The following is a 72,089-nucleotide window of genomic DNA, read 5'->3' on the forward strand; positions in this document are numbered from 1 at the left end:
TTACTTATAAGGTTTTGAATAATCAGGTCCCATCTTATCTTAGGGACCTCATAGTACCATATCACCCCAATAGAGCGCTTCGCTCTCAGACTGCAGGCTTACTTGTAGTTCCTAGGGTTTGTAAGAGTAGAATGGGAGGCAGAGCCTTCAGCTTTCAGGCTCCTCTCCTGTGGAACCAGCTCCCAATTCAGATCAGGGAGACAGACACCCTCTCTACTTTTAAGATTAGGCTTAAAACTTTCCTTTTTGCTAAAGCTTATAGTTAGGGCTGGATCAGGTGACCCTGAACCATCCCTTAGTTATGCTGCTATAGACTTAGACTGCTGGGGGGTTCCCATGATGCACTGAGTGTTTCTTTCTCTTTTTGCTCTGTATGCACCACTCTGCATTTAATCATTAGTGATTGATCTCTGCTCCCCTCCACAGCATGTCTTTTTTCTGGTTCTCTCCCTCAGGCCCAACCAGTCCCAGCAGAAGACTGCCCCTCTCTGAGGCTGGTTCTGCTGGAGGTTTCTTCCTGTTAAAAGGGAGTTTTTCCTTCCCACTGTCACCAAGTGCTTGCTCACAGGGGGTCGTTTTGACCGTTGGGGTTTTTCCGTAATTATTGTATGGCCTTGCCTTACAATATAAAGTGCCTTGGGGCAACTGTTTGTTGTGATTTGGTGCTATATAAATAAAATTGATTGATTGATTGATTAAATAGGGGACACCTGATTCACACCTGCTTGTTCCACAAAATTGATAAACTCACTGACTGAATGCCACACTACTATTTTTGTGAACACCCCCTTTTCTACTTTTTTTTTACTAATAGCCCAATTTCATAGCCTTAAGAGTGTGCATATCATGAATGCTTGGTCTTGTTGCATTTTAGAGAATCTCCTGAATCTACTGGTACCTTGTTTCCCATGTAACAATAAGAAATATAGTCAAAACCTGGATTAATCTTTTTAGTCACATAGCACTACTATTATTCTGAACACTCTTGTACTTTTTGATTTATTTTCTTGAAAATCAGCTCAGACAGACTTGTGTCCAGGCAGTCATAGGTTCAGTTCCCCAATCGAACAGAAAAATTACAAAGGTGCCCTTGAGCAAAGTCCTTAATCCCTGATAAGCCTCATCATGGCAGCACACTGTCATCAGTGAGTATGAATGTGAGGCATTGTTGTAAAGCACTATGAGAGCTGCATCGGGTTGAAAAGTGCAAGATAAATACAATCCATTCATACAACATAGTCCATTTGCAAGTACAACAAAGCATTTGCATCTTTTTACAGCAAGCCATTGATAAATATTCACTATGCAGTGTGCAGGTTAAGCACAAGATTTCCGTTTGTGTCTGAATTCTACATCATAAGTCGGTTGAAGGATTCCGAGTCCAGCACGTGACTGATCGAGAGGGGGGACTTTGATGGCAGGGTCCAACAATTCCATGTCAAAATATGACAACATGAGAGTGAGGAACTGCTTGATCTCATAAACAGCAAAAAATCTGCCAGGGCATTTGGTGACCCCGGATCCAAATGGCATGTAGTAGTACCGCAATCGTCGGCCACGATAATAGAATGTGGTGTTCTCTTTGCCATTTCCATCCAGGAATCTGTCAAATTTATACTCCTGTAGAGTGAAAAGGAGAAAGACAGACAGAGCAATATCAGATTAAATATCTTTCTGAACGGACAAGATGAAAACAGTCTTAGGATGGAAGTAAATGTGGTTATTTGTAGTCATTCTTCTTACATAGGGATCCTCATAGATTTCTGGATCATAGTGCAGCAGAGGTGGATATAGGGCAATGACATCATCTTTCCTCAGGTGGTAAGTTTCTTGGTTGTCAAGGTGAAGAATAAAGTCCTCTTTGGCAACACGCACATTCATGGATGCGCTGGAAAGACGCATGGCTTCCTTTATGATGCTATCTGTAAAACAATAGGACAGCAATATATTTTTTTAGATCATGTATTTGTTGCATTTAAAACTTTTCTTATGGTTTAGTCTTTGTTCACATCTTCTTCTGCTTGTTATTTTGTTGGCCATTGGGTCATTTGAGGTTCTGTTTGGGGTTTTTGTAGATGTTAGTTCACGATTTCTGTGTCATATTCTTTTGCCACCATTTGACATCCATTTTACCGTAATTTCCAGACTATAGAGCGCACCTGAATATTAGCCGCACCCACCAATTTTAAAAAGAAAAAAAACATTCTACATAAATAAGCTGCACTTGTCTATAAGCCGCGACGTTGTAACATGAGATATTTACACAGAAAGATGTTAGACAGAAAGATTTTTTAAAGTTTTAATTAAAAACGTACCTTAAATGCTTTTTTTCCCTGAAGTGTTATACATAAATATTGATGCGCACGTCATCTAGCGTGCACATGGTGTCTCTGCTCCACACAGAGAACTGAGTAATTTTAACTCTTTCTTGAGATTTCATCGCGTGCAGCCAGGATCGGCTGGAGTCTGTGGTAAATGAGACATTAATGAAGCGCTGTGACTTTTTTTGATTTGTTGCATCAAGACAGAGAACCCATGGGGAAGGATGGGGGGAGAAGGCTCTGCTCCGCTAACTGATCTGACAGTGCAACTCTGGCGGAAAGTGCCGGAGAGGGACTTTTCTTCACTAAAATGGATGGGTAACACCAGCTTTCAGGAAATCAATTGACAGCATCAATTGACGTATTTCCACTTATGAAAAAGCCTGTAAAAATCCAGAAATTAGCCACATCATTGTAAAAGCCGCAGTGCTCAAAGCGTGTGAAAAAAATAGCAGGTTATAGTCAGAAAATTACAGTAATTTTGTGGATGTGTTTGAGTTTTATATTGAAAGTATTTTGTTTTTCATCCATCTATTGTCCCTCCCATCTAATTCCTTTTGCTTGCACACCCGTTTCTTGTTTCTCATCATGCACCTGTCTTGAGGTTTCCATCACCAACTCTATTATCTCCATCTCTGCTTTCTGTCTTTGTCAGTTCGTGTAAGTTTCTTTTGTCATTTTCCTGTTGTGTGGGCCGCTGAAGAGGAGGTACTGCTGGCCCACCACCACCAGAGGGCGCCCTGCCTGGAGTGCGGGCTCCAGGCACCAGAGGGCGCCGCCGCCTCACGGGAGCAGCCACGGTGACAGCTGTCACCCATCACCTGAGACAGCTGACGGCAATCATCAGTGGGGTATATCAGCAGGACGGCATCTCCACCTCATTGCCGAGATATCGTTTCTACCTGAGAGGTAACGTATCAAAGCTGACGGAGTGTATCCTTTTGGATTTGTGCTTAGTTTGTGGATTACTGTTCCAACGAGAGGTGGAGGTAACTTCCCTGCTGTTCGGAGTCCTGGGTGCAAACGCGCCCCCATCTAACTGTTCTTTGTTCCTCGCCAGCAGTACCAGGTCCGACACGCGGAGGCAGTGGCCACCTGGGAGTTCGGGACTTGGCGGCTCCAGTATTCCCGGGGTCCTGTGGCGAAGGAAGCCGTGTGGTTCCGGTCTTACCTTGGAGAGGCGTCTCCTATCTTCGAGCCTGCCCACACGACACTTTTGTGAATTGACTGTTGTCCATTTCCGTGATTGGTTGTATTCGTTGTGCACATTCACAACAGTAAAGCGTTGTTATTTGACTTACTCCATTGTCCGTTCATTTGCGCCCCCTGTTGTGGGTCCGTGTTCCTACACTTTCACAACAGGATATCTCGGCCAGCGTCATGGATCCCGAGGGGCGTCAACCGGCTGTTGAACAGCCAATGGAAGAACAGGGCGCACAGGCGTCCGCAGGAGGGGTAATCGGTGAGTTGCAGCGGATCCTCATCGCTTTCACGACTCGGTTGGATTTGATGACCGAGCAGAACGTCCTCCTGAACCGCAGGGTGGAGGCTCTCGCCGCGCAGGTGGAAGCGCGCCCTCCGGGCGCTGCTGCGGCTCTCCCTCCCGTCGACCCTGTGCGTAACAGCGACGTTCCACTGGTTGTCCAACGACCCCTCCCACCTTCCCCTGAAGCATACATAAGCCCCCCAGAGCCGTACGGAGGCTGTGTGGAGACGTGCGCGGATTTTCTTATGCAGTGTTCGCTCGTCTTCGCACAGCGTCCCGTCATGTACGCGACCGATGCTAGCAAAGTAGCTTATGTGATAAACCTGCTTCGTGGTGAGGCACGCGCTTGGGCTACAGCGCTCTGGGAGCAAAGTTCACGGCTCCTTCTGACATATGATGGGTTTGTGAGGGAGCTCAGAACAGTGTTCGATCACCCTAATAGAGGAGAGACCGCTTCAGCCGTGCTGCTGTCAATGAGACAGGGGCGCCGGAGCGCAGCTGCCTATGCAGTCGACTTCCGCATCGTGGCTGCGAGGTCCGGCTGGAATAGCGCTGCCCTCCGCGCCGCCTTCGTAAACGGACTGTCGTTGGTCCTCAAGGAGCACCTGGTGGCTAAGGACGAACCGCGGGATTTAGATGGGCTCATCGATCTTGTCATACGATTAGACAATCGGTTAGATGAGCGCCGTCGGGAACGAGACGAAGGGCATGGTCAGGCACGCGTCGTCCCTCTCCCTTCCGGTTCCGACCGTGTTCCGCCCTCCCCACGCTCCACGGCCCCTGCGCTCCGTGCGGTTACAGCCCCCCCTGCTGACGAAGCTATGGACACGAGTAGGGCAACATTTAGGGCACCGGTTACACAAAGGAGGCTGGCCCGCGGGGCGTGTTTTGTTTGTGGCTCGATTGAGCATCAATTACTGCCCCGAGCGGTTAAACACCAACGCCCGCCCCTAGAAACTGGGCTTGGGGTGGGCCGAGACATTCACGTGGGACACACCCACATCGCCACACGACTCCCAGTTACAATCCTTTATGAGGATTTAACCCTGAAGGCCCCAGCACTGGTGGACATGGGCTCAGAAGGGAATTTGCTAGACAGCCAATGGGCCAGGGAGATAGGGTTCCCTCTGGTGGCGCTTGCCTCGCCTGTGCAGGTGCGGGCACTAGATGGCTCCCTACTCCCTCCAATCACACATAAGACACCACCTGTAACTCTGGTGGTGTCGGGGAATCACCGGGAGGAGATTGAGTTTTTCGTGACTCCGGCCACCTCCCGTGTGATTTTAGGTTTCCCCTGGATGTTGAAACACAATCCCCGGGATCGATTGGCCGTCCGGGGTAGTGGTTCAGTGGAGCGAAACCTGCCATCGGGTATGTTTAGGTTCCTCGGTTCCTCCCGGTTCCCAGGCCAGGGAGGAGGTCAGAGCCCCGCCCAATCTAGGGACGGTGCCTGTGCAGTACCATGACCTTGCAGAGGTGTTTAGCAAGGATCTGGCGCTCACCCTTCCCCCGCACCGCCCGTATGATTGTGCCATTGATTTGGTTCCAGGCGTTGAGTTTCCGTCCAGTAGGCTGTACAACCTCTCACGACCTGAACGCGAATCAATGGAGACCTACATCCGGGACTCTTTGACTGCCGGGTTGATCCGGAATTCCACCTCCCCGATGGGTGCGGGTTTCTTTTTTGTGGGGAAAAAGGATGGCGGATTACGTCCATGCATCGATTTCAGGGGGCTGAACGAAATCACGGTTCGTAACCGATACCCCTTACCCTTGTTGGATTCGGTGTTCACGCCCCTGCATGGAGCCAAGATATTCACCAAGCTTGATCTTAGGAATGCGTATCACCTGGTTCGGATCCGGAAGGGAGACGAGTGGAAGACGGCATTTAACACCCCGTTAGGTCATTTTGAGTACCTGGTCATGCCGTTCGGTCTTACAAACGCTCCCGCGACGTTCCAAGCATTAGTTAATGATGTCTTGCGGGACTTCCTGCACCGATTCGTCTTCGTATATCTAGACGACATACTCATCTTTTCTCCGGACCCTGAGACCCATGTCCGACATGTACGTCAGGTCCTGCAGCGGTTATTGGAGAACCGGCTGTTTGTTAAGGGCGAGAAGTGTGAGTTTCACCGCACCTCTTTGTCCTTCCTGGGGTTCATCATCTCCCCCAACTCCGTCGCTCCTGATCCGGCCAAGGTTGCGGCGGTGAGAGACTGGCCCAAACCCACAAGCCGTAGGAAGCTGCAACAGTTCCTCGGCTTTGCGAATTTCTACAGGAGGTTCATTAAGGGCTACAGTCAGGTAGTTAGCCCCCTGACAGCCCTGACCTCACCAAAAGTCCCCTTCACCTGGTCGGATCGTTGCGATGCCGCGTTCAAGGAGTTGAAACGGCGCTTCTCGTCTGCACCCGTTCTGGTGCAGCCCGATCCTAGTCGCCAGTTAGTGGTTGAAGTGGACGCCTCGGACTCAGGGATAGGAGCTGTGCTGTCCCAGAGTGGGAAGACCGATAAGGTCCTTCATCCGTGTGCCTATTTTTCCCGCAGGTTGACCCCGGCTGAACGGAACTATGACGTCGGCAACCAAGAACTCCTTGCGGTGAAAGAGGCTCTTGAAGAGTGGAGACACCTGTTGGAGGGAACGTCCGTGCCGTTCACGGTTTTCACCGACCACCGGAACCTGGAGTATATCAGGACCGCCAAGCGGCTGAATCCCATGCAAGCCCGCTGGTCACTGTTCTTCGGCCGTTTTGACTTCCGCATCACCTACCGGCCCGGGACTAAGAACCAGAAATCGGATGCCTTGTCCCGGGTACACGAAGACGAGGTCAAAACGGAGTTGTCGGATCCACCGGATCCCATCATCCCGGAGTCCACTATCGTGGCCACCCTCACCGTCCGGGAGGCCCTGGCACGAAGCCCGGACCCCGGGACTGGACCAAAGAACAGACTTTACGTCCCACCAGAAGCAAGGGCTGCAGTCCTGGACTTCTGTCATGGCTCTAAGCTCTCCTGTCATCCAGGGGTGCGAAGAACCGTGGCAGTTGTCCGGCAGCGCTTCTGGTGGGCGTCCCTGGAGGCCGACGTCCGGGACTATATCCAGGCCTGTACCACCTGCGCCAGGGGCAAGGCCGACCATCGCAAGGCTCCGGGACTGCTACAGCCGCTGCCCGTGCCTCATCGCCCCTGGTCCCACATCGGCCTGGATTTTGTCACGGGCCTCCCGCCGTCCCAGGGAAACACCGTCATCCTCACGATAGTGGACCGATTCTCCAAGGCGGCCCACTTCGTGGCCCTCCCGAAGCTCCCAACGGCCCAGGAGACAGCGGACCACCACGTCGTTCGCCTGCATGGGATACCATCAGACATCGTCTCCGATCGCGGTCCCCAGTTCTCCTCGCACGTCTGGAGGAGCTTTTGCCGGGAACTGGGGGCCACGGTCAGTCTCTCATCCGGGTACCACCCCCAGACCAACGGGCAAGCAGAGCAGGCCAATCAAGAAATGGAGCAAACACTACGTTGTGTGACAGCCGCGCACCCGGCGGCCTGGAGTACTCATCTGGCCTGGATCGAGTACGCCCACAACAGTCAAGTGTCATCAGCCACCGGCCTCTCCCCCTTTGAGGTGTGTTTGGGGTATCAGCCCCCATTATTCCCGGTGGTTGAGGGAGAGGTCGGTGTGCCCTCGGTCCAGGCCCACCTGCGGAAGTGCCGTCGGGTGTGGCGTGCCGCCCGTTCTGCTTTGTTGAAGGCCCGGATGAGGGCAAAGACCCATGCAGACCGGCGGCGGACCCCGGCCCCTACGTATCGCCCCGGGCAGGAAGTGTGGTTGTCCACCAAGGACATTCCACTGCAAGTGGCCTCCCCAAAACTGCAAGACAGGTACATAGGTCCGTTTAAAATTCTCAAGGTCATCAATCCCGCCGCAGTGAGGCTTCGGCTTCCAGCCTCACTGCGGATCCATCCAGTATTTCATGTGTCAAAGATCAAGCCCCATCACACCTCGCCCCTCTGTACACCCGGTCCGGCACCACCTCCTGCCCGGATCATCGATGGCGAGCCGGCTTGGACAGTGCGCCGGTTGTTGGACGTCCGACGGATGGGCCAGGGCTTTCAATATCTGGTGGACTGGGAGGGGTACGGTCCCGAAGAACGCTCCTGGGTGAAGAAGAGCTTCATCCTGGACCCGGCCCTCCTGGCTGACTTCTACCGTCGCCACCCGGACAAGCCCGGTCGGGTGCCAGGAGGCGCCCGTTGAGGGGGGGGGTCCTGTTGTGTGGGCCGCTGAAGAGGAGGTACTGCTGGCCCACCACCACCAGAGGGCGCCCTGCCTGGAGTGCGGGCTGCAGGCACCAGAGGGCGCCGCCGCCTCACGGGAGCAGCCACGGTGACAGCTGTCACCCATCACCTGAGACAGCTTACGGCAATCATCAGTGGGGTATATCAGCAGGACGGCATCTCCACCTCATTGCTGAGATATCGTTTCTACCTGAGAGGTAACGTATCAAAGCTGACGGAGTGTATCCTTTTGGATTTGTGCTTAGTTTGTGGATTACTGTTCCAACGAGAGGTGGAGGTAACTTCCCTGCTGTTCGGAGTCCTGGGTGCAAACGCGCCCCCATCTAACTGTTCTTTGTTCCTCGCCAGCAGTACCAGGTCCGACACACGGAGGCAGTGGCCACCTGGGAGTTCGGGACTTGGCGGCTCCAGTATTCCCGGGGTCCTGTGGCGGAGGAAGCCGTGTGGTTCCGGTCTTACCTTGGAGAGGCGTCTCCTATCTTCGAGCCTGCCCACACGACACTTTTGTGAATTGACTGTTGTCCATTTCCGTGATTGGTTGTATTCGTTGTGCACATTCACAACAGTAAAGCGTTGTTATTTGACTTACTCCATTGTCCGTTCATTTGCGCCCCCTGTTGTGGGTCTGTGTTCCTACACTTTCACAACATTTCCTGTCTCTAGTTTGAGCCTTGTACATCTCCCTGCAATTGTCTTTTGTTTGTCTCTTCATTTGCCACCCAGCTCATCACCTGCTCTCTCCTTGTGATCTCAAAGCTCCTGGCTTTATATCCCTTCTATTTTACACAGGATTCCCTGCCTCAGTCCGAGGTCAGCCCTTTATAACCACTGTCTGCTGTCAGTCCTCAGCTGCCGTCTACCTCCAGTCGGCTCGTTATCACCATCATCTCGTCTGCCTCAGCTATGACAGCGGTTCTCCCGGTTGGCTCTGTACAGCTCGGCTCTCAGTATGTGCTTCTCAAGGAAGCTAAGCAAGAAGTGTCTGAGAAATAACTGGTGCATCCTGCCCTCTACTGCTTTGAAGAAGTTGCTCTCTCACTTCTTGCTGGGTTCAGTGAAAAAGCATTTTGTTTACAACTGAGCATTCTGAGTCTGCATCTGAACATGTGCTCGAATTCCTGTATGCTATAACAATATTTGGACAAGATAATCGTTTTTGCAGGTGTACAATTGCAGACCTTTGGAATGTTGGACTATGTGTAGGACTGTGAATTGTGTACATGTAACTGTCAAAGCTTGTGTTCACTTTAGAAAAAATATGGAACGCTGAGCTTGATTTATCTAAGTCAACTTTGTTCTGAAAAAAATGAGAATTATACAGAGAGTAAGCTTCCGGATAGAGTATGCACAATCATGTTACAGCCTTATTCCAAAATGGAGTAAATTTGTTCTTCCCTCAAAATTCTACTCACAACACCCCATAATAACAATGTAAAAAAGTGTTTTGTTTTTTAAGTTTTGTAAATTTATTAAAAATGAAAACCTAAGAAATCACATGTATATCAGTATTCACACCCTTTGCTCAATACTTTGTTGATGCACCTTTGGCAGCAATTACAGCATCAAGTCTTCTTGAATATGATGCCACAAGCTTGGCACACCTACTTTTGGGAAGTCTTTGCAGCATCTCTCAAGCTGCATCAGGTTGGATGGGGAGCGTTGGTGCACAGCCAGTTTCAGATCTCTCCAGAGAAGTTCAATCGAATACAGGTCTGGGCTCTGGCTGGGCCACTCAAGAACATTCACAGAGTTGTCCTGAAGCCACTCCTTTGATAGCTTGGCTGTGTGCTTAGGGTCATTGCCCTGCTAAAAGATGAACCATCCAGTCTGAGGTCAAGAGCGCTCTGTAGCAGGTTTTCATCCAGGATGTCTCTGTAAATCCTGACTAGTCTCCCAGTTCCTGCTGCTGAAAACATCCCACAGCATGTTGCTGCCACCACCATGCTTCACTGTAGTGATGGTATTGGCCAGGTGATGAGCAGTGCTTGGTTCCCACCAAACATTAGTTCAATGTTAGTAAAGAGTGGCTTCTCTCTGGCCACTCTACCATGCAGATGTGATTGGTGGGTTGCTGCAGAGATGGTTGTCCTTCTGGAAGGCTCTCCTCTCTCCACAGAGGAACACTGTAGCTCTGACAGAGTGAACATCAGGTTCTTGGTCACCTCCCTGACTACGGCCCTTTTTCCTCGATCACTCAGTTTACATGGGCATCCAGCTCTGGAAAGAGTCCTGGCAGATCTGAACTTCCTCCATTTACATATGATGGAGGCCACTGTGCTCATTGGGACCTTCAAAGCAGCAAAAATGTTTCTGTACCCTTGCCCAGATTTGTGTCTTGAGACAATCCTGACTCAGAGGTCTACAAACAATTCCTTTGACTTCATGCTTGGTTTGTGCTCTGACATGCACTGTCAAATGTGGGACCTTATAAGTAGACAGGTGTGTGCTTTACCAAATCATCTCCAATCAACTGAATTTACCCCAGGTGGACTCCAATTAGGCTGTACAAACATCTCAAGGATGATCAATGGAAACTGGATGCACCTGAGCTCAATGGCAAAGGTGGTGAATACTTATATATATGTGATTTTCATTTTTTTTATTTGTAATTAATTTGTAAAAATCTCAAAACCTTTTTTCACGTTGTCATTATGGGGTATTGTGTGTCGACTTTTGAGGAAAAATAAATGAAATTCATCAGTTTTGGAATAAGGCTATAACATAACAAAATGTGGAAAAAGTGAAGCACTCTGAATACTTTCTGCCTTATGCTTTTCATTGACTGTGAATATTTATTTATTTTACGTATTTACATGGTTGCAATAAATTTCAAATCTATCAGTCAATCAATTTTTTCCATTGTGCCTCTGTATGTCAACATTCTACCTGACTTAACACACGTTGTTTTGATAAAATGGAAAGTGTTTAGTCAGGTAAAACAGAGTTAAAATGTTTTTAGGCGCTGATAAATATATGTCCGCAACTGTGTGTGCGTGTGTGTGTTTGTGCGTGTGTTGTGAGACAAAAACTTAATATCCCAGTAACAATATTACTTAGAGTTGTCACAGTTGTCAAATTTAATTGGACAGAACATAATGATAACATCAACAAAATGATCTCCAGTTATTTTGTAATTATTACAATCATTTATTTTATAAATACAAAATGCAAAAGTTGTATATTCAGCATAAAGCTGTAGTTTTATGCGGTGGTTGTGCACAGCTGCATTCATACCTAAAACATGCATGCTGTCCAGCTGCTCCCTGGTTACTGTGATTGTGCCGTTGCTGGGATTAAACCTCACAGTCGAGTGACCCAAAACCTTCTGCACTTCTTCATGAGCGGCTTTCATAGCATCTGGACTCCTGCAGACACATTCACCCCCCTGTTAATGTGTTGGTTCTGTTCTCCAACTATAACTTCTTCAAATTTTGCTCATTTTTTGCAGCAAACAGAGCTTCCTGTAGATCAGTGTAGAAAGAGCTACAGTGGAAGTTATAGTTTCTTATTCAGACTTATTTGTTGTGATTGAGGAACAAATCAGGTTTTTCCTTTATACAACCATCTTTGCATTACACAGCTGTTACACATCCTGTTAAATGATGACACATCTGGTGCAAACTGTCAGATCAAGTCAAGTCTGGGAGTGTGTGTTCTTGCCACTTGTTACCACATCCACCACAACATGACACCGTCCTGGGTCCTAGATAGCAAACATCCAGCCAGATAACAATCCATCACTCACTAAAGTAACAGTCTATCTGGTGCAGCATATGGTCAACATGTCTCAGCTGATGCTCCCTCACATTGTCAGTGATACTCGACGTTAGTCTCCCTTGGTAACTGTTCATTTGACACAGTCAAATCGTTACTCCCACAGCACCTCCTACAGTATCTCCCATCATACGCCTTCTCCATGTCCACAAAACACATGTAGACTGAATGAACATACTCCCAGTCCCCTTCCAGAATCCGTGTGAGGGTAAATATCTGGTTAGTTGTTCCACAGCCAGGATGGAACACACATTGTTCCTCTTCAATCTAAGGTTCGACTATCGGACGGACCCTCCTTTCCAGCACCCCGGAATAGACTTTAGCATGGGAGGCTGAGTAGTGTGATGCCTGAGTAGTTGGCACACACTCTCTGGTTTCCTTTTTTATATATGGGGTCTACCACCCCAGTTTGCCACTCCTTGGGCACTGTCCAAGACCTCCACTTTAATGTTCGTGAAACATCTCATCCACACCTAGCATTTTTGGTTGGATCTCATTAAACCCTGGGGCTTTGCCACTGCAGAGTTATGTAAAACAGACTCCAGTGTTTGATACCTCAGTGACTTCCACCAGATAAACCGATGATAATCCTCCATCAGTTTCCAGCTCTCCCTCTACTACAGGAGGTGCTCCAGTCTGAGGCACTAGTTTCTCAAAGTGGTCCTTCCAGTGACCGATGACCTCTTCAGATGAGATCAATAGATTCCCATCCTTACTGTATACAGCTTGGGCAGTTCCCAATTTTCCTCTCCTGAGGTGCTGCACAGTCCTCTAAAAGCTCCTAAAGGGGACGTGATGGTCTAATGGTTAAGTGTTGGGCTTGAGACCAGAGGATCCTCAGTTCAAAGCCCAGCCTGATGAGAAAAATCACTAAGGGCCCTTGGGCAAGGTCCTTAATCCTCTAGTTGCTCCCAGTGTGTCGTGAGTCCCTTGTATGGCAGCACCCTCACATCAGGGTCAATGTGAGGCATTATTGTAAACCGCTTTGAGCGTCTGATGCAGATAGAAAAGTGTTATATAAATGCAGTCCATTTACCATTTCACCATGCTGCTGACCAAAAGTCCTTTTCCTTTTGCTCCGCAATCCTCCCACACCTGCTGCTTTGCCTCCCCCACAACAGAAGCTGCCACTTTTCGGGCCTGTCGGTACCTTGCAACTGCCTCCGGAGTCCTCCAAGATAAAATATCCCAGAAAGACTCCTTTAGTCAGATGGCTTCCCTGACCACCGGTGTCCAACACAGTGTTTGATGATTGCCACCCCTTGATGCACCTAAGACCTTCTGTCCACAGTTCCCTGCTGCAGCTTCAGCAATATAAGCTTTGAACATTGCCCATTCTATTTCAATGCCCTGCATCACATACCTCCACAGGGATGCCAGATAGGCTCCACCAGAGGTGTGAGTTGAAGATCTTTCAGACAGTGGGCTCCTCCAGATGTTCCTAGTTCACCTGCACTGTCTTTTTGGGCTTACCAGGCCTGTCCAAAGTTCTACCCCATCCTCTGATCCACCTCACTGCCAGACGGTGATCAGTTGACAGCTCTGCCCCTCTCTTCACCCCAGTGTCCACAACAAGTAGCCTCAGATCAGATTATATGATCACAAAATCGATCATTAACCTTTGGTCTAGGGCAGGGGTGCCCAAGTTTGGTCTTCGAGATCTATCTTCCTGACACTCTTAGCTGTCTCCCTGCTCCAACACACCTGAATCCAATGAAAGGCTCATTAAAAGCCTGCTAACAAGTCTTTAATTGGATTCAGGTGTGTTGGAACAGGGAGACAACTAAAATTGTCAGGAAGATAGATCGCGAGGACAGAACTTGGGCACCCCTGGCCTAGGGTACTCTGGTAACATGTACAATTATGAACATCCTTATGTTCAAACATGGTGTTTGTTATGGACAGTCCACGACTAGCACAGAAGTCCAATAACAAACAACCGCTGGGATTTAGGTCAGGGAGGCTGTTCCTCCCAATCACACCTCTCCTGGTGTCTCTGTCATTGCCCACGTGTGTGTTGAATTCCCCCAGCAGAACAATGGATTCGCTCAGTGGAGCCCCATGCAGGACTCCAGCCAGGGAATCCAAGAAGGCAGAATACTCCAAACTGCTGTTCGGTTCATACGCACAAACAAGAGTCAGAATTTTCTCCCTCCCAATCCGAAGGTGCAGGGAGGCAAAAACTCCAGTGCAGCAGCGCTCAGCCAGGGGCTCATGAGTGTCCCCACACCTGTCAATGCCTCACACTCTGGGTAACTCCAGAGAAGAATAAGGTCCAAACCCTATCAAAGAGAGTGGTTCTGGAGCTGAGAGTGTGCGTGGAGGTGAGGCCCACCAGATCTAATTGGTAGCACTCAACCTCCTCCACAAGCTCTGGCTCCTTACCGTGCAGTGAGGTAACATTCCATGCCCTTAAAACTAGCTTCTTCATTCCACGCCCCTAAAACTAGCTTCTTCATTCCACGCCCCTAAAGCTAGCTTCTTCCGCCCGGATCTGGTCCATCAAAGCTCTCGACTTTCACTGCCGCCCGTGGGACAGTGCACCCGACCCCAGTGGTTCCCCCTACAGATGGTGAGCCGACAGGGTGGAAATGGAAAATCGACATTGCCTTTTTGGGCTGTGTCTGACCGGGCTCTGTGGTAAGCTCAGCCACCAGGTGCTCACTGACGGCCCTTTGTCCAGGCCTGGCTCCAGACGGGGGCCCAGGGTTTCCTCCAGGCTGGGTCACGTTTCCTCTTCCACGTTTTTTCAGGGAGTCCTTGTGAACCTTTCTTAATCTGGCCCCTGAGACAAACTTGCCACGGAAGACCCTACCAGGAGCCTGAAGGCACCAGACAACACAGCTCTCAGGTTCACAGGGGCACACAAACCTCTCCACTAACGATAAGGTGATGGTTGGCAAAAAGGCAAATAGAAGAGTACAGAGGAGTGTTTTTGAGTCATTTCCAATGAAATGACATACCCGAAAAGTAAAGGGTGCTTACTATTCCTGAAAATATGATCAAGGAGTCATATGTTTTGCACAAACTCACATTAAACATTTAACATTTCAGCAAAATGAGTTGGAATAGAGGCTCAACATTTTCAAGTTCAATAATGAACAAAGGATTTTACTTTAAACATGGTCACGGAAGCAAAACTACAAGCCAGCTCCTCAGGTGTTGCACAAAACATACCTTCTGAGTTTGTGCGCACTGTATTACATATTTATATGTAAACTCAAAATTCATAAAGATTTAGCATTATTGAAGAAACTGCAGAAAAATATCTTTTATTTGACACCATTCTTGCCCATGGTTTGGTCCAGAATGGACAGTGCTCACTTTCTGCAAAAAATAATTTTGGAACCCTGTGGGAGGTGGGGGAGGGGTGTGCTTTTACATTGTAGTCACATTGTAGTTTGTATCAAAAATCAACAGACATAGTGGATAAGATTACAGTTGGAGATACTTTTGACAGTAACAAAATGTTCTGAGAAAATGTGATGTCTCAAGTCCTGTTCTCACGATCTAATAGGTCCAGAAGGGTGTCACGAATGAGGATATTGTGCCATTGCACCGTGGTCTTGTTTGAACTGTGGTGCAACTTTCAAAATGTTAAAAAAATGTGTATTTCACTCACAAACTTTGCCTTACTTTAATATTCCCTTACAGTTCTGTGGAGTCCGCCATACATGTCATAAATGTATTGACATGACCAGGAGGCTTTTAAGAAGTGCCAAGGTTGTGCTAAATGTGTGCTCTAGGTGTAATATGTTTGTATTTGCACACGTCATGGTACAAATCCGGTGTCGTAGATTGAACTCTGCCTCTCACTGCGGTATTGTATCACTTCCTGTTCCAGAGCACAGCGGTGTTTTGCTGTATCTGTTAGCTGTTTAATCTGCGCAGTTAGATTGATCTAGTTACCTAGATAACGATTTGTTTCACAGTGTAATCTTCACGTGCATTAACTAAAGCACTCCTTCTGCTGAATCACCTCTAAATTATTTACACGTTATTCACTTTGCGTGTTTTTAGGAATCCGCTAGCTTGGCGCAGCTACTAGCTCTTAGCCGGTTTAGCATGGCGGCTTCTCCTGTCTCTCCCGCACTTTTCTGCTCTGGGTGTGAAATGTTTAGTTATTCCTCGGCCTCCTTTAGTAGTAATGGTACTTGTAATAAGTGTAGCTTATTCTTAGCTTTGGAGGCCAGGCTGGGCGAATTGGAGACTCGGCTCCGCACCGTGGAAAATTCTACAGCTAGCCAGGCCCCTGTAGTCGGTGCGGACCAAGGTAGCTTAGCCGCCGTTAGTTTCCCTCTGGCAGATCCCGAGCAGCCGGGAAAGCAGGCCGACTGGGTGACTGTGAGGAGGAAGCGTAGCCCTAAACAGAAGCCCCGTGTACACCGCCAACCTGTTCACATTTCTAACCGTTTTTCCCCACTCGGGGACACACCCGCCGAGGATCAAACTCTGGTTATTGGCGACTCTGTTTGGACAAATGTGAAGTTAGGGACACCAGCAACCATAGTCAGTTGTCTTCCGGGGGCCAGAGCAAGCGACATTGAAGGAAATTTGAAACTGCTGGCTAAGGCTAAGCGTAAATTTGGTAAGATTGTAATTCACGTCGGCAGTAATGACACCCGGTTACGCCAATCGGAGGTCACTAAAATTAACATTGAATCAGTGTGTAACTTTGCAAAAACAATGTCGGACTCTGTAGTTTTCTCTGGGCCCCTCCCCAGTCGGACCGGGAGTGACATGTTTAGCCGCATGTTCTCCTTGAATTGCTGGCTGTCTGAGTGGTGTCCAAAAAATGAGGTGGGCTTCATAGATAATTGGCAAAGCTTCTGGGGAAAACCTGGTCTTGTTAGGAGAGACGGCATCCATCCCACTTTGGATGGAGCAGCTCTCATTTCTAGAAATCTGGCCAATTTTATTAAATCCTCCAAACCGTGACTATCCAGGGTTGGGACCAGGAAGCAGAGTTGTAGTCTTACACACCTCTCTGCAGCTTCTCTCCCCCTGCCATCCCCTCATTACCCCATCCCCGTAGAGACGGTGCCTGCTCCCAGACCACCAATAACCAGCAAAAATCTATTTAAGCATAAAAATTCAAAAAGAAAAAATAATATAGCACCTTCAACTGCACCACAGACTAAAACAGTTAAATGTGGTCTATTAAACATTAGGTCTCTCTCTTCTAAGTCCCTGTTAGTAAATAATATAATAATTGATCAACATATTGATTTATTCTGCCTTACAGAAACCTGGTTACAGCAGGATGATTATGTTAGTTTAAATGAATCAACACCCCCGAGTCACACTAACTGCCAGAACGCTCGTAGCACGGGCCGAGGCGGAGGATTAGCAGCAATCTGCCATTCCAGCTTATTAATTAATCAAAAACCCAGACAGAGCTTTAATTCATTTGAAAGCTTGACTCTTAGTCTTGTCCATCCAAATTGGAAGTCCCAAAAACCAGTTTTATTTGTTGTTATCTATCGTCCTCCTGGTCGTTACTGTGAGTTTCTCTGTGAATTTTCAGAACTTTTGTCTGACTTAGTGCTTAGCTCAGATAAGATAATTATAGTGGGCGATTTTAACATCCACACAGATGCTGAGAATGACAGCCTCAACACTGCATTTAATCTATTATTAGACTCAATTGGCTTTGCTCAAAATGTAAATGAGTCCACCTACCACTTTAATCATATCTTAGATCTTGTTCTGACTTATGGTATGGAAATTGAAGACTTAATAGTATTCCCTGAAAACTCCCTTCTGTCTGATCATTTCTTAATAACATTTACATTTACTCTGATGGACTACCCAGCAGTGGGGAATAAGTTTCATTACACTAGAAGTCTTTCAGAAAGTGCTGTAACTAGGTTTAAGGATATGTTTCCTTCTTTATGTTCCCTAATGCCATATACCAACACAGTGCAGAGTAGCTACCTAAACTCTGTAAGTGAGATAGAGTATCTCGTCAATAGTTTTACATCCTCATTGAAGACAACTTTGGATGCTGTAGCTCCTCTGAAAAAGAGAGCTTTAAATCAGAAGTGCCTGACTCCGTGGTATAACTCACAAACTCGCAGCTTAAAGCAGATAACCCGTAAGTTGGAGAGGAAATGGCGTCTCACTAATTTAGAAGATCTTCACTTAGCCTGGAAAAAGAGTCTGTTGCTCTATAAAAAAGCCCTCCGTAAAGCTAGGACATCTTACTACTCATCACTAATTGAAGAAAATAAGAACAACCCCAGGTTTCTTTTCAGCAATGTAGACAAAGAGTCAGAGCTCTATTGAGCCGAGTATTCCTTTAACTTTAACTAGTAATGACTTCATGACTTTCTTTGCTAATAAAATTTTAACTATTAGAGAAAAAAATACTCATAACCATCCCAAAGACGTATTGTTATCTTTGGCTGTTTTCAGTGATGCCGGTATTTGGTTAGACTCTTTCTCTCAGATTGTTCTGTCTGAGTTATTTTCATTAGTTACTTCATCCAAACCATCAACATGTCTATTGGACCCCATTCCTACCAGGCTGCTCAAGGAAGCCCTACCATTATTTAATGCTTCGATCTTAAATATGATCAATCTATCTTTATTAGTTGGCTATGTACCACAGGCTTTTAAGGTGGCAGTAATTAAACCATTACTTAAAAAGCCATCACTTGACCCAGCTATCTTAGCTAATTATAGGCCAATCTCCAACCTTCCTTTTCTCTCAAAAATTCTTGAAAGGGTAGTTGTAAAACAGCTAACTGATCATCTGCAGAGGAATGGTCTATTTGAAGAGTTTCAGTCAGGTTTTAGAATTCATCATAGTACAGAAACAGCATTAGTGAAGGTTACAAATGATCTTCTTATGGCCTCAGACAGTGGACTCATCTCTGTGCTTGTTCTCTTAGACCTCAGTGCTGCTTTTGATACTGTTGACCATAAAATTTTATTACAGAGATTAGAGCATGCCATAGGTATTAAAGGCACTGCGCTGCGGTGGTTTGAATCATATTTATCTAATAGATTACAATTTGTTCATGTAAATGGGGAATCTTCTTCACAGACTAAGGTTAATTATGGAGTTCCACAAGGTTCTGTGCTAGGACCAATTTTATTCACTTTATACATGCTTCCCTTAGGCAGTATTATTAGACGGCATTGCTTAAATTTTCATTGTTACGCAGATGATACCCAGCTTTATCTATCCATGAAGCCAGAGGACACACACCAATTAGCTAAACTGCAGGATTGTCTTACAGACATAAGGACATGGATGACCTCTAATTTCCTGCTTTTAAACTCAGATAAAACTGAAGTTATTGTACTTGGCCCCACAAATCTTAGAAACATGGTGTCTAACCAGATCCTTACTCTGGATGGCATTACCCTGACCTCTAGTAATACTGTGAGAAATCTTGGAGTCATTTTTGATCAGGATATGTCATTCAAAGCGCATATTAAACAAATATGTAAGACTGCTTTTTTTGCATTTATGCAATATCTCTAAAATTAGAAAGGTCTTGTCTCAGAGTGATGCTGAAAAACTAATTCATGCATTTATTTCCTCTAGGCTGGACTATTGTAATTCATTATTATCAGGTTGTCCTAAAAGTTCTCTGAAAAGCCTTCAGTTAATTCAAAATGCTGCAGCTAGAGTACTGACGGGGACTAGAAGGAGAGAGCATATCTCACCCACATTGGCCTCTCTTCATTGGCTTCCTGTTAATTCTAGAATAGAATTTAAAATTCTTCTTCTTACTTATAAGGTTTTGAATAATCAGGTCCCATCTTATCTTAGGGACCTCATAGTACCATATCACCCCAATAGAGCGCTTCGCTCTCAGACTGCAGGCTTACTTGTAGTTCCTAGGGTTTGTAAGAGTAGAATGGGAGGCAGAGCCTTCAGCTTTCAGGCTCCTCTCCTGTGGAACCAGCTCCCAATTTGGATCAGGGAGACAGACACACTCTCTACTTTTAAGATTAGGCTTAAAACTTTCCTTTTTGCTAAAGCTTATAGTTAGGGCTGGATCAGGTGACCCTGAACCATCCCTTAGTTATGCTGCTATAGACTTAGACTGCTGGGGGGTTCCCATAATGCACTGAGTGTTTCTTTCTCTTTTTGCTCTGTATGCACCACTCTGCATTTAATCATTAGTGATTGATCTCTGCTCCCCTCCACAGCATGTCTTTTTCCTGGTTCTCTCCCTCAGCCCCAACCAGTCCCAGCAGAAGACTGCCCCTCCCTGAGCCTGGTTCTGCTGGAGGTTTCTTCCTGTTAAAAGGGAGTTTTTCCTTCCCACTGTAGCCAAGTGCTTGCTCACAGGGGGTCGTTTTGACCGTTGGGGTTTTTACGTAATTATTGTATGGCCTTGCCTTACAATATAAAGTGCCTTGGGGCAACTGTTTGTTGTGATTTGGCGCTATATAAATAAAATTGAATTGAATTGAATTGAATTGAATGGTCCCCCCCTAAAAATCGGTCCGCCTTTTGCATCTGCGCATGCGTCATTTCGGACCACAGCAGCACGTCTGAGATAGAGTCTCTTCACCCAAGCAGTCAAATGGATTAATGGTTTTATTAACCATCAGATGTTAAAGGTAAAACCTCAAATCATTCTAAAGTCAGTTTTAAGCAAAAACGAGGCCATTTTAAGCGGAACTCTGCAAAATTCTGTGCCTCTTTGAAATGACCAACACGCACTGAACGCATCAGCAAGCAACTTGTTTAGCCGTGGCGCTCTGATCGCTTCCGCCACCTTTTATGAAGAAATAATGCTGAATTTACGGGGAAATGACTGTTGTACAAAAGCTTCAGATCTCTGTCACTGAGAAAGATGATGAATGGAGTACAGTTTGAAGCAGAAACGAGGTTTTAATCCGTAATGATGCATGCACAAATGCAAAAGGCGGACTGATTTTTAGGGGGGACCGTTCAGTCGGTGACACTGGCATGATACGTTATCAAAATGCATGCTCAATTACATGCACAGGCAACTGCAATGTTCACATGCCACTTCATCACAGTTACAGATCATTTTCTTCTGGTGATGAGAAAATCTTCACTACACTGAATGCTATGCCATCCAGCTGGCTACACAAATGTCTTTTATATGTGCAATTATTGAAAATGTCTAACTTAACTTCAAAAAATCTCAGTTCCCAGTTCAGGAAGGGGAGGACACAGACTCCGACTGTCAGTATAACAAAGCCAGCAGCTGTTTAATGAGAGTCTTGGGGTCAAGATGAAGATGCTACACACTGACGTGGATAGTCACAAATCATCAAACAATAAAAACACCCTTTTTTAAAAGTGGCTGTGATATAACAAGAAGCCACATATCAATCTATTACAATCTATCAATCCATGTTTAAAGGCTACAGTTACCGCAAGATCTGTATGTGCAGGTACATCCCTTGTAGGGTAGAAAATAAAATAAGTAGAAAATACATGAACTATGTAAATATTTCTTTGGGACAAATCAGATACCTGCTGCCGATGACTTAAAACATTATAATGTCCATCCCTGACTGTAAAAAAGAAGTATTAGCATACCTGATCATGTAAAACAGACTCCAGAATGTCGCCGGCAGGGTGTTGGCCTGGGATGCCCAGAGTAAGGCCACGTGGGTCCTGGCCTTGCTCACATCATTGAAGGTTGATAAAGAATCATTCAGCAGCATTCTCATTGAGATCAGATCAGAGACGTTCTTCCTCTTGGACAGCTTGTCAGCGTGCATTGTCTTCGCTAGATTCTAGATAATTGAACAACACATAGACAAAACCCATTTTTACGCTCCTGTTTTTAATCTAAACTCCAAAAAGGTAAAACAGCAGCAGTATGATTTCATTTACACAAAAGTCCACGAACCTCTCGAGCACAGTAGGCACTCTTGAAGATGTGGATGGGCAGGCCAGCTACCAGTGCTGGAAAAATCTTGTCAAATTCTTTAAAGTTCTCTAAAGCATTCAGAACCAAAGCTTTCTGAGCCTCCTGTCGAGCCTGACACTTATCGTCCCCGAATTCCTTTCCAAAAAGGGTCAAGTAACCAGACTCAAACATCACCTGGAAGACAGAAAGACAGATGAAACCTCATCATGTTGGCAGGAGTGTGAATGAGAAAAACAACAGCAGAATCTGAACATTTTATTAACCCCAGAGGAAATTTTCTTATATTACAGCTATACAGATTAATAGAGACACAAGTCGACATGCAGAGTAGTATATTAGAAAAATAAGCTTATCAGACGAAGAAAATTTTTAATAAATATCCAGATAACACTCTTTAGGGCCCTGTCACACATAACACGATCAAAGCCAACTGACGCGAAGGAGGAATTGCATGTCACTCGAGAAAAATCGGAGCCGCCTCAAACGCCTCGTACAGCTGTCACCACACCATTTATGCACACTTGCAGCCCAAAGACAGCGAGTGCTCTGCGAGTGCCCATTGGATCCCCCTCTTGGCAGGAGTTGGCCAAATTCCAGGTGCCACACATGACACTTAGAAAAGGCGGGGCTACTCGCGCTCCTGGCACGACAGTGGAGAGCAGCCGACCACATTCGAGCCCTCTGTGAAAATTGTCTAAGTGCAACACGAGTGTGACGTTACCAAGCAACACGTGTGTAACTGTGCCAACCCCCCCCCCCCCCCACACACACACACACACACACACACAAATGGCTTGTGGAGTGTGTCATCATCATCATCATCGATCCCCCAACACACATGCCTTGTGGAGTGTGTTGTCGTCGACCCAACACACACACACACACACACACCATGAATCCAACATTGCCAGCTGTGGCTGAGGGTCCCGGAGTCTGGTCGCTGTTCAGCACAGTGTGCTGCTGGAACAGCTGACTGCTATGTACTGCAACTCAGCTGGTGAACATGCAATCCATATGTGTGGGCGGGCGCTCATGCCCTCATTATATGCTGATAATTACATATAGACATCACATGAGGACCAGCCAGCATCTGAGCGCGGCAAGGTGTGAAATTAATGAGCCGGCTGGGCAGGCTGATGTCTCTTCCACCACATAAATTGTAATTTAAATGATAGACAGAAAGAGTGAAAATTAAATAAAACAAATAAGGGTAAAAGCGTGAACTCATTCATGTATGATCGCTTTGCTCATATGCTTTGCTGTGGACATACGGCGCCTGTCAGCTGGCCGCAGACTGTCAGCTGGATCTGACTGTGCACGTAAGGTGTTACATTAAAAACACAGACATCAAACAGATGCAGGACAAAAAATAATAATACATACATATAATAAAAATCACAGGACAAAGGAACAGAGAATGAACCTTTACTCTGTGAGCTGACGAGGTCCACAGACAAAGGTGGGTGTGTCCCTGTGACCTGCAGCTGTTCAGATATCTCTGCTTGCAAGTCACAGCTGGAGAACACCTGTAGTGGCTTGTAGAATATGAACTCGCATAACTTCACTGTGAGGCGCGAATGTCAGCATGCTGTCCTCAGGTGGAAATAAATTAAACACATATCGCTTTAGCTAACCACCATGTCAGCGCAGTGCAACGCTGGTGAATAGCGTGCCATGCTTAAAACCACCACGAGGCGTGTGCACATGAACATGAGTGTGCACGAAACCTTCGTCGCGGTATTGTGCATGCCTGTCCGACCGTGTGTCTCTCCTGACAGCAGGTGGAATGTTTTGCGTTTCCCAGTGTAGCAAGATGAAGTCCGGATTGAAAAGACGTTCCCGCTAGCTTGGCTAACGGGGAATTTCCCTTTGGCTGACCTGGTAGAGTTCTGGTCTTTAGTGTGCGCAGTCCGGGGTTCGATCCCACCGCTGCCCCAGCCACAAAGGTCTTACGGTCACAACTGGCATTGTCGGCAGGATGTGGGTAGTCACAGAACATGCTTAAATGCACCTGCGACTTCGGGACAAAGTCAAAAATGGTGGGGAGATGTGTAGCAAGATGAAGTCCAGATTGAAAAGACGTTCCCACTAGCTTGGCTAACAGGGAACGTCCCTGTTAGCCAAGCTAGTGGCTTGCATGTTCCCCTTTGGCTAGTGGCTTGCATGTTCCCCTTTGGCTGATCTGGTAGAGTTCTGGTCTTTAGTGGGAGCAGTCCGGGGTTGGATCCCACCGCTGTCCCGGCCGCAAAGGTCCTACGGTCACACCCATTTAATTTTTTGTTTGCGGATTTTCTTCCAGTTTCTGTGTCTTTCGCCCAACGTCGTGTTATGTGTGATGGGGCCCTGAGTTAACACTCTTGAGTTATTGCACCGAATAGTCTTGATAATATTGCGCATACATTCGAACAATAGAAGAGTTCTAGTACATATTAGCAGCTGCAGACATTTGACTAGTATAAAAAGAGTACTAATGAGATGCAGTAAGGCAGCGAGGGAACAGCTTTTGTATGGATGGACATTGTGTACTGAAGAGAAGCAGTAAGGTGGACAGCTGTTCTGTGGCTCAATGCCAAAGGGAGGATTTAGAGAATCGAATGGCCGTACGGAGGCATGATTTATGGGGAGCACTTAGAGAAGTATTTCTGGTGGAAGACTAACGACCACTGACCAATGGCAGCACTATGAAAAGGGTGGTTAGTATTTTTGATCATAGGTTGAAGTCCAGCAACATGGTCTGTTACAGTTTCCAAGCTTTCCACTTCTTCAGCTGCAGAGCCAACCTTCTTCATCAGTTTAAGTTTCTTGGCATCTGCTATATCCATACACACACACACCCCATCCTACCCAGCATGCTACTCCATAGAAGATGGTATTAGCTATCACAGATTTGTAGAACATCTACAGCATTAGTGTAACAGATAATTTTTTTCCGTATTTTGTTATGTTACAGCCTTATTTCAAAATGGATGAAATACATTTTTTCCCCTCAAAATTCTCCTCACAACACCCCATAATGGCAACATGGAAAAAGCTGTTTTTTTGGGGGGTGGGGGGGGTTGCAAATTTCTTGGAAATAAAAAACTAAGAAATCACATGTACATAAGTTGTGACACCCTTTGCTCAATACTTTGTTGATGTACCTTTGGAAGCAATCACAGCTTCAAGTCTTCTTGTATATGATGCTACAAGCTTGGTGCACCTATCTTTGGGCAGTTTTGTCCATTCCTCTTTGCAGCAGCTCTCAAGCTCCATCAGGTTGGATGGGGAGCGTTGGTGCACAGACATTTCCATTTCTCCAGAGATGTTCAATCAGATTCAGGTCTGAGCTCTGTCTGGGCCACTCAAGGACCTTCACAGAGTTGTCCTGAAGCCACTCCTTTGAAATCTTGGCTGTGTGTTTAGGGTCACTGTCCTGCTGAAAGATGAACTGTCACCCCACTCTGAGATCAAGAGTGCTCTGGAGGAGGTTTTCATCCAGGATGTCTCTGTACATTGCTGAATTCATGTTTCCCTGGTGGATCCAAACTTCTTCCATTTTCGGATGATGGAGGCCACTGTGCTCATTGAAATGTTTCTGTACTCTTCCCCAGATTTGTGCCTCAATGTGACACATTGAGGATTGTGACACATTGTGCCTCATTGTGCATTACAAGCACAGGGTTGCCAAGTATTGTCATCTAGACCTAAAAATAGATACTAGATAATGCACACTTTGAAATGAGATTGAACTGAAAATGTAAGCATCTTTGAATGATGAGAACTGATGCTAAACCAAAAACAGATTATTGTTATTACCTTTTCTCCCACTTTGTCTCTTTGTCAGTAGGATTACTCAACACCTGTTAACCAGGTAGTGGAGGAGTCGGCCCAGAGATAAAGAAGTGGATCCAGGTAATGTGGCAATTCCTGGTTTGGTTTGTCTGTCTCTTTGCATGCATCTCAAAACTGCAAAATTGCTAACTGGTGGAAAGGAACGCCTTAGATTATAGCAGAGGTTTGTATTCATTTTTTGGATCTTTAGCCAGATGTGGACACAGAAGCATTTTTTATTCATATCTTTGCAATACTGTCTGTTAATTTCTGTGTAATTTATTCTTCATGGAAACAGAGCCCTCACCTGCACTTCAACATGGTTAAGGAGGATTTTGGAAGCGTGGTGTTGAGATGTTCTCTCTGACTTCAGTGCTGTTGCTGATGATAATGCTGACTGACCTTGTAGCAGAAAGCAAAGATGCCATCCACTTCCCAGTGATCCATGCTGGGGCTGATCGTGTCTGATCTTAGCATGACATCTTGGAGGTGTTCCATCATGGTCTCTATCAGGGAGGGCAAAGCCTCACCCTGCAGTGTTTTCAAAAATGTCTGGTGGAGGTTTTCTGTAGTGTGACCGTAGCGTGGATCAAAGCTGTCATGGCCAAATGCCTGTTGATTAAAGTATGAAGGACAATCAGTCTTTCACAGATCATATGGAAAGTCAGGAATGTCTCATCGCATTACGTACTTATATTGTGGTTCCCACTGGAATAAGAAAATAAGAAACAACCATGAATACACGCTGCAAATCTGTGCACTTGTCTATGAGGACCTTGTTTCACCCAAATTATCATGTGCAAGCTAATAGTTAGAACATGAGACAGTGAGTTCTCCTCTCTCTCATTTATTCGGTTTTGAACTATAATTTCTATGTAAAAATAGAAAGAAAGAAAGAAAGAAAGAAAGAAAGAAAGAAAGAAAGAAAGAAAATTGATAAAAATTACATTACTAAATAATAAAGTATTCTCCTCAGGACTTTGGGGGACTACAGTGAGTGGACCTTCTAGTGGCATTTGAGGTTCCTGAAAAAATAAATTGGTACATTTGAAAGTTAAATTCATCAATCTGACTCACATTAAAACCAAAAAAAGAGGCCCTGTTCACTTTGTAGGAACAAGCAGCAGAAAATAAATAAATCACTTTTGTCAGAGACACTTTTAAACTTTTAACAAAAAACAGTAGTTTAAGGAACAAAGTGCATTTGCTAAAGTACTGTACTTAAGTATAAGGTTGAGGTACTGGTACTTTATTTGAGTATTTCTATTTTCTGTGACTGTATACTTCTGTTGCACTATGTACATCTTTTTACTTCACTACATTTAGCTGACACATAATAAATCCTAAACCCTCTTGATGACTTATTTTCTCAAAAGCGACTACCAACAAATCTAGCTACTTTTTCCTGGCGTCACTGGATATCTACAATCCTCCGCGTTCAAACACATGCGATGCCTCCGCGGCTGTTCCTGCATTTAATGTCAAATCTAAGACTCATTAGTCTCCAGACTTTGAGGATCCCTGGCCTTGGAGAAGTTATGTTATTTTGGGAAGTGATAGACAATTCTAATGGCAAAATAAACAAACAAACCAACAAACAAGTTTATTTGTAGTTCAGTATTATTAAGGTGTTTTACTCACTTTTTTTTTTTTTTTTTGGTCTGTCACAACATTTTTTTTTTCAAAAAATACATTAACAGTAAAATGAACAGCAAACGAACAAAGGACGAGGCCACAATAACACTCACAGTATTATCATTATAAATAGAAAGAGATAGAAAAAAACTAAATTGTACAAAAATAAAAGTAAAGGCATTCTTTAACATTAATTCTCTTCAAAAAGGTCCTTATAGAATGTGTCAGTTTTATGATATTTGGGAGAGTCTGTAAGCTTAATACTGCTTATATATTGTTCAAATTCAGCCAGAAGTCCGTGTAAATTCCCTTTCAATACACTACATTTATGAATATGGAATTTACCAAACAATATTAAAATGTTAATAATGTATTCAATGATCTCTCCCACAAAGGTTTTTTTTTTCTACAGCATCTGTGGCAACATCATACTATGCAAAAAAATAGGCTAATTAGATGATGACATATGTAATTTAGCAACTTCTGACGAATTTTAGGACAGCCAATAGCTATTTTTCTTAAGCCTGGTTCACATGACAGGATTTTAAAATTATCTTTAGGTTCCCAAAACCTGAGAGACAACACACATGAAGATAAAAAAAAATCATAATCATGAACCATCCCTTAGTTATGCTGCTATAGACTTAGACTGCTGGGGGGGTTCCCATGATGCACTGAGTGTTTCTTTCTCTTTTTGCTCTGTATGCACCACTCTGCATTTAATCATTAGTGATCGATCTCTGCTCCCCTCCACAGCATGTCTTTTTCCTGGTTCTCTCCCTCAGCCCCAACCAGTCCCAGCAGAAGACTGCCCCTCCCTGAGCCTGGTTCTGCTGGAGGTTTCTTCCTGTTAAAAGGGAGTTTTTCCTTCCCACTGTCGCCAAGTGCTTGCTCACAGGGGGTCGTTTTGACCTTTGGGGTTTTTCCATAATTATTGTATGGCTTTGCCTTACAATATAAAGCGCCTCGGGGCAACTGTTTGTTGTGATTTGGCGCTATATAAATAAAATTGATTTGATTTGATTTGATAAATCTGACAGTTTTGGTCGTACAGTGTGTGGTGTTCATCCACATGGTCAGGGCAACAACAGCACACACAAACAGATTTCACACACGAACATTCCCACGTGGGACAGGAAATCTCGCAAATTCTCTTGTGATTAAATGTGACTTCAGAGTAAACAAATGGAGATACTTTGTGGACTATTTAAAACAGAGGGAAAAAAAAGATACAAAAAGAAAAGAAAAGGCATTCTTTAAAGGAGTGGAGACAGCGTGACCACCGGACTTTCTGGTAAGTCAGAAGAGCTGTTTTGATTTTATTTTCTGCTCCATACGTCCGTCACCTCGCTTTCTGATTGGCTGCACGTCACATTCAGCAGGCTGCGTGCTCGTTTTGGTTGGAGGACACCACACACGCTGCGATATCGGGCCAAAAAAAATCCAACGTTGAATATCCTCGATTTGTGATCGGAGCGCTCCTAACGTCCTTCCAAGCAGATCAGAGCACTCTTAACACACCACACACGGCAAGAATATCTGATAAGATTATCTTTAGCGTCATGATTGTCGGGGCGTCCTTAAGATTGTCGGAAGGGGAAGATCGGGTCCGATATCGGCTTAATTATCCTGCCGTGTGAACCAGGCCTTACTGAGGAGTCGGCAACACTGGTCACACAGTGACTCCTGGGTGTACCTGAGTTGTCACATATCAACATTCAGTCAAAGTTAGATGAGTTAGACTGGGTTTGCTACTCCAACTTCCCCCCACTTCTAAAAACATCCAGGATAAGTGAAACTTTAAACAGTCCGTCACTGTGAGTGAGTTTGTATGTCTGTGTCCAGCGCCCTCTCCACAGTGAACCCCACCTCTCACCCACTGACTGCCGGGATTGGATCCAGCTTTCAAGACTCTTTATTGGAATATGTGGGTTTACAAAATGACTAAATATGGCACATACCAACATTTAAAAATAAAGATTAGTCTGAAAATCACCCTGAGTTAGTGTTTTTAAATTGACACTCTTCATACTTCATGCATGTTCTTGACACATGATAATCTGTGACAGTGGCTGAAGTTCAGTACAAAGCTGTAAATCCAGAGAAACTAGAAATACACACAGAACCACTATGTGCAGGTTGTTCCGACTTAGTGCACTGCTGGTCAGTTTGCTGTTTTGTTTGTTTGTATGTTCGTTGTTTTGACAATAAATGTGATGTTATTTCTTTGTTATTGATGCATTATGTTTTTATATAGTGTTTATGACTTTTTTATTGATGCAATGTGTTTTTATATTGTGTTTACACATATATTTGTGTTTACAAGTATAGACCATCACCAGGTCTAGTGGTTAAGGTGTTGGGCTTGAGTCCACAAGATCATGGGTTCAAATCCCCACCTGACTGGAAAATCACTAAGGGCCCTTGGGCGAGGTCTTCAATCCCCTATTGCTCCCGGTGTGTAGTGAGCGCCTTGTATGGCAGCACCCTGACACTGGGGTGAATGTGAGGCATAATTGTAAAGCGCTTTGAGTGTCTAATGCAGATGGAAAAGTGCTATATAAATGCAGTCCATTTACCATTTTTATTGGTTGGCTGCTTCTCTATTTCTCTTTAAGTCAGGTACTTGTGTCCATATCTGTGTATTTTTATGGACTTGTGTCAGCTGTGGAATTAATTCGTAATTTGACGTGATGCACATGTTGTACTGACCCATGTGATTTTTGAGGGCACACCTCCACATGATTGGAAGCATGTTGTCACCCTGTCACCCTGAAGAAGGCTGCTTTGAGTCGAGTCAGAGGTGGCAAACTCTTCAAACTTTTTCTTTTTGCTTTGAAACTGCAAGTTTGTGTATTTTGCTATTTGCATTACATTTTACCTCCTCCACATTGGGAGGCTGGTTAAAATCCACTGAGCAGTTTCAAAGGAGATGCCATCAGTAGAGGAACTATAGGTCCATCCCATTTACAGTGGTGGGCACAGTTTTGCTAATCTGCTAACCGCTAATTAGCAAAGCTAACTTTCTTGTTAGTGGATTAGCTCTTCAGCAAATTTTGAAAACCATCAGCAGACCAATTAGCTTCTGCGGAATTTAGTTCCACTAACTTTCACCCCGCTAACTTGTTTTTTTTTTTTTTTTTTTGCTGGCATAGTGAGTAAAACTTAACAATCAAAATCATACACGTTAGTCCCTATCAGAATTAGCACATCACTTTAAAAGATATGTGTGATATTTTCACTTTGTAAAAATGACATCATTACAGGTCATGTCAATAAAATGTCCAAAATTAGCTGTTTATAAGTGAAACCATAAGTGAAAAGTGCTTCGTTTTGGGTTTGTGATTGCCTTTGATTTTACTCAGAAGCCTCGGCGGTGCTTAAACTCGAAACTGGCTTATATCAGTAGCTGAAAGTATACTGAGTCAGTACTAAAAGTGAGCAGTTAGCTGTAACTTCTGCTAAATTTTTTTCCGGTTTACCGGTTTAGCATTATAAAAGTTAACTTTTCAGTTAGCGGATTGGTGGTTATCGAAGCTAACTTTTTTGGTTAGCTGTGGCCACCATTGCGGATTTGCACCCTTGGCACCATCACCACCCTGTAGAACTAAACAATACCAAATCCTTTTAAGTTCATTATCCACCACAAAACACAATCAGCATGTTACAAAAAAAAAAAAAAAAATCTAAACTGATCTTAACCCCTATATTCAAGGTGGCCAGCAAGGGCTTAATTTCCAAAAGATAGTTCTGTTTTTAGATCTTAGTCAATACATTTGTGCCTAAATAATTTCATTCGAGTTTTAAATTCAAACTGGCAACCAAATTATCATTTTCAATTCAAATGTATCCTAGCAACGATAGAGGTAATAAGAGAAGGTCATACTTTGATGGCCGTTTTGGGCATGATCTTTATTATCTAGCTTTTTCTTTGGAATATTATGATTATGTTTTCAATATCCATCCATCCATCCATCCATCCATCCATCCATCCATTTTCTTCCGCTTTATCCGGAGTCGGGTCGCGGGGGCAGCAGCTCAAGCAAAGCCGCCCAGACCTCCCATCTAATAAATCTGAAAAGGTTGGCTTGTTTTCATACTGAGGAACAGGGTGCACTGTGTGCACCCTGTTCCTCATCGGGGTGGTACATCGGGGTGAATGTGAGGCATAATTGTAAAGCGCTTTGAGCGTCTGATGCAGATGGAAAAGCGCTATATAAATGCAGTCCATTTACCATTTACAACAGGGGGTGGTCCTAGTTCCTCTTCTGTTGAGTAGGTGTTTCTGTGTTTGAACACCAATGGTCCAAACTACAGTCCTCTGGGTGGACAGAGCCTTCTGAGATATACATTCTGATTCCCAGCATAGAATGTAATCATTAGTCTAACTGTATCTCACTTTTTGACAAGTGAAAAAACTTGCAAAGTATCCAGCTTTGTTTGGAATTTGTGAGGGATAATCTTTTGAGAAACATGAATATGGTCAGAGATGGGATGGCTTTGTATTTGTGCTGTTGAGTGACAGAACCCATCTCTGTGTGTCCTGCATTTAATGCATCACTCTGGTATTAATGTTAGAACATGCCATGAAATTACTTCTTTATTCAAGTCATAGAAGTCTTCCTCATTTTTAATTTGAAATAGAGAAGAATTTTATATTCTCAAATAACAATTACTTCAACTTACCTTGACAGATGTATCGAAGTGGAATTTCCTCCAGTCCAGGTGTCGACCCTGTCTGATGACTGAATGGTACGACAATGGATCGCACAGAAAATGGATGTACTGGCCTGCAATCTTGCAGGTAAAGATATGGCCATACTTTTTCTGGCGGTGACGAAGAAACTGCAGAGGGTTGGCTCCAAACTGCAGAGCGCAACCCAGGTAGGGTATCAAACCATTTTCAATAGCAGGCTCTCTAGGTTGCCTATGAGAATGATGAGAAAGCGAACATATTTAATTTAATTCAATATATTATTGCATAGCCAAATCACAACATAAGCCACCCCAAGGTGCTACACACGAACAAGGTTTAAATCTTACCCACCCCATAGCTAAGCATATCAGCAGCAGTGAGAAGGAGAAATTGTTTATTGATTTTCTGATTGTGAAGTGGTGACATAACAGCGACTGTGACATAACACTGACCAGCTCCCTCTCCCACTAATCCACTATTAAGGATTTCCATAGTAAAAGAGACTACAACTAGCGCATTGCCCATCCATGGGCTCTAGATTGTGTAGTGTTTATAAAAAAGGTAGCTGAGATTTTTCAAGGGTGGTAATAAATTATGCAAAGTTTCTATAATGAGTTGGGATGGTGTGTGAGTCCAGAATGTTTTTAGAACCTTAGACCTCAACAGTTTTTAGAAGAACACAATCCTTTAATTTCCTGTTGATTACATATTATTTATGTTCATTTACTGTCTTAATGTATTTACAAATTGTTTAGGTTCTTGTTAGTATATACACATTATTATTATTATTATTATTATTATTATTACTTCTGTTTTGTCATTTGATTTTTAAATGGACCACAATGGAAATAAACATTTTCACTTTCTTGTGTCATCCATGATTTTTTAACATATTTACAATTAGAAGATTTACTTACATTGACTTACTAAGTAAGATCACACACGCACACTTTTAATATAAAGATGATTTGCCACCCCCTGCTGGAATGGTGTGTGAGTCCAGAATGTAATTATCAACATCCGTTGTTCAGTGTTGTTTGATAATATCTGTACCTTCCCCTACAAATATTAGATCTATCAACTTTCCGTTTTGGTGACGTTCATCCTTGACTCAAAATACATAAACATACCAAACAGCAAATGTCAGCTATCCACAATTTGTCCATGATCAAAGTTATACACACTCATGCACATGCGCACACACAGAGTATTTTGTCTTTTCTGCATTCTGCTTCAAGCAGGTGCTTTTATTTTTAGACACTCAGAAACAGAGACAGTGGTGGTAGACATCAAATGCACTACACTTCTCACTCATGGTAATGGCAACAGACACTTAACTAAACTGACTTAATCACACAACCACATTGTCAACTGCTTACTCCAATTAAGGGTCACAGGAGGGCTGGAACCTAACCCAGTAATCATAGGGCATGAGGCGGTGTACACCCTGGACAGGACGCCAGCCTGTGGCAGGGCCACATATAGACAAACAAACACATTCACACCCACACACACACCTATGGGCAATTTAAAGATTCCAGTTAACCTAACCTGCATGTCTTGGGATGTGGGAGGATATAAGGCTAAGCCAGGTGGTTACATGCAAAACATAAATAGTGCTACATGATGATATGGTGCGATACTTCCATATCATAAATGTATCAACATAATGCAGAAGCGTATTACAGAAGAACCACAGAATATCAGCGGACACGTTTGGTGTGCAGCTGTGGTCTGCAGCTGTGGAAAAAAATTATATATATATATATATATATATATACATACACACATCTGAGGTGGCCAAATTTGCAAAAATGTAGCACGGGAAGTGTCATGAAAGATACAATTTGTCTGCATGATTTGTTAAATTAATTCCCACGCTTCACACATGATTTGTTAAATTAATTCCCACGCTTCACACACATGATCATGCAAATTGAGTGACAAATACTGTTCTCGTGTAGTTATGTGGATAATAAACAAGGAAATCCATTTATTGATGACAGCACAAATTTGGTTTGCTCAGGAGAAAATGTGTATCCAGCTGTCAGAATGGATGATAGCCATAGTTGTTGCCAAAATTAATGAATAACTGATCTGATTAATCAAACTAATATGTTTTTGTTTTTTTAATTGGTGACTCTAAATCATGTAAAAGAGTTTTGTTGTCTCCATGATAGATGCAGTCTATCCTGACTGTGCACTGCCTCTCACTCAGTGACTCCTAGGATGGGCTCTTCAAACTTGGTGGGAGTAGATATCTCAAGGTGATTACATTTTGGAGTAGTTCCATCAAAGGTTAAGGTTAAGGATCCAGCATTTTTTGGTATGTCTCAACAACAACATGCTTACATGGATGATCTAAAGCATACAGTAGTGTTCAGAATAACAGTAGTGTTATGTGACTAAAAAGATTAATTCAGTTTTTGAGTACGAGGTCTGTGAGAAAAGTATCGGACCTTTTTATTTTTTTCAAAAACTATATGGATTTGATTCATATGTTTTTACATCAGCCAAGCTTGAACCTTCGTGCGCATGTGTGTGTTTTTCCACGCCTGTCGGTTGCGTCATTCGCCTGTGGGCAGGCTTTGAGGGAGCACTGGTCCACCCCTCTCGTCATTGTTTCATTGCGAGGAAATGGCGGAATGATTTGGGCTTTTTTTCCATCAGAATTTTTTCAGAAACTATTAGAGACAGGCAGCTGGAAACCATTCGAAAAATTTATCTGGCTTTCGGTGAAAATTTTACAGGCTTCACAAAGAATATGGAGTATTACTACAGCTTTAAGGAGGGCCCACAATGGCGCTCGGCGCGCCGCGCTCCGAGCCGCCATCGAGAGGCAGAACCCACCACATCATTTCTAAACGGATTGCTGTGTGGAGCTGGGACCGTCGTGTGCAATTTCTCTGGTTATCACAAGAGCTGAACATCAGCCATTTTCCAGCAGATTTCACTTTTAACAAGAGATTTTGTCATGGAAAGCCGCGCGGAGGCTTCGCGCGTCACGACCGATTCGCTGATGAAGCGAGACAAAGGAACACCTTCGTTTCGAAGTGCCAGGGGATAAGTTGGGACATGCCCAGCTCTCCACAATTTCTCTTGTACTCACTCGACTGGTAAGCACTGAAAGCCGAGATAGGCATGTCCCAACTTGTCCTCTGGCACTCCAAAACGGAGGTGTTCCTTTGTCTCGCTTCATCAGTGAATCGGTCATGACGCGCGAAGCCTCCGCGCGGCTTTCCATGACAAAATCTCTTGTTAAAAGTGAAATCTGCCGGAAAATGGCTGATGTCCAGCTCTTGTGATAACCAGAGAAATTGCACACGACGGTCCCAGCTCCACACAGCAATCCGCTTAGAAATGATGTGGTGGGGTCTGCCTCTCGATGGCGGCTCGGAGCGCGGCGCGCCGAGTGCCATTGTGGGCCATCCTTAAAGCTGTAGTAACACTCCTTATTCTCTGTGAAGCCCGTAAAATTTTCACCGAAAGCCAGATAAATTTTTCGAATGGTTTCCAGCTGCCTGTCTCTAACAGTTTCTGAAAAAATTCTGATGGAAAAAAAGCCCAAATCATTCCGCCATTTCCTCGCAATGAAACAACAATGACAGGGGTGGAGCAGTGCTTACTCAAAGCCTGCCCACAGGCGAATGACACAACCGACAGGCGTGGAAAAACTCACGCATGCGCAAGAAGGTTCAAGCTTGGCTGATGTAAAAACATATGAATCAAATCCATATAGTTTTTGAAAAAAATAAAAAGGTCTGATACTTTTCTCACAGACCTCGTATATTTCTTATTGTTACATGGGAAATAAGGTACCAGTAGATTCAGTAGAGTCTCACAAATCCAACAAGACCAAGCATTCATGATATGCACACTCTTAAGGCTATGAAATTGGGCTATTAGTAAAAAAAGTAGAAAAGGGGGTGTTCATAATAATAGTAGCATCTGCTGTTGACGCTACAAACTCAAAACTATTATGTTCAAACTGCTTTTTTAGCAATCCTGTGAATCATTAAACTAGTATTTAGTTGTATAACCACAGTTTTTCATGATTTCTTCACATCTGCGAGGAATTCATTTTATTTGTTTGGAACCAAGATTTTGCTGGTTTACTAGTGTGCTTGGGGTCATTGTCTTGTTGAAACACCCATTTCAAGGGCATGTCCTCTTCAGCATAAGGCAACATGACCTCTTCAATTATTTTGACATATCCAAACTGATCCATGATACCTGGTATGCCATATATAGGTCCAACACCATAGTAGGAGAAACATGCCCATATCATGATACTTGCACCACCATGCTTCACTGTCTTCACTGTGAACTGTGGCTTGAATTCAGAGTTTGGGGGTTGTCTCACAAACTGTCTGTGGCCCTTGGACCCAAAAAGAACTATTTTACTCTCATCAGTCCACAAAATATTCCTCCATTTCTCTTTAGGCCAGTTGATGTGTTTGCAAATTGTAACCTCTTCTGCACATGTCTTTTATTTAACAGAGGAACTTTGCGGGGGATTCTTGCAAATAAATTAGCTTCACACAGGCGTCTTCTAACTGTCACAGCACTTACAGGTAACTCCAGACTGTCTTTGATCATCCTGGTACTGATCAATGGGTGAGCCTTTGCCATTCTGGTTGTTCTTCTATCCATTTTGATGGTTGTTTTCTGTTTTCTTCCACGCGTCTCTGGTTTTTTTTGTCCATTTTAAAGCATTGGAGATCATTGTAGATGAACAGCCTATAATTTTTTACACCTGCGTATAAGTTTTCCCCTCTCCAATCAACAATGTTTTGAACGTACCATTTTCCTCAGGCTTTCAAAGAGAAAAGCATGTTCAACAGGTGCTGGCTTCATCTTTACATAGGGGACACCTGATTCACACCCGCTTGTTCCACAAAATTGACGAACTCACTGACTGAATGCTACCCTACTATTATTGTGAACACCCCCTTTTCTACTTTTTTTTACTAATAGCCCAGTTTCATAGCCTTAAGAGTGTGCATATCATGAATGCTTGGTCTTGTTGGATTTGTGAGAATCTACTGAATCTACTGGTACCTTGTTTCCCATGTAACAATAAGAAATATACTCAAAACCTGGATTAATCTTTTTAGTCACATAGCACTACTATTATTCTAAACACTACTGTATATTGATCGGCAAAATGTTTGTGATCAATTGGTATGAATAGCTTCCTAAGGAAGTCACACAGAAATCTTAAATACTTTAAAACACTATTACAGAAATGTGTATATTTACTTGTGCATTTATATTATGGCTTGGGGCGAACACAGGGTTTGCACCAGCTCTATGATACCTTTCATTATGTTATTTTTAAACTTCTGTTTTTATGTTTTAAAGCAATTTGAAAGACAAGACTGGAAAGCGCCTCATCAATAGTTGTTATTGAACAACTATTGAAAAATGACCTTTTTCTGTTTGTTTTTCTTTTTGTTTTGGGGGGTTTATTTGTTTTTTTTGTAATTTGCTTTTGTGTACCACCACATTGGACTTTAAATTAAACTATGAAGACATGTTTGTAGTGTCATCTTTCAGCTTAAAATCAAGGGGTTGAACAAAAATATTGCTTTAAAAATTATTTTACATGAAAAATTAAATATAAGGATTATTGTCAATCAATCAATTCAATCAATTTTATTTATATAGCGCCAAATCACAACAAACAGTTGCCCCAAGGCGCTTTATATTGTAAGGCAAGGCCATACAATAATTACGTAAAAACCCCAATGGTCAAAACGACCCCCTGTGAGCAAGCACTTGGCGACAGTGGGAAGGAAAAACTCCCTTTTAACAGGAAGAAACCTCCAGCAGAACCAGGCTCAGGGAGGGGCAGTCTTCTGCTGGGACTGGTTGGGGCTGAGGGAGAGAACCAGGAAAAAGACATGCTGTGGAGGGGAGCAGAGATCAATCACTAATGATTAAATGCAGAGTGGTGCATACAGAGCAAAAAGAGAAAGAAACACTCAGTGCATCATGGGAACCCCCCAGCAGTCTAAGTCTATAGCAGCATAACTAAGGGATGGTTCAGGGTCACCTGATCCAGCCCTAACTATAAGCTTTAGCAAAAAGGAAAGTTTTAAGCCTAATCTTAAAAGTAGAGAGGGTGTCTGTCTCCCTGATCTGAATTGGGAGCTGGTTCCACAGGAGAGGAGCCTGAAAGCTGAAGGCTCTGCCTCCCATTCTACTCTTACAAACCCTAGGAACTACAAGTAAGCCTGCAGTCTGAGAGCGAAGCGCTCTATTGGGGTGATATGGTACTATGAGGTCCCTAAGATAAGATGGGACCTGATTATTCAAAACCTTATAAGTAAGAAGAAGAATTTTAAATTCTATTCTAGAATTAACAGGAAGCCAATGAAGAGAGGCCAATATGGGTGAGATATGCTCTCTCCTTCTAGTCCCTGTCAGCACTCTAGCTGCAGCATTTTGAATTAACTGAAGGCTTTTCAGGGAACTTTTAGGACAACCTGATAATAATGAATTACAATAGTCCAGCCTAGAGGAAATAAATGCATGAATTAGTTTTTCAGCATCACTCTGAGACAAGACCTTTCTAATTTTAGAGATATTGCGTAAATGCAAAAAAGCAGTCCTACATATTTGTTTAATATGTGCTTTGAATGACATATCCTTCAATACAGATCATCAGTTTTACAGCCAGTTTTCTTCAGACAAGTCAAGTGGTGGATACATGTCACTGAATATGCGTTGGACTTCATTTACGTTAATCATTAAGAAATACACACAGTTTGGCACTATGTGGCAAATCTGACTGGAGGAAGCAGTTCTCAAAAAGTAAGCGACTGTGCAAGAAGGAAACTAATGAGGGAAGACACCAAGACACCTATGACCACTATGAATGATATAGAGGGTTCTGTGGCTGTGACTGGAGAAACTGTGCGTTGTGCAGCTTTTGTCCTTTAAACCACCAAGACAGCACTGCTTCATTGCAGAGTGGAACAGAGAAAGCAGGTTTTGGTGCCTGGATTTGATCTGTTTTCCTTTATTTGGAGGAAGTGTGTACAAAAGGGCTGCAGTTCATCAAATCAAAAGTTATTTTGGTAATCCATTGAATTAAAGCTGAAAAGTAAAACCACAAGAGTGTACTGGTTGTTTCATTTCAACTCATCTGTGGTTCTGTTATTCAAATCGTTTCCAATGTTTTTCTAGTGACATACCAGTCTTATTGTCACTGTGAAGTGCACCTCCTGCCAGCTAAAGCATGTTGTGTTAGTACACATACATGTAGTCATCAACGTGTCACGCTGTCACGTGGCCGGCCAATCACAACGAAAGGCTGAACAATAGCTCCATTTGGAAAGCACATTGTGAGGACAGATCCACCCCACTGCATGCCAAACACATGACACTGCCTTTACAAAAGTATTTTGTGTAACAGTGACTTCGCTATTGTTCTTCACCTGACTGTGTTTGCGTCAGTGTGTATGCATCACAGCATGGGGCACGTTGTGTCACTGGCTTGTCAAACTATAATTGTTAATTGTCCAGTATTTTCAAATGGGACCCGGCTGTATGAAGCTGATTGTAATATGTCCTGCATGATGTGTGTCTTACCTGTGTCGTATCCCCACAGCAAGCCAGAGAAGACAGCAGAATCCCACCATGACGGCCCAAATCAGAGCGATGCTGATTATCATGGTGATGATGGCAGCAGCAGCAGCAGCGGCAGCAGGACTTCACTGACTGATGCTTCACACACTGCAGCTCTGCTCTATGGTCTAATTCTGCACAACTCTCCTGTTCAGCAGATTGCTTCCAACTTTCCAACAAAGTGCTGAATCTGAATCTTTACTTTGCAGACACGTAGAAACAAAAAAATGCTCCAATCAGCAGTGAAAGAAACCAACAATGCAGGTCACTGCAATTTCTGTGTGGCAACTCTGTGTGTCACGTTCTTATACCTTTGGTACCTCAGGGTGGACCAAAGGGCGGATCCACAGGGTGGGAAAGGATTTCGTCACTGGAGGAGTGAAGTACACACATGTGCACGCACACACACACACACACACGTTTTACAGTATTAAAGAAAGTGATCAGTTAAAAACTCACAAACCTCATGTTTAAAAAAATTCTAATTGTTCAGTAACAAAATTACTGTATTTATATACACTTTTCTTAATTGTATTGCAGTTTTTCATTGTTTTAATTTTCTTATTCATGTGCCTAAAACTTTTGCTCCACACTGTACACTTCCTTCCAAAAGTACTGGAAGAACAACTTTAAAGTCATTTGTTTTCACTACACACTGAAGACAATTCAGAACATCAGCTTTTATTTACCACCATTTACGTCTACGTGTGTTAAACAACAAAGAAGATGGCAGATTCTGTGTCAGACCGTCTAGCACCCCCGTGTATGTACATCATTTTGGCAACATGTACGGGTTTTGGATGTTTGCCTCTTGCTTGAAACTCCTCTGGAGAAAGAGGTGAGCGGCCAGTTTGCACTGGCGACTCCCAAGAGGCAGGTGGCGCTGTATTGTCTCATGCTATGGATTTGGTGTACATCCCCACTGAAGATGTACCTCTTTCCTTCTCTATCCACTCTTCATGAAGACAATCTATGTTACTGACTAGAGGCACAATGTCATTGAAATTATGAGGGAGATCCAGTGTCACTAGGTGATCTTTAATCATCTTAGACAGTCAATGAAATATGGTCATGTTCTGAGACACGTTTCTGAACAGTCTGCTACGAGACTTCACAACAAATGACATTGCACAGAACATGACCATCTCCTTGTTGAAGAGAGTAGAGGCCTGATACTGCTTCTCACCTGGAACATTCTCTGGAAAACAATGGCTCATGCAATGTATTGTCAACAAACCTTTTCTGTTTTTGTTTTGCATGTTTGAAAATTCTTCATGGTAATTTATTGTCAGTATGGCAGTATGTTCAGTTGGTCAACCCCTTGGAGTCAGTTCTGCTTGAGGTTTTTTCCTCAAGTTAGGGAATTTTTTTCATACCATTGTTGCCTACATGCTTGTTCTGGGAGGATAGGCCTTACCCTTGTGAAGCGCCTTGGGGTGAATTATGTTGTGATTTGGTGCTATATAAATAAATTGAAGAACGGGAACACCTGCAAAGATCTCGGTATTGCCATCCGCCTCTGTCCAGTGACATTGTGAATCCATAAGCTCTTTCCAGGTGTTTCTCAATCTCAAAAATCGAGGACCCAGAAACACGAATGTCACTGCCAACAAAAGTGATTGTCTCTGCAGGTTCACCACCGGCCAAGTCCAGGAAGTCATTGAAACCCTGGATCTTTGTCTTGATCTTGAAAATCCAGGCACTCCAATTCCTCATGAGTTGCAAACAGGGTTGATCATTGATTCCAAAAAGATCACAGCAGTCAAGGTCAGTAAACCTTTCCTTGACAATAAAAATCCGTCAGCCACTGGTTTCCACAACCCTAACCAACACCCAGCCCATGTGAGCATTGAACAGTGTAGGAGCCCAAATACATCCCTGCAGGACACCAGTTTTCACTAAGAAGAACTTGGAGTCTCTGCCTCCACTCTGTACTGCCCTCACAGCATCTGTGTTTATGCTGGCTATGATATTCAGCAACTTCTTTGGAATCTGACAAATTCTCAGGATGTCCCGGAGAGTATCCTGGCCAAGTTATTCGAATGCTTTGTGGAAATCAACATAAGCTCCAAAGACGAAAAGCTGATATTCACAGTTGTGCTCTATGAGTACTATGTGTCCTATGAGTATCAATGGTTGACTTCTTTGGTGTGAAGCCAGCCATTGAATGAATGAATGAATATTTTATTTTCAGACATTCCACCAAGAGTGACTAGAATATCATAGTCAACACATATACATCTATTTTTAAGTGTTTTTAAGTCTTAATACAACACCACCTCGTATATATATATATATATATATATATATATATATATATATATATATATATATATATATATATATATATATATATATATATATATATATATATATATATATATATTCAGTGGGGATTGCCTCAATTCAGTGGGGATTGCCTCAAGTGGAGGAGTTTAAGTATCTTGGGGTCTTGTTCACAAGTGAGGGATGGATGGAGCGTGAGATCGATAGACGGATCGGTGCAGCGTCTGCAGTGATGCGGTTGCTGTATCGGACCATCGTGGTGAAGAGAGAGCTGAGTAGGGGGGCAGAGCTCTCGATTTACCGATCGATCTACGTTCCGATCCTCACCTATGGTCATGAGATTTTGCTCATGACCGAAAGAACGAGATCGCGGGTACAAGCGGCCGAGATGGGTGGCTGGGTGCTCCCTTAGAGATAGGGTGAGGAACTCGGTCACTCGGGAGGAGCTCGGAGTCAAGCCGCTGCTCCTCCACGTCAAAAGGAGTCAGTTGAGGTGGCTCGGGCATCTTTTCCAGATGCCCCCTGGACGCCTCGCTGGAGAGGTGTTCCGGGCACGTCCCATTGGGAGGAGGCCCCGGGGAAGACCCAGGACACGCTGGAAGGATTACATCTCTCGGCTGGCTTGGGAACGCCTTGGGGTTCCCCCGGAGGAGCTGGGGGAGGTGTGTGTGGATCGGGAGGTCTGGGCGGCTTTGCTTGAGCTGCTGCCCCCGTGACCTGACTCCGGATAAAGCGGAAGAAAATGGATATATATATATATATATATATATATATATATATATATATATATATATATATATATATATACACTCAACAAAAATATAAACGCAACACTTTTGGTTTTTCTCCCATTTTGTATGAGATGAACTCAAAGATCTAAAACTTTTTCCACATACACAATATCACCATTTCCCTCAAATATTGTTCACAAACCAGTCGAAATCTGTGATAGTGAGCACTTCTCCTTTGCTGAGATAATCCATCCCACCTCACAGGTGTGCCATACCAAGATGCTGATTAGACACCATGATTAGTGCACAGGTGTGCCTTAGACTGCCCACAATAAAAGGCCACTCTGAAAGGTGCAGATTTGTTTTATTGGGGGGGATACCAGTCAGTATCTGGTGTGACCACCATTTGCCTCATGCAGTGCAACACATCTCCTTCGCATCATCCGTGAAGAGAACACCTCTCCAACGTGCCAAACGCCAGCGAATGTGAGCATTTGCCCACTCAAATCGGTTACGACGACGAACTGGAGTCAGGTCGAGACCCCGATGAGGACGACGAGCATGCAGATGAGCTTCCCTGAGACGGTTTCTGACAGTTTGTGCAGAAATTCTTTGGTTATGCAAACCAATTGTTTCAGCAGCTGTCCGAGTGGCTGGTCTCAGACGATCTTGGAGGTGAACATGCTGGATGTGGAGGTCCTGGGCTGGTGTGGTTACACGTGGTCTGCGGTTGTGAGGCTGGTTGGATGTACTGCCAAATTCTCTGAAATGCCTTTGGAGATGGCTTATGGTAGAGACATGAACATTCAATACACGAGCAACAGCTCTGGTTGACATTCCTGCTGTCAGCATGCCTATTGCACACTCCCTCAAATCTTGCGACATCTGTGGCATTGTGCTGTGTGATAAAACTGCACCTTTCAGAGTGGCCTTTTATTGTGGGCAGTCTAAGGCACACCTGTGCACTAATCATGGTGTCTAATCAGCATCTTGGTATGGCACACCTGTGAGGTGGGATGGATTATCTCAGCAAAGGAGAAGTGCTCACTGTCACAGATTTAGACTGGTTTGTGAACAATATTTGAGAGAAATGGTGATATTGTGTATGTGGAAAAAGTTTTAGATCTTTGAGTTCATCTCATACAAAATGGGAGCAAAACCAAAAGTGTTGCGTTTATATTTTTGTTGAGTCATAGTGAGCCTTAGAACTTTTCAGCCTACCCTCGTGTATATATATATTTATATGACTGATACAAAAATGCTAATTAAATAATTACACAGATAATACAATGTTTTTTTTTTCTGTCATTGAGAACCTTCCCGCAGTTGTTACAATCTCTGTGATCACCTTTTCCTTTCCAGGGACAACAAAGGCCGAGGTTCACTCGACCACAGATAGTGAGTCACATGATCACAGATTCCTCGAGCAAAGGCCTCCTTATCTACTCTCAAAACCATCACAGCCAGTCTGTCCACAAATTTCAGAGAAACAAGCTGATCTTGAAGTCTGGCTAGATTTAATCTTGGGCAATGAGCAAATGATAGTCTGGAAAAAGCCAATGAATTCTCTAGGAAAACCAAGAAGTCTGTGGTCATAATTTGGAAACTGGGCATGTCTATCCTCCTGGCATCCATATGCCTGTGGGAGACAGTGGTGTAACATCCAGTTTGTTTTTTGCTTTTTTGTGTGTTTTTTTTTGTTGTTGTTGGTTTTTTTTTTGGTTGTTTGTGTCAAGGATTTTATATAGTTCATGCTTATATTATCATTTATTTTATATTCTTCATGCTTTTATTATCATTTATTTTATATAGTTCATGCTTATATTAACATTTATTTTATATAGTTCATGCTTATATTATCATTTATTTTATATAATTCATGCTTATATTATCATTTATTTTATATAGTTCATGCTTATATTATCATTTATTTTATATAATTCATGCTTATATTATCATTTATTTTATATAGTTCATGCTTATATTATCAATTATTGTATATAATTCATGCTTATATTAGCATTTATTTTATATAGTTCATGCTTATATTAACATTTATTTTATATAATTCATGCTTATATTAACATTTATTTCCTTTTATGACTACGTGTACTTTTCCTCTTTGTGAGAAGAGGAGGTTTTAAAAAGAAAGACTTGTTGTCTGCATTCTTCATGATTGAGCAAACTATTTTTCATTTTGCATAAGTGCCTTATCCTGCTTTGGACGAGCCACAAGGCTCATGTTGCAGGAATGGAAGGTTCCAGCCACCTTGCCTTGCTATCTCCCTCATGGAGACATGACTCATGTGTAACCTCTCCCTGACTGTCCTTGTTTGTTTTTTCTCATGTTGGTGAACTAAATAAAAAGCTGAGCCAGAGGAGGGGATTTTAGGAGAGCTTTGGAGCTGAGCACTTACAAGCTGCTTCTTATCCTCCTCCTCTGCGCAGAGCATAAAATATATATATTTGTCTCTCTCTGACTGGTTTCTTTACAGTGTCTGTGCCTCTCATTTCTTTAAAACAGGGTGCAAACCCAACAGTTTTTTTCCTGGCGCCCAACGTGGGGCGTCGACAGATCTTCTCGAGCGAACGGAGGGAGACGCACCACTGACAGCGCGCACTGAAGAAAGTCCTGAGGAGTGAATTCTCCATCGGGCCGGTGACCATAGACGTCCACCTCCGCTCGCCGCAGTAGATTGACGACGCCTCCGAACCAAATGAGAGGCGCAACAAATTAACGTAAGTAATGTACCTGCCTGTGAGGATAAAATACGTTAACGTAGGTAATAAAGTGCGGAGGAGGGAGATAGAGTCTCCGGTCCTGCCGGCACATTTGGCAGAGGGGGTTCGAGTCCCCATCCAGCTAAGAAATACAGGAGGAGTAAAAATAAATTTCAGGAGAAGCAGTTAGAGAGACGCGAATTAATTGAATATTCCAAAAGTGAAACTAAGTGTGTTTGTGGTATGAATGTGAGAGAATGGGATTGTGAGTGACTGAAGCACGGACAGCTTGATATCCCATTTTATCAGGGGACAAAAGTGAAGCTGTCGTCTGCAAAGTAGGTCATTTTAAGTCCATACGCACCACACTCACATATTCCCGACGAGTCTGCAAAGAGGGGGATTCCAAGGAAGGTCCGCCCCACGGGGTAGAAGCTTGACCTGAACTTTGCAGAGTGAAGGGGAATAGGTGAACAACATGGGAAACACATGCACAGAAAATAAGCCCCTATTTCAGGGCGACGAAAAATACATGCACAAACGCAATCCGCAAAATCTGAAGTACATAACTAAATGAAAAAAGAAATATGGCTTTTCAGGTAAATTGGTTGTGCCAGATTGTGAAGGTTTGGTGTTAAAACTTACGGCAGCAAATAAAAAGGGTAACAGGAAAGCAAGAAAAGAAGGAGAAATAGAGTGTGCAGAAGTATGGCTCAGTGAAGCACAGATGAGAGTAGAGGCCATAAAGAGGAAGAAAGACCTGTGGTGACTCTAAAGGTAATGTTGTGGGGGCCGCTGAAGAGGAGGTACTGCTGGCCCACCACCACAAGATGGCGCCCTGCTTGAAGTGCAGGCTTCAAGCACGAGAGGGCGTCGGAGCAACCAGGAGTGACAGCTGTCACTCATCATCTGCACCAGCTGTCACTCATCCACTACTCATCACCACCACCATAAAGGCCGGACTGCAACTCCACCTCCCCGCCGAGAAATCAACTACCAATCAGGTAACTTTCTCTGCTGACTCAAAACATTGAGTAATAATCTGTACTTCTTTGCAGCCGTTTTCCTGTGGTGTGTCCTTATCTGTGGGATTGGCGTTTGGTGTGATCAGCGACGGCTTCGCTTCACACTCCAACCAGATAAGTGGTTAGACAGGAGCTGCACGAGTGTGTGATTGGAGGTGGAGGTTCTCCCTCCTTTACTGAATACAGACTGTGGGATTACTGAGTGTGCAACCTCACACTCATCTGGACTGTCTCTGTTCTCTGCCAGCAGTACCGGGTCTGACTGCTGAAGACAGTGGCCACCTGGGGCGCAGGGCTTGGCGGCTCCGGTGTTCTTCAGCTCCGTTGGCGGTGGAAGCTGTGCGGATCCGGCTTTTCTCTCGCCAGGCGTCTTCTATCATCGAGCCTGCCCACACGTCACCTGGTGACCTAAAAAGCCTTCAGTTGGTTCAGAATGCTGCAGCTAGAGTACTGACGGGGACTAGCAGGAGAGAGCATATCTCACCCGTGTTGGCCTCTCTTCATTGGCTTCCTGTTAATTCTAGAATAGAATTTAAAATTCTTCTTCTTACTTATAAGGTTTTGAATAATCAGGTCCCATCTTATCTTAGGGACCTCGTAGTACCATATTACCCCATTAGAGCGCTTCGCTCTCAGACTGCAGGCTTACTTGTAGTTCCTAGGGTTTGTAAGAGTAGAATGGGAGGCAGAGCCTTCAGCTTTCAGGCTCCTCTCCTGTGGAACCAGCTCCCAATTCAGATCAGGGAGACAGATACCCTCTCTACTTTTAAGATTAGGCTTAAAACTTTCCTTTTCGCTAAGGCTTATAGTTAGGGCTGGATCAGGTGACCCTGGACCATCCCTTGGTTATGCTGCTTTAGACGTAGACTGTGGGGGGGTTCCCATGATGCACTGTTTCTTTCTCTTTTTGCTCCGTATGCATCACTCTGCATTTAATCATTAGTGATCGATCTCTGCCCCCCTTCACAGCATGTCTTTTTCCTGGTTCTTTCCCTCAGCCCCAACCAGTCTCAGCAGAAGACTGCCCCTCCCTGAGCCTGGTTCTGCTGGAGGTTTCTTCCTGTTAAAAGGGAGTTTTTCCTTCCCACTGTAGCCAAGTGCTTGCTCATAGGGGGTCGTTTTGACCGTTGGGGTTTTTCATAATTATTGTATGGCCTTGTCTTACAATATAGAGCGCCTTGGGGCAACTGTTTGTTGTGATTTGGCGCTATATAAGAAAAAAGTTGATTGATTGATTGATGGTGTATGATTGACAGTCACTGTATTGTTATTGTCTGTACATCGTTGTGTGATTCACAACATTAAATTGTTACTTTTTGGCTTATCCACTGTCCGTTCATTAACGCCCCCTGTTGTGGGTCCGTGTCACGACACTTTCACAACAGGATTTCTCGGCCAGCGTCATGGATCCCGAGGGGCGTCAACCATCGTTTGAACAGCCAATGGAAGAGCGAGGTGCACAGGCGCCAGCAGGAGGCGTGTTGGGTGAGCTGCAGCACATCTTAACTGCCTTTACCGCTCGGTTGGATTTAATTACCGAGCAGAGCAGTGTTCTCAATCGTAGGATGGAGGCTCTCACCGCCCAGGTGGAAGCGCGTGCTCAGGGCAGCACCTCCTCCTGCTGACCGTGTGCCAGAAGCAGACATTCCGCTGGTCGTTCAACGAACCCCCCCACCTTCCCCTGAGGCATACATAAGTCCTCCGGAGCCGTACGGAGGCTGTGTGGAGACGTGCGCGGACTTCTTGATGCAGTGCTCGCTCGTCTTTTCACAGCGTCCCGTCATGTACGCAGCAGACGCCAGCTGGGTGGCTTATGTGATCAATTTGCTTCGAGGAGAGGCACGCGCCTGGGCTACGGCGCTTTGGGAGCAGAATTCACGGCTCCTAACGGTTTATACTGAGTTTGTGAGGGAGTTCCGACAGGTGTTCGACCACCCTCATAGAGGCGAGACCACTTCAAGTGTGCTGCTGTCGATACGGCAGGGGCGTCGGAGCGCAGCGAAGTATGCAGTCGACTTCCGCATCGCAGCAGCGCGAGCCGGCTGGAATGCTGTTGCGCTCCGCGCTGCCTTTGTAAATGGACTGTCTCTGGTCCTTAAGGAGCACCTGGTGGCGAAGGACGAGCCGCAGGATTTAGATGGGCTTATCGACATGGATATACAGTTAGACAACCGATTAACGGAACACCGACGGGAACGAGACGTGGGGCGTGGCCAGGCACAAGCCATCCCTCTTCCTCCCGGGTCCGAAAGGAAGCCGACTTCCCCACGCTCCACTGCCAGGGCTCTCCACGTGACAACAGCTCCCCCCTGCTGACGTTGCTATGGAAACGAGCAGGGCCAAAAAACGATCAGATCAGAGACAAAGGAGGCTGATCCGTGGAGAGTGTTTTCTCTGCAGCTCTACCGAGCACATACAGAGAGAATGCCCCAAACGGTCAAAACAACAGCACTCGTCCTTAGAGACTGGGCTAAGGGTGGGTCACAACACCCACGTGGGGAAACCCCGACGATCTGCACGAATCCCAGTCATGATCCTGAGTGGGGATCTAACCCTTCACGCCCCAGCACTGGTGGACACGGGGTCGGAGGGGAATCTGCTGGATAGCAGATGGGCAAAAGAGGTTGGGCTCCCTCTAGTGGCCTTACCGTCACCATTGTCGGTGCGGGCGCTAGATGGCACCCTTCTTCCACTAATCACACACCAGACACAGCCAGTGACATTGGTGGTGTCTGGGAATCACAGGGAGGAGATTGTGTTTTATGTAACACCTTCTACCTCCCGAGTGATTTTGGGTTTTCCATGGGTGTTAAAACACAATCCCCGGATTGATTGGCTGTCTGGGGTTGTGGTTCAGTGGAGCGAAACCTGCCACCGGCAGTGTTTAGGATCCTCGGTTCCACCCGGTGTGACTGCTAAGGAGGAGGTTTCAGTCCCCCCCAATCTGACGGCGGTGCCGGCCGAGTACCACGACCTTGCTGACGTCTTCAGCAAGGATCTGGCACTCACGCTGCCCCCGCACCGTCCGTACGATTGTGCCATTGATTTGATACCGGGCGCTGAGTACCCGTCCAGCAGGCTGTACAACCTCTCACGTCCGGAACGCGAATCAATGGAGACCTACATCCGGGACTCGTTAGCTGCCGGGTTGATCCGGAACTCCACCTCCCCGATGGGTGCTGGTTTCTTTTTTGTGGGCAAGAAGGACAGCGGACTCCGTCCATGCATTGATTACAGAGGGCTGAATGAGATCACGGTTCGCAACCGATACCCATTACCTCTGTTGGATTCAGTGTTCACGCCCCTGCATGGAGCCCAAATTTTCACGAAATTGGATCTTAGGAATGCTTATCACCTGGTTCGGATCCGGGAGGGAGACGAGTGGAAGACGGCATTTAACACCCTGTTAGGTCACTTTGAGTACCTGGTCATGCCGTTCGGCCTCACCAATGCGCCCACGACGTTCCAAGCATTGGTTAATGACGTCTTGCGGGACTTTCTGCATCGGTTTGTCTTCGTATATCTAGATGATATACTCATCTTTTCTCCAGATCCTGAGACCCATGTCAAGCATGTACGTCAGGTCCTACAGCGGTTGTTGGAGAACCGGCTGTTTGTGAAGGGCGAGAAGTGTGTGTTCCACCGCACTTCTTTGTCCTTCTTGGGGTTCATCATCTCCTCCAACTCCGTCGCCCCTGATCCGGCCAAGGTTGCGGTGGTGAGAGATTGGCCCCAACCAACGAACCGTAGGAAACTACAACAGTTCCTCGGTTTTGCAAATTTCTACCGGAGGTTCATCAAGGGCTACAGTCAGGTAGTTAGCCCCCTGACAGCCCTGACCTCCACAAAAGTCCCCTTCACCTGGTCGGATCGGTGCGAAGCCGTGTTTAGGGAGTTGAAACGCCGGTTCTCGACTGCACCGGTTCTGGTGCAGCCCGATCCCAAGCGCCAGTTTGTTGTTGAAGTGGATGCCTCTGACTCAGGGATAGGAGCCGTGCTGTCCCAGAGCGGGGGAGTCCGACAAGGTTCTCCATCCATGTGCCTACTTTTTCCCGCAGGTTGACCCCAGCTGAACAGAACTATGACGTCGGCAATCGGGAACTTCTTGCGGTGAACGAGGCTCTTGAGGAGTGGAGACACCTGTTGGAGGGAGCATCGGTACCATTTACGGTTTTCACAGACCATCGGAACCTGGAGTACATCCGGACCGCGAAGCGTCTGAACCCCAGGCAAGCCTGCTGGTCGCTGTTCTTCGGGTGTTTTGACTTCCGGATCACCTACCGCCCCGGGACAAAGAACCAACGATCTGACGCCCTGTCCCGGGTGCACGAAGAGGAGGTCAAGACCGAGCTGTCAGACCCCCCTGAAACCATCATCCCCGAGTCCACTGTCGTGGCCGCCCTTACCTGGGACGTGGAGAAGACCGTCCGGGAGGCCCTGACACGGAGCCCAGACCCGGGGACAGGTCCGAAGAACAAACTGTACGTCCCACCAGAGGCCAGGGCTGCGGTACTTGACTTCTGTCACGGTTCCAAGCTCTCCTGTCACCCAGGGGTGCGAAGGACCGTGGCAGTGGTCCGGCAGCGCTTCTGGTGGGCGTCTATGGAAGCCGACGTCCGGGAGTATGTCCAGGCCTGCACCACCTGTGCCAGGGGCAAAGCCGACCAGCACAAGGCCCAAGGCCTCCTCCAGCCTCTGCCTGTGCCTCGTCGCCCCTGGTCTCATATCGGCCTGGACTTTGTCACGGGCCTCCCGCCGTCCCAGGGCAACACCACCATCTTAACGATAGTGGACTGGTTCTCCAAGGCAGCCCACTTCGTGGGCCTCCCGAAGCTCCCGACGGCCCAGGAGACTGCAGACCTCCTGGTCCACCACGTCGTGCGTCTGCATGGGATTCCATCAGACATTGTCTCGGATCGTGGTCCTCAGTTCTCCTCCCAGGTCTGGAGGAGTTTCTGCAGGGAACTGGGGGCCACCGTCAGTCTCTCGTCTGGGTACCACCCCCAGATGAACGGGCAGGCAGAGCGGACTAACCAGGAACTGGAGCAGGCCCTCCGCTGCGTGACCTCCACGCACCCGACGGCCTGGAGTGACCATCTGGCCTGGATCGAGTACGCTCATAATAGCCAAGTCTCATCTGCCACTGGCCTCTCCCCGTTTGAGATGTGTTTGGGGTACCAGCCCCCGTTGTTTCCACTGGTGGAGGGAGAGGTCGGGGTGCCCTCGGTCCAGGCCCATCTGAGGAAGTGCCGTCGGGTGTGGCGTGCCGCCCGCTCTGCCCTGTTCAGAGCCCGGACGAGGGCTAAGGCCCATGCAGACCGCCGGCGTTCCCCAGCCCCTGCATACCAGCCCGGGCAGGAGGTCTGGCTATCCACTAAGGACATCCCCCTGCAGGTGGAATCCCACAAACTAAAGGACAGGTACATCGGACCATTTCCCATGCTCAAAGTCCTCAGTCCGGCCGCAGTGAAGCTGAAGCTGCCAGCTTCACTGCGGATACACCCCGTGTTTCATGTGTCAAGACTCAAGCCCTGCCATACCTCACCACTGTGTGCCCCGGGACCAGCACCGCCTCCTGCCCGGATCATTGACGGGGAGCCCGCGTGGACGGTACGCCGGCTCCTGGACGTCCGTCGAAAGGGCCGGGGGTTCCAGTATCTGGTGGACTGGGAGGGTTATGGCCCCGAAGAGCGCTCCTGGGTGAAGAGGAGCTTCATCCTGGACCCGGCCCTCCTGGCCGACTTCTACACCCGTCACCCGGACAAGCCTGGTCGGGCGCCAGGAGGCGCCCGTTGAGGGGGGGGGTCCTGTTGTGTGGGCTGCTGAAGAGGAGGTACTGCTGGCCCACCACCACAAGATGGCGCCCTGCTTGAAGTGCGGGCTTCAAGCACGAGAGGGCGTCGGAGCGACCAGGAGTGACAGCTGTCACTCATCATCCATACCAGCTGTCACTCATCCACTACTCATCACCACCACCATAAAGGCCGGACTGCAACTCCACCTCCCCGCCGAGAAATCAACTACCAATCAGGTAACTTTCTCTGCTGACTCAAAACATTGAGTAATAATCTGTACTTCTTTGCAGCCGTTTTCCTGTGGTGTGTCCTTATCTGTGGGATTGGCGTTTGGTATGATCAGCGACGGCTTCGCTTCACAAGTGGTTAGACAGGAGCTGCACGAGTGTGTGATTGGAGGTGGAGGTTCTCCCTCCTTTACTGAATACAGACTGTGGGATTACTGAGTGCGCGACCTCACACTCATCTGGACTGTCTCTGTTCTCTGCCAGCAGTACCGGGTCTGACTGCTGAAGACAGCGGCCACCTGGGGTGCAGGGCTTGGCGGCTCCAGTGTTCTTCAGCTCCATTGGCGGTGGAAGCTGTGTGGATCCGGCTTTTCTCTTGCCAGGCATCTTCTAATCGTCGAGCCTGCCCACACGTCACCTGGTGTATGATTGACAGTCACTGTATTGTTATTGTCTGTACATCGTTGTGTGATTCACAACATTAAATTGTTACTTTTTGGCTTATCCATTGTCCGTTCATTAACGCCCCCTGTTGTGGGTCCGTGTCACGACACTTTCACAACAGGTAAATGGACAGGACATGGATTTTCTCTGTGATACAGGAGCATGTAGGACAGTGATAACAGACAGACCTCCCGGAACTAAATTTGCAAAAGAAGTTGTTTGGGTAAAATCTGCAAATGACAGGTGAATTCAGAGAAAATATTGAAGTGTGTCCATTTTGAAGATCCTGAAACGAACCAAACTGCTTGTGGTTTATCTGTGGTTTATTCGCCCCATTGTCCAGTAAATTTACTGGGACGAGATTTGATGACTGCCTTATCTATAGGAGTCACACCAACAGTAGGTGGTATGAGAGCTGTGAGGCAGCCCGCTACTGTATATACAAATTTGGTCCATGCCTGGCAGTACTGTTTGGATCTGTCGGAGTTGAGACAAACTGAACAATTATTGGAGGAAGGTCTGACGACCTGTGAAAACAGAGAACACATAGTAATGATGTCACCAAAAGATATACACATAACTATGCTATTCACTCCACAAAAGGATGAAAGGTATGGAGCAGGATTTCTGAAAATTCCATCAGAATTACAGACAGTAGCACACCTATACACAGACAGAAAAACCACCTTGTGTGTAGTGTAGTGCTGACCCAAAGTGCAGACAAATGGTACAGAGGAAAAACCTGAGGCTGTGCCGCATATTTCACTGACAAGGGCAGACAGTCCTGGAAGGACCTTGGAGGAATTTCTAAAATAGCTGAGGAAGCGACTGATTGGCACAAAGCAGATGCAATGTCGGTGTGGGATTTCAGTCCATCCACAGGCTTGTATCGGAAAAACATGTTTGTAAGTGCTTGGACGACACCGGTGATACATGAAGTAGATCTGGACGATTGAAATTTAACAACATCTGTGTTGTTGACACAGGAAGATGAGACTTTATTGGCCAAACTGCCTCCTCATCTCTGGGTGAATGCACCCACAGATGTAGGACTGTTGAAAAATATTCCGCCAGTCAAAATTTAAGCCACGATCTGATTGGAGACCACAGATCAAACAATATCCGTTAAAACCTGAAGCAGAAAAAGGAACTGAACCGGTTATTGCAGAATTACTGGAAGCAGGAGTCATCAGGGAATGTTTAGATGCATCCTGTAACACTCCAATATATCCTGTGAAAAAAGCAGACAATCAGAATTGGCGATGGTACAAGACCTACAGTGCAGTAAATGCTGCAGTAGAAACTAGTGCCCCTCTGGTACCAGACCCACATACGCTGCTAAATAGATTAAGTCCTGGAAACATGTACTTCTCTGTCATAGACATCAGTAATGCATTTTTCTCAGTACCTGTTCATCCAGACTCTCAATTTTGGTTTGCTTTTACATTCAAAGGGAAAAGATATACATATACAAGACTCCCTCAAGGTTTTGCTGACAGTCCGACCATTTTTACACAAGCAATAAATTGTTGCTTATCTTCATTTACTCCACCAGAAGATTCACAAATCTGGTGTATGTAGATGACATTTTGGTGGCGGGAAAGACAAAAGACGCTGTACAAAATGGTATTATGATGCTTTTGCAACATTTGGCAGAAACAGGAAGTAAAATTAAAAAGCAAAAAGTTGCAGTTCGTGCAACCACAAGTGACTTATTTAGGCCACGTCCTATCAGCTGAGGGGAAACGAATACAAGACGATCGAAAGCACACTATTCTCAAAGCACCTAAACCGTCAACAAAAAAGGAAATGATGACTTTGGATTCCATGTTATGCAGAGAAGGTGCAGAAATTGCAGGATTTAATACACTCTATACCAATGGCTATGAGTGACAAAATACAGTGGAATAAAGAAGCTGAAGAACAGTTTACAGCTCTTAAACAAGAACTTGTGAGTTCCACAGTATTATCTCTGCCCAATTATGCCAAGCCATTCACTCTCATGGTGGACACAAAACAGGGATTCATGTGTGCAGTCTTGCTACAACAACATGGTAATAAAAATAAACCAGTTGGCTATTATTCCAAACATTTGGATACATTCTTATCGCCTGCTAGACAGATAGCATATACAGCAATGCTATTGTCTCAGCCACACATTACCATTGAAGATGCAACACCTTGAATCCCGCCACGCTCCTACCTACTGAGACAGATGGTGAACCGCATGACTGTTTGGCAGACACACACAGAAACAACAATTACCTCGACCAGACTTAACAGACGAACCCATTTACAGATGGACTACATTACTTTGTGGATGGCTCATGTTTCAAAGATCAGAAAGGACAGACATTAACAGGTTATGCTGTTGTTCAAAATACCAATACTGTCATTGAAGCAAAACAGATCGATCATTTTAAATCAGCCCAAGCTGCAGAACTCATTGCATTAACCAGAGCTTGTATCTTGGCTAAAGGACAGAAATTGACAGTCTATACAGATAGTCATATGCATTTTCAACAATTTGGTTCTTTGCAAAACAATGGCAACAAAGAGGTATGATAACCTCTACAGGGAAACCAGTGACACATGCAGGCTTACTCACAAATTTGCTAGAAGCAGTGACATTACCATCACACCTGGCATTATGTAAATGCGCAGCCCACACCAGAGGTACAGATTTGTCTCCAGAGGAAACTGTCTCGCAGACAAAATAGCGAAAGAAAGCAGCAGCTGGTCGATATGGTACTTCTTCTATTTACATAGCTCAGACAGACAATGAACCATTAATAGATTCTGACCTTTTATTGGATATGCAAAAGCAGGCACCAGCGCAGGGAACGACATTTGTGGTTGAAAAATGGGGCAACCCCAAACCCCAAAGGACTTTATTGTGTACATAACAAACCCATCCTACCCAAAGCTTATTCAAAGCAGCCGTAATTGCGATCAGGGTTACACAGTGTCAACAGGGGGGATGGTATATATGGTAGACCAATACTTTACTACCTATGATTTAATTTATACTCAAAAAATTTTTGTAAAGCCTGTGTTACCTGATTGAAACACAACCCACCAGGGAAATATAAGACCCTGGAGAGGGCAATTCCCAAAACCACAGTATCCTTTCAAATTGTTCATATGGACTTTATTGCACTAAAGCGATGTGGACCTTATCAATACTGTCTAGTATTAATTGATGCCTTTTCAAAATGGGTAGGAATTGTTCCATCACAAAAAGCAGATGCTTTAACAGTAGCAAAAGCATTGTGTAAGACATTATTCCAGTATTATGGAATACCAGAGACCATTGTAAGTGATAATGGAACACATTTTGTAAATGAAGTTGTACAAAGAGTAGCAGAACACATGAAAATTAAGTTAAAACATCAGTGTGCTTACCACACAGCAAAGTGCAGGATTAGTGGAAAGGACAAAGGGCACAATAAAAATAAGATTAAGGGAAATGTATGGAAGAGACAAAACGAACCTGGATTGAATGTTTGGACCTAGTACAAATTGTATATGAGAATAACACCAACACCATCAGGTTTAACACCATTTGAGATACTTTATGGACGACCATATCGTCTACCAATTTTGACATGGATACTAAAACAGCAGATGAGGAACAAGCATTAGCAGATTTTATGAAAAAGACATTAACACAGAAAAGAGATAACTCAAACACATTTACTGCCGAATAATTTTGATCTTCCACAGGACGGCCTTCCAGTAGTCCAGCCAGGAGACTGGGTGTTCATCAGAGTGATTAAGAGGAAGAACTGGTCCAGTCCTCGTTGGGAAAGTCCATACCAAGTGCTGTTAACAACACCAACTGCAGTAAAGATAGCGGAGAGATCAACGTGGATACATCTAAGTCAATGTAAGATACAGCGTGTGTTGGCTGCCTCCACAGTGTAAGGGGAAGTCTGGCTACAAAGGGAGTCTATTTAATTAGCAATAGATTGTCTCAATGCCAGTGAAGCAGGGAGATCCTGGCACTATTAGGTGAGGGTTGGTAACAACACTGTATCCTAGCAATCATGACTGAACTACAGCAGACCCCGGAGCGGCGTGCTCAGCGCCGCCGCTGCTGGACTGTTGGTAGGGCAGCCGGTTGCGTTGTGATCTTAGTGTGTTTCGTGCTCCTTGGATTCCTGGCCTGGTGGTTGACCCAAGAATTGCAGCTCACTGTGGACCGAGCCAGAGAACAACGCAAGCAACGTCAGAAGAGGTTTATTCATAATGTGAATGAGACAGATGGACACCCTCATATATACCATACTAATATGTGGTACAGATATGTTCATTTATTGGCTATGGAATTACATGTTACTAATTGTTATGTTTGTTCGCAAATGCCTATCCTCACACACCCAGCTCTGACAGCTAAACCGTACCCTGCTAGGGTGACAGAATGTCTTATCATATGGATGCATAATCAAACTGTATTTCAGGGCAGCAGTTCTCAGCAAATCTGATAAGATGTAACACCACTTGCCTCAGTGCAACCACTTATATGATAGGGATTTCAACAGAGGACGTACAAGCGTGCCCAAGTGCTGCTCCATTGACTAGACTGAAGGGAAACGCAAAAATATCATCACATGTTAAATTGTCATCACAACGGCCATTCCCGATTTGCTTTTACGGGACAGGGAATAAAACTGTAGGTAAAATTAAGAAACGTCTGTGTACCCAAACGTATGTTTTATCAAATAATTTAAGCCTAACCAAAACATAATATGTGGATGGTACTTATCTTCATCACATTGGACGGGGATGTAATTATACAGGCTCCTGTCCATGGGGAACGGATGAATCATGTGCTTATGTTAGTAAGTTTTTGCTACCACCTGTAAATGGTGCTCCGGTGTATGATGACATCTATTGGCATTGTGGTTCCAGACTGTACATGAGTCTCCCACCAAATTGGGGTGGTGTGTGTACCTATATGTGGTAGTGCCAAGGACCTCCACAGAGAAGAATGGCAGCACCAGACAGAGGAGATCGATATACCCAGATGTGTTACCACATGATCACATGTGGGGCTCGGATGTACCAAAGGACCAAAATTGTGGTCTGTAGGAGATAAAATAGCACATTCATTGTTCCCCTGGATAGGAGTGGTAAAAAATTCATTAATGATTGAAACTCTGAATTATCGATTGGGTCTGTTCATGAATGTAACTGAGAAAATAGTAGCAGCTCAAAACACTGAAATAGATGCTTTACGTACCATGGTGATGCAAAATCGCATGGTTTTAGACTGGCTTACTGGTTCACAGGGAGGAGTTTGTGTTCTGCTGAACACAACATGCTGTACTTTCATCCCAGACTCCATTCATTCAGTGGATGTGCAGGACGCATTGGAAGAGGTGAATAAACTTCGTGATGCAATGCATAAAGACACCCTAGCCATGAACCGGTGGAATCCCTGGTCCTGGATGACTTCAGGACCATGGTGGCAGTTACTATTGAAAATGGTGACACCAGTTATTATAGTCCTAATTCTGATTGGACTTTCCATGTGTTGTGTGATCCTTATATCAAAACAATGGTTGGCAAAATGGTGTCAAATACATTTGTACAGTGTAATCTGGCCTTCCAACAAACTATGCCAAAATATCAAGCATTGAAACAGTCAGACCATAGTGGAGAAAACTATAATGACTGTGTTGAGAATTATGATGATATTGAAAAGCTCACAACTCCAGTTCAAGCTTGAACTGTTGACGTGATGAGTTAACACACTCTTAGCCTATGAAGCTTTAGCTGAAAATGTAATAAGACAAGTGGTTAAAGTGGACAAATTTTCTATTGAAGTGTGTTTTGGACATGACAAACTTATGTAAATAAATGATAAACAGGGAGGATTACCCTCATCTAAAAAAAAAAATAAATAAAAAAATAATAATAATACATAAATAACACAAAAACTGAAACAGAAAAACAGAAAAACTGTTGGGTTTGCACCCTGTTTTTAAAGAAATGAGAGGCACAAACACTGAAAAGAAACCAGCCAGAGAGAGACAAATATATATTTTTTGCTCTGCGCAGAGGAGGAGAACAATGAAGCAGCTTGTAAGTGATCAGCTACAAAGCTCTCCTAAAATCTCCTCCTCTGGCACAGCCTTTTATTTAGTTCAACATGAGAAAAAACAAACAAGGACAGTCGGGAGAGGTTACACATGAGTCATGTCTGCAAGAGGGTGATAGCAAAGCGAGGTAACAGCTGAAACCTTCCATTCCTGCAACATGAGCCTTGTGGCTCGTCAAAGCAGGATAAGGCAAAATGAAAAATAGTTTGCTCAATCATGAAGAATGCAGACAACAAGTCTTTCTTTCTAAAACCTCCTCTTCTCACAAAGAGGAAAAAATAATAAGCATAAACTATAAGAAAATAAATAATAATAATATAAGCATAAACTAAAGAAAATAAATGATAATAAGAGCATGAACTATATAAAATCCTTGACATAATATAGGCTAATGACACAGCAGAGGAGCAAACATGAGATAAGACAAACAGCCTTGGGGCAACTGTTTGTTGTGATTTGGCGCTATATAAAAAAATTGATTGATTGATTGATAAGAGGAACTTTATTTATCCCAAAGGGGAATTCAATTATGTCAGTGAGCTCATCTATTTAACAAATACTTATACACTCTGATGGAGTTACATTTACACAGTTTCACTTACAATTTCAACTGATTAATATTTAGGGTACAACTGTGTTTTCAGAGATGTTAATTACCTATATGGATTGTAATTGTTATGGTTTCAGCGGCGCACTGAGTGTGTGTGTATGTGCACTAATTATGCATTCAGGCAGTCTGCAATACTTTGCCACGCTTCTGTTGTTGTTTTATAACTGTGGGAGTGTTACCTTTCTTTTTTATTTGGTCCTCATCAGCCTCCAGGAGGACTTCTGCCTCCTTCCGGGGAGAAGTACACCTCTCTGGCTGCCATAGTGCATCGGTGAATCTGTGATCGATCGCGGGGTCTGTTTGAGGAATCCGCGTACGCGCACTTATCCTGGATTGGTGTCATTTGGGGTCGTAGTATCCGCGTCCACTCATCCTGGCTTGGTCTCTGTGCAACCGATTAAGCCTGAACGCTCCTGTTTTGGATATGATGAACTAATTTCTCCTGGATGTCTGAATCCTACGTTTCGGACCAGGTTGTGTCTGCACTTTGGGCCTTATCTGTCAGTTCCTGGGTCAGTCTTAACAATGACAAAATCAAAACACTGTTTTCGGAATGTTTTACGTAAATACTTTGCAACACTTGTGTTCTGAAACACTGATCTGGAGTCCATAAAAGGAAAACATTGCATGCCAAGCTGAAAGGACCCCCACAAGTGTACAACACCCTCAAACTATCGGCCAATTACCTGCCTCTCCACAACATGGAGGCTCCTATCAGGCATCATAGCAACCAAGTTGAGTAGGCACATGAGCACAGCACAGATAGGTATTGGAAACAATACTAGAGGGTCAAGGCACCAGCTACTAGGTTGACCAAGTAGTACACTAGAACTCGAAGAATAGCCAAACCAAACTGAGCACAGGTTGTAGTTAATCCAGGGATTGACAACAAAATGACTCAAAGCCTCACACATGGATACTGGAACGCTTGACACTATACAAGGCTAGCAGTGCACTGATAACCTTCATCAGCAACTTAATGGGTCTATGGAAGATATTGCTTGAGGCCAACTCCAAGGCAGTCGCACAAGTCAACATCAAATCTTAAATATACCCAGGTGAAGTACTGTCCCTGCTGCTGTTCTGCAAAGGCATCAAACCCCATCAACCAACTTATCACAAATAGCGGCTACAGATAACAATTCAGGAGTGGAGTAATTGTGGAGGAAAAGTTACTGTTTTCCTCATGTGTCCAGGACAGACCATACTGAGCCAGGGCCATCCCTTGCTTGTGTGTCTTTGTTGATATACTTGTGTTTCTCCAAATTCACAACTGAACATCTGATCATGGCCCAGACTAGCCAATGGCCATGTTTGTATTATGATTTTGTTTTTCATTATGGCAGAGGTCTTTAACACATCTCTGAGTGTGGAAAGCTAGAAGGCTTGGTGGGTACATTGCATGCGGTACCTTTTGAACTTCACCAGGTGCACCTGTTTCTGCTTTGACCAAAATAAATCTCTCTACATCGCTATGTGTGAATCCTGAGTGCTCCTTTGTCGCATATCTCATTTAAAGCTGACATCATCACAGAAATTCCACAACAGTAACAACAGTAATCAGCCACGTCTTGCACATGGATGACATCACGTTGTATTCCAAAAGTAAACGAGACATTGACTCACTGATCGAACTCACCAGGATCTACATCCCAGGCTACTGGGATGTCATTCGGATCGGATAAGTGTGGCTGAGTGGTGGCAAAGAGAGGGAATGTGATCCGGACTGAGGGGGTGGAGTTGCCAGAAGGCATGATAGGGGACATACAGGACAGCTACATGTACCTGGAATACCACAAGCCACAATCTAAAACAAGATGGGGAGCATGCAGTGGTGGGCACAGTTCCGATAATCCAATAACCGCTAATTATCGAAGATAATGTTTTCATTATCGTATTATCTTTTTAGATAACTTTAAACACCATTATCGGATTAATTATCTTGCAATAAATTTATGTCTGATAATTTTTAGACCAATAGCATGGTAAATAAAACTTAACAGCTACAAATATTTATAAAAACTCATTTGAGCACCTACCTGTTAAATGTTTCATAGCAGATGTATAGTTCTACCCTCTGCAAAACAGAGGAGAGCTGCTTCTAGAAGAAACCACTCTATCCTCTGCAGGCAAAGGAGACCTGATCACTATAATAAAATAAAATAAAAACTCATTTCTTTTAACCCCTTACTGATACGTGGACAATATCACCGAAGTCATCCAGAGGCATACATTTTTAACTTGTGGTTCAAATTTTAAACAAACTAATTTTGGACAAGTTATTTAAATTAGCGTCATGTCTGAAGTTTTATAAAGTGAAAATATCAGATATATGTTTTAGTTTTAAATTAATGCGCTAATTTTAAGGTTTTAGTGTGGATATGCTGTGTCCAGGTGCATTATGGGTATTGATAGGTAATCTCAGTACATTTATGACATGAGAAATGCATTTCAGACACTGATCAGGCTCCACAGACAACAGCATGAAACTCTAGTGCCTCATGAATATATTCTCTGGGTTTATAGACGTTGTTATTGTGTTTGTGTTTATTAAATTCCACGCATCTTAAATGTAGCAGATTATCTGGACTTTTGTTTTGGCAAGTTTTTTATGGTCTCTACTCCCATCTACTGGCCAGTAGTGTTCATGGCAGTATTCAAACTGAAGCTGGGCTGATGTTTTTGATCACTGTACTCGGTTCCAGCTCAAACTGTACCACAGAACCGCATGGTGTAAAAGTTCAGAGTGCACGATTTATGTTCTCACACACATTGTACGTTCAAAAACCACATGTTTGAACTTGTGTTTCCAGAAGCAAAATGTAAACAGGTTTTTTTTTTCAAATTTAATTTACATTTCTTAATTCTTACAAATCTCTCGATGGGATACATCAAAGTTTAAAAAACATTACAAGACAGGTCTGCGGTGTTTGTACATGCACAGTGTGAGAGGTTGGCGCTTGTAACGCTTCAGCAGTGGGATACCCTCACGATGGCCGACCAGAATATCAAACAGGTTTGATTTTCATCTGACCATATGATCGGCGATCGGGAGGTGGTCGTGAGATGTTAAACACAGCTCGTTACTCCATGTATACTAAACGATGCAGGACACACGATTAACCTGAAACTCAGTGCGATCCAAAAAAATTCTCGCACAAATGAAAAATCAGCTGAAAAATGGCCAAAACTCGCACAGTGTAAATGCAGCTTAAGTACTGAACGTCTGGCACCAGTAGATCATGGCAGTGTTCTATTTATTTTGACACCGGTTCTGTCAGACAGTTATCTAATTACAACTTGGCTTTTTTTTTAAAAGCCTTTTTTTTTAACAAATAAAAAAATGGAATATTTTACATAAGCACATTTATCTGTAAACACCAACACACGACACATGTCACATTAACGTGTTGGTTTACATAATGAATGACTCAACCAAATCAGTGTTAGCGGAAGCACATTTTACCAGAATCTTTTTCGATCTGTCTGTGTTTGTTACAAAACTTCAGAATTAGTGCATTATTCAACATTTTAACTTTGTACAAATGACAGAATTGACATTAATGGAGTTATTCTATCAGTATTCATTTTATTTATACACCAAACCATAACTCAGCATTACTTTATTTTCCAAGACCTCCGCCTGACGGGAGTGTTGGGATTGAGTAGAGAGTTCAGCTTTATGGCTCCTCTCAGCTTGCTTCTGTGCTGGAAGCCATGTAGTAAACAGGAGCTTCCAGAAGGGGGCAAGATGTTCAAAGACGGAAATGCTGACTCATTGTTTGGATCTTGTTGGGGAAAGTGTAGTGACACGGACCCACAACAGGGGGCGCAAATGAACGGTCAATAGATGAGCCAAAAGGTAACAATTTAATGTTGTGAATGTGCACAACGATTATACAGAGAATCACAGAATCTGATAGCAGTCAATACACAAAGGTGACGTGTGGGCAGGCTCGAGGATAGAAGACGTCTGTCCTGAGAAGAGCCGGAACCACACGATTTCCACCGCCACCGAACCTGGTGAATACTGGAGCCGCCAAGTCTCGAATTCCCAGGTGATCACCGTCCCCGACTGTCGGATCTGGTACTGCTGGCGAGGAGCACAAACAGTGAGATGTGGGTGTGTGCACACCCAGTAACAAAAACAGTCAGAAGGTGGAAAGTCACCTCCACCTCTGAAATAGGAACACGATAGCAGCTCCTGTTACCACTTATCTGGTTGGAGTGAGAGGCGAAGACGTCGGCACTCTCACTGACCGCCAACCCAGCTGACATGGCACCACAGGACAACGGCTGCAAACAGATCACACGTAAGTCAACGTTCAGACACAGCAGAGAATATTACCTTCACAGGTAGATGATATCTCGGCAGCGAGGTGGAGATGACGTCCGGCTTTTATGGAGTGGATTGATGAAGTGGAGATGGGTGACAGCTGTCATGAGTTGATGAGTGACAGCTGTCAACCCTGGCTGTGTCCGTGGCGGCAGCGCCCTCTCGTGCCTGAAGCCCGCACTTCAGGCAGGGCGCCCTCTGGTGGTGGGCCAGCAGTACCTCCTCTTCTGGCGGCCCACACAACAGGTCTGTTGTCACTTTTGATAATACCAGAAGCAATCGTGGTGTTACAACTCAAAATCAGCTTGTTAGTAGTTGCAAGTGTAGCGGAGACAATACTGGAATTTATCAGTTATCTGTAACTTCCGATACATTTTTGGGCAGTTTATCATTTTATCTTTATCAAAGATAACTTTTCAGTTATCTGATTATCTGTTATCAAAGTTAATTTTTTGGTTATCTGTGCCCACCACTGGGAGCATCCATGAATACATCAGAAAAGTGGCCCTGAGATCAGCTGCTACAAGAATACCTCAGACAGCTGAATACAGATGGTGATGATGAACATGAGGAGGAGATATCATGAAAGACCAAGCCCCTCCACTGGATGTACCATCGACAGATACGAGGTCTGTGAGAAAAGTAACGGACCTTTTTATTTTTTTCAAAAACTATATGGATTTGATTCATATGTTTTACGTCAGCCAAGCTTGAACCTTCATGCGCATGCGTGAGATTTTCCACGCCTGTCGGTTGCGTCGTTCCGCCTGTGGGCAGGCTTTGAGTGAGCACTGGTCCACCCCCTCTCATCGTTGTTTCATTGCGAGGAAATGGCAAGGAAATGCGAGGATTTGGGCTTTTTTTTCCATCAGAATTTTTTCAGAAACTGTTAGAGACAGGCAGCTGGAAACATTCGAAAATTATCTGGCTTTTGGTGAAAATTTTACGGGCTTCACAGAGAATAAGGAGTGTTACTACAGCTTTAAGGACGGCCCACAATGGCGCTCGGACGCGCCGCGCTCCGAGCCGCCATCGAGAGGTAGAAACCACCACATCATTTCTAAACGGATCGCTGTGTGGAGCTGGGAGCCCCCTCGGCAGATTTTCATTGTCAGGAAAATTGTCAGAAACTGTGAGAGACAGCCAGGTGGAAACCATTCGGAAACTTCAGATGGCTTTCGGTGAAGATCTTATGGGCATCACACAGATTAAGGAGCATTCCAACCGGATTAAAGACGGCCCACAGCGGCTGAGGGCGCGCCGTGCTTCGAGCGGCCATCGATAGGCTGAAACGACCAGATAATTTCCAAAGTGAAGGCTGTGTTGATCCGGACATCGTCTGACTACCAGAGAAATGGCAAGAGAGGTGGACATAGCACTTTTTTGGCACATTACACTGTTACAGGAGATTTTGTAATGAAAGACGTGTGGCAGAATTCGCACGTCAGGATGGAGCCGCTAATGGCGCAGAACAAAAAGCACCTCCGAGTTGGAAGTCTCACCGGGACATGCCCAGCTCTTCCACCATTCGGAAGATTCAGACGGTTTTGGGTGGCTTTCAGTCGAGTGAGTAGCCGAGAAATTGTCGAAGAGCTGAGGCATGTCACAACATGTCCTGTGAGACCAACATGGAGGTGCTTTCATTCCGCGCCATTAGTACTCCGTGGCGAATTCCTCTGCTCCTTTTTTCATGACAAAATCTCCTTTAACAGTGGAATGTGCCGGGAAGTGCTATGTCCACCTTTTCTGCCATTTCTCTGGTAGTCAGATGACGTTCCGGATCAACACAGCATTCAGTTTGTAAATGATCTGGTCGTTTCAGCCTGTCGATCGCCGCTCGAAGCGCGGTGCACCCTCTGCCATTGTGTGCCGTCTTTAAACCGGCTGTACCACTCCTTAATCTGTGTGATGCCCATAAAATCATCCCTGAAAGTCATCTGAATTTTCCAGATGGTGTCCACCTGGCTGTCTCTCACAGTTTCTGGAAAAATTTGATGCAGCGCTGCTCCAGCCATTCAGACATTTTCCTCACAATGAAAATCCGACGAGGGGGGAGGACCAGTGCTCACTCAAAGCGTGCTCACAGGCGAATGACGCAACCGACAGGCGTGAAACACTCACGCATGCGCACGAAGGTTCAAGCTTGGCTGATGCAATCACACATGATTCAAATCCATAAGGTTATTGCAAAAAATAAAAAGGTCCGATACTTTTCTAACAGACCTCATATGCATATTAAGTAATAGTAGCACTTGGAGCTGTCACCCCCAAAGTGAAAAGAAAGGTTCCCCCAGATGCCAGGCACCACATCAGAGGTCTCAATTCAGCTGAGTTGTTTTTGAGGTTCTTTGGTTGGTGTTGCGTCAAAAACCGATCTAAAATGACACTTTGCCAGGAGCGCACATTGCTGCTTGTTGTCAAGCTGCTGCAGTCAAAGTTCAACCCCAGTTCAACTATCGCAGCTATGAGCTGTGACGTAGCTTCACACTGTTCAAAGGAACAAGGCATCCGGCCAAACACAGAAGACTACAGTGCAGAATGTATCACAGAACTGCTCATTTATGCACATCAGTTTTCTGAAGAAATCCTTGCAATTGTTTGTTTCACCTCTAATTAATTTCTGATTACTGTAAAAAAAGTTTCTTACATTAGAAACACTTGTTATTAAAATAGCAAAGAATAAAAGATTCTTTAGAAACCTTTCTTCATCTGTAAATTAAAACAATTAAAACCTGTTTGGACCTCTTACAAACGGTTTCAGAATGCGGCTGCGAGGCTGGCTGACGAGAGTCATCAAAGAGGCACATATAACCCCAATCCTCTTCTCCTTGCACTGGCTCCCATCATTTCACACATCACAATTTAAAATTCTAGTACTGACTTTTTAGAGCTCTGCATGGTCAAATGCCATCTTATATCACCGAGCTATTACATCCATATGTGACAAGTAGGTCTCTGAGGTCTTCGGACCTGGGCCTATTGGTGTGCCTAGGACAAGACTGAAGACCAGGGGAGACTGTGCTTTCGAGGTGGTGGCACCTAAAATGTGGAATGCATTGCCTTTGGACTTACGCTCCGTGGACTCGTTGAAACATTTAAAGTGAAGCTAAAGACCCTTTTGTATAGGCTGGCTTTTACCAGTTTTTATGGTTTGGTTTCTGCTGTTTTTAATTTCTCTGTTCTTATGTGAAGCACTTTGTGATTTCTATCTTGAAAGGGTGCTATATAAATAAACCTTACTTTCTACTTACTTACTGTTGTTTTAGATTAGATGATTTCTTATTTAACATAAGTAACCTTGGACATTTATTTTAGACAAATAAAATAGCATGGAAATTAATGTGTACATTTTTACGTCTGGTGGATATTATTATTTGCATTTCAACCAGTAAAAGACACACTGTAAATAACTACAAATGTTTATTATAAATGCAAACAAGAGATGATTTAACAATGACTGTGATTGTAAAGTAGGATTCGGTGACATAAACCTCATGATGAAATTATTTTTTAATTGAGTTATTCAACTTCTAATTTCGTCAGAATATGTGATTGCCTTTAATGTTGGATCAGGACAGCGTAATTATTAAAATATAATTTGACTAGTGATTGTGAATGTTTTAAAATAGGGGCATGGGCTTCAACCTGTACAAATGTCTTTTGACTGAACTTTGACTTCATGGACATGTTTAATGATCCATCATTTAATGTTAAAATATAAAATGAAACAGCTTTTTAAAAAGTAATAAAATAGTTCTTGTTTAAAGAGCCTCTGTTTAATTTAGAAGCGTAGCAGCAGCTGTTGGTTTGCTGGACTCTCTGGACATTTAATCAGATGAAGATCTCTTCTGAAGCTTTCGAATTCTGTTGGACTTTTTGAAGACACTTTTCTCCCATTTTGAAGAGCAGAGATGCTTTCTTCTACTGGCTATCATGGTGTTCAGCTCATCACTGGAAGTTTTTGAAGTTGTTTGTATTTAGGGTGTCTACACAGCAAATATCTCTTAAAATGTAAAGAAACACTAAACAGTAAAAAAAAAAAAAAACCTCAGAAAAAATGCTGGAAAAAAATCTGTAATTTAAAGGTGAGGTTTTTGCGGTCTCAGAAGTACCCAAAAAAAAGCTGTAGCTTTATTTGGTAAAAATAAAATTAGACTATACCATTTACAAATTAAAGCATTCACTCAGCTCCCGCTGTGTTAAAAGGCAAAGCTAACGTTAGCTAAGCATTAAAGCTTCAGCAATGCAGTAAACGTCAAGTTTTATTTTTAAATTATTCTCACCTCAGATTAAGCTGCAGAACTAAGCTACATTGGTCAAACTGTGTGTTTGTATACATCCAAAAGTGAGGAATTTCGGACTGAGTCGGTCTGCTCCATCACCCTGGCTGCCTTCTCACTCTGCCTGGAATGAGGCCTGTACTCCGGCTGCTCCGGCAAGCCTGCACGCTGTGGCGGTTCAATCGATCCCACGAAGTCATCAGTCCAAAAAGCCAGAGTGTGATACAGAAATCTCACCCCCCCCAATCGTAGAGCAGGTTTACCTCACATAAAATGCCAAACATCATTTTCAGGAGTGATATGTTACTAGTTGGCCCATTTGAATAGCCCCCTGGGTGCTCCAGTGAGTACATACTATTAGTACATACTCAGTACACACAGCAAAAGTGAAACCAGATGGAGAACCTCTGATGACAATCTCATGTGCTCAAACAAAGAGTGTGTAACGATCAGGATTGCTCCACTAGTTTGCATGTGAATGTTACCGGATAACTCTGTTGCTTTCTCTGCCTAAAGCACTGTTTGCCATATCAATGGACAACAAAATGCATAGACCATTTTGTATATATATTGTTCAAAATGTGCATTTGTGTTTATTGTTTGAACCTTTTTGTTGTACAGTCTTTCACACAAGACCTCAAATTACCTTTATAAAGGGTCAAAACAGTTGTTTATTATAGTTTGCTGTGTGTTTTGAATAAATGTGTGTGGAAAATTATTTTTCGCTTTATTTTTTCCTTGCCTATTTCTGATTGTAAACCTTTATTACACTTATAAAACACAACAAAAACATATATATTCTGAAAGCACAGTTTGTGGGATGCAGGGAGAGCTGTTAACAGCAATAATAAAATATTTATGCCAGGCGAGTGAACTTTCCAAAAAATGCCCTCGGACCCCAGAGGGGTAATGGTCTTGATACCTCTGCAGATTGCAGCCAGATTTCTGAATTGTGTCCACCGCTGTGATGGCAGAAATGAAGAACAGTGAAAACAATGGCCAGAGTGAAACCTGCTGTGGAAGATCTTGGGGCACTGTTGGATTACCACCCATATGTACTCATATCTTTCCTGACCCACGGGCCGTCACTTCACAACATTTTCTCATAGTCCACAATCCATATTGTGTTTTACCACACACACACACACACACATACACACACAGCAGTGAAACACACAATCTCTGCTGATCATCAAACAGACATTACAATGCAGAATTTTCAGCCACCTTTACACAGGAAAATAATGTAAAAACTGCTTAATATCTAGTGTTTAGAATTCATATATTCATATATTAGTAAAATGCTTTTCATTATTCACAATACAGACAATATCTTTTAAGTAATAAAGTAATTATTTTGTGCATGCACTTTATAATTTTTTTTAAAAAGACAAATAACTTCTATTTCACATTTTGGTTGACGCGCTAAATTTAAATTTATATTTTCATTAAAGCAGTAAATGCATAAAAATGTCCGCAGCACTGTACAACCATTAAAAATGTAATTTCGTTCCTATCTCATTGTCAATTCAATCTATTTTGGCAGTATATGGTGCATGAATAATAATAACAATAATACAACCCCAATTCCAGTGAAATTGTGACGTTGTAAAAAATGTAAATATAACAGATACAATGATTTGCAAATCCTCTTCAACCTATATTCAACTGAATACACCACAAAGACAAGATCTTTAATGTTCAAACTGATAAACTTTATTGTTTTTGTGCAAATATTTGCTCCTTTTGAAGTGGATGCCTGCAACACGTTTCAAAGAAGCTGGAACAGTAGTATGTTTACCACTGTGTTACATCACCTTTCCTTCTAACAACACTCAATAAGTGTTTGGGAACTGAGGACACTAATTGTTGAAGCTTTGTAGGTGGAATTCTTTCCCATTCTTGCTTGATGTACAACTTAAGTTGTTCAACAGTCCGGCCTCTCAGTTGTTGCATTTTGCGCTTCATAATGCCCCACACATTTTCAATGGGCGACAGGTCTGGACTGCAGGCAGGCCAGTCTAGTACCTGCACTCTTTTACTACGAAGCCACACTGTTGTAACACCTCCAGAATGTGGCTTGGCATTGTCTTGCTGAAATAAGCAGGGAAGTTCCTAAAAAGACGTTGCTTGGATGACAGCATGTGTGCTCCAAAACCTGGATGTACCTTTCAGCAGTGATGGTGCCATCACAGATGTGTAAGTTGCCCATGCCATGGGCACTAGCACACCCCCATACCATCACAGATGCTGGCTTTTGAACTTTGTGCTGGTAACAATCTGGATGGTCTTTTTCTTTTTTAATCCAGAGGACACAACATCCATGATTTCCAAAAACAATTTGATGTTGGTTTTTAATGCAGTGCTGCCAGAGGGATCGAAGGTCACGGGCATTCATTGTTGGTTTTCGGCCTTGCCGCATATGTGTAGAAAGTTTTCCAGATTCTCTGAATCTTCTGATTATATTATGGACTGTAGATGATGGAATCCCTAAATTCCTTGCACTTGAACATTGAAAAACATTGTTCTTAAACTGTTGGACTATTTTTTCACACAGTTGGTCACAAAGTGATGATCCTTGCCCCATCTTTACTTGTGAATGGCTGAGCCTTTTGGGGATGCTCCTTTTATACCCAGTCATGACACTCACCTTTTCCAATTAACCTGTTCGCCTGTGGAATGTTCCAAACAAGTGTTCTTTGAGCATTCATCAACTTTCCCGGTCTTTTGTTGCCCCTGTTCCAGCTTTTTTGAAATGTGTTGCAGGCATCCATTCAAAATGAGTAAATATTTGCACAAAAACAAAAAAGTCTATCAGTTTGAACATTAAATATTTTTGTCTTTGTTGTGTATTCAATTGAATATAGGTTGAAGATGATTTGCAAATCATTGTATTCTGTTTTTATTTACATTTCACACAGTGTCCCAACTTCACTGGAGTTGGGGTTGTAATAATAATAATAATAATAATAAATAATAATAATAATAATAATAATAATAATATAATAAATTTGTTGACTGTTCTTGCCACTACAACAGGCATTGCATTTTAAATATTTTGGCAATACTACTGCACATTAAGTCTTGACTATTGAACCAAACTGCATGTTGGCAATGCAAATTGTCTCAATAAAAGTTTATTTCTCTTGGAAAACAAATTCGATATCAGTGTGTGTGTGTGTGTGTGTGTGGTGTGTGTGTGTGTGTGCGTGTGCGTGTGCGTGTGTGTGTGGTGTGTGTGTGTGTGTGTGTGTGTGTGTGTGTGTGTGTGTGTGTGTCTGGGTGGGTGGGTGCTAATATTTCTGTGTGTGCACAGTTGCTATGGCCTTGACCACAGTACAGGGATAGTGTTACCTGAAGGGCTGATAATGCAGGTTGTTGTCAATTCAAGGTCTGTGCTTCACTTGTGTTTAATGTGTTTATGTTGGCATGCATTTGTGCATTATAGTTGCTGTAAAGATAAAAATCAACACGTACAACAAGCAAAGTTGTGATTCAAAATGAAAAAGGAAAGTACAGAGTATAGGAAAGAGAGATAAATGTGGATATAATGTGACTATAATGATGAACTCACTGTTTAATAATGTACAGTAGTGTTCAGAATAATAGTAGTGGTATGTGACTAAAAAGATTAATCCAGGTTTTGGGTATATTTCTTATTGTTACATGGGAAACAAGGTACCAGTAGATTCAGTAGATTCTCACAAATCCAACAAGACCAAGCATTCATGATATGCACACTCTTAAGGCTATGAAATTGGGCTATTAGTAAAAAAAAAGTAGAAAAGGGGGTGTTCACAATAACAGTAGCATCTGCTGTTGACGCTACAAACTCAAAAATATTATGTTCAAACTGCTTTTTTAGCAATCCTGTGAATCACTAAAGTAGTATTTAGTTGTATAACCACAGTTTTTCATGATTTCTCCACATCTGCGAGGGATTAATTTTGTTGGTTTGGAACCAAGATTTTGCTGGTTTACTAGTGTGCTT

The 72,089-nt window shown here is 44.1% G+C and overlaps 1 protein-coding gene across 1 annotated transcript; it reads right to left on the reverse strand.

Annotated features, from left to right (window-relative positions):
- Positions 1-1,276: 1,276 nt before the first annotated feature.
- Positions 1,277-39,696, reverse strand: LOC117522589 (cytochrome P450 7A1). The gene is made up of 8 exons (XM_034184023.1): positions 39,501-39,696; positions 31,892-32,132; positions 25,973-26,182; positions 21,740-21,934; positions 21,424-21,623; positions 11,343-11,473; positions 1,744-1,922; positions 1,277-1,620 (listed from the first exon to the last, which is right to left on the reverse strand). Exons 1-8 carry the CDS (start codon positions 39,581-39,583, stop codon positions 1,318-1,320), a joined length of 1,542 nt encoding a protein of 513 aa, XP_034039914.1. The 5' UTR covers positions 39,584-39,696; the 3' UTR covers positions 1,277-1,317.
- Between the last annotated feature and the right edge of the window lie 32,393 nt (positions 39,697-72,089).

The sequence above is a fragment of the Thalassophryne amazonica genome, chromosome 12 (assembly GCF_902500255.1).
Source record: "Thalassophryne amazonica chromosome 12, fThaAma1.1, whole genome shotgun sequence".
In the NCBI taxonomy this organism is placed as follows: domain Eukaryota; kingdom Metazoa; phylum Chordata; class Actinopteri; order Batrachoidiformes; family Batrachoididae; genus Thalassophryne; species Thalassophryne amazonica.

Coding starts and splice junctions, on each gene's coding strand:
- LOC117522589 (XM_034184023.1), bottom strand. CDS start 39,583: ATGATAATCAGCATCGCTCTGATTTGGGCCGTCATGGTGGGATTCTGC. Junction 21,935..25,972: donor TCTTTGCTTTCTGCTACAAG/GTCAGTCAGCAT, acceptor TCTGTCTTCCAG/GTGATGTTTGAGTCTGGTTA. Junction 11,474..21,423: donor AGTCTGTTTTACATGATCAG/GTATGCTAATAC, acceptor ATGTGTCTGCAG/GAGTCCAGATGCTATGAAAG.